The 68,386-nt window shown below is 49.5% G+C and overlaps 1 protein-coding gene across 1 annotated transcript; it reads right to left on the bottom strand.

Moving 5' to 3' along the window:
- Nucleotides 1-29,930: 29,930 nt before the first annotated feature.
- On the bottom strand, nucleotides 29,931-58,279 carry LOC121046223. The gene is made up of 4 exons (XM_040500223.1): nucleotides 58,256-58,279; nucleotides 45,793-46,811; nucleotides 33,487-33,893; nucleotides 29,931-30,154 (listed from the first exon to the last, which is right to left on the bottom strand). Exons 1-4 carry the CDS (start codon nucleotides 58,277-58,279, stop codon nucleotides 29,931-29,933), a joined length of 1,674 nt encoding a protein of 557 aa, XP_040356157.1.
- Between the last annotated feature and the right edge of the window lie 10,107 nt (nucleotides 58,280-68,386).

Raw genomic sequence — 68,386 nt, forward strand, 5'->3', positions numbered from 1 at the left:
GCGGAGTACCACACTTTGCGCAAAAAGGGAAGAGAAATTTGGCAGTCGTAACAATGTGAAGATATCGTCTTCAGATGGGGTCACCAAATTGTACCCAACGCTCTTTAATAAACCCTTCCAAATTCGATCCGATAATTATAATGATAATAATTGCTTTTTTTCCCAAATTCCCACCACGGCAAAAAATTCGCCTCGCAAAAACACTTACGTGCTTGTGCGTGCGAACGGAATCCGGGCTTCGGCATAAAGTTACGACTGCGAGCCACCACAGAAGTCGGGCTTCGCATTAAGCTTGATGAACAATTTAAAGAATATATTCGCACATGCATACGTTTATTGCTTTGGATAGTGAATTTCGGATCATGTGCTTTGTCAATCAGACCGGTGAGTTTGCGATGAATACTTACAGGAGGAATGAGCCATACATACATTTGAGTGTCGACCTAAATTCGTATTTAGTTCTTTAATGTGCATTTAAGTGACATTATGATAAAGAGGTTTTGTCATTTAAATAATACACCTTTTTTGATTCTGCAGTCGGTGCTTGTTTTTGTAATGTCTGGTGAACCATACTGCTTTACAGCAAGGCATATACCCCCCCCCCCCCCCCTTGAAATGCAGTGTGAGATATATAATTAATATTTCACCATATTTCAAACACTTGGTTTCTGCTTCACATATTTTGTTCCTCTATTAAAACTACCTTGCTTTCAGTCAAACTCTTGAACGGCTTTATGTCGGTATAGATCACAACTATTATGGCCTCGTCCCACTAGAGCAACAAACCAAAGCACTTCTCACAGACATGGAAAATGCAGCTTGTTAGCAGTCCTTATTCCGTTTCAAAATCGTCACCAGGTCGCAAAACAGCTTGTTGACAACCGAGCGTCATTTTAGAAGACACGCACAAGGTCACAAATGCATATTTTGTTTTGTCACCCGGCAGTGGAACTGCCAGATCTGCCAGGCAGCTCCAGATCTGGGGGCTATGTTGCACGTTTTGGACTCCCAGGAGACTAGGGAGAAGGAAGTGACGTCAACGACACAGCAAACGCAGAATGGAGTTTGACAGAAGAAAACAAAATCAACATCCAATCTGCATTTGCTCCGTTGTTGACGTCACTTCCTCCTCTCTAGTCTCCTGGGAGTCCAAAACGTGCAACATAGCCCCCCTGGCAGCTTGGTTTTAGTGCTAAGTAAGCTGGTTTTAAGACCAGTTTAACCGGCTTGACCCCACCGGCTCGCAGGAAGACCAATTTCACTAGCCGACCCCAATGGCTCCCAGGAAGACTAGTTTAACCACCTTGACCACATTGCCTTCCAGGAAGACCAGTTTAATAGCTTGACCACATTGGCTCCCAGCTTAACCAGCTTGACCACATTGGCTCACAGGAAGACCAGCCTAACCAGCTTTACCACATGGGCTTCAGGCTGAAAACCAGCTTGACGACATTGGCTCCCAGGAAAACCAGCTTGACCACATTGGCTCGCAGGAAAACCAGCTTGACCAGTTAGGGCCAGACTGGCTCCCAGCTACACCAGATTGAATATAAAACCGGATTCCAGTTGGACCATGCTGGTGTTTACTTAAACCAGACTGACCTTTTCAAATTCTAGCTTGCCCAGCTTAAACCAGCTTGATTACGAGCTAAACCAGTTTAATTACCACATTGACCAGTTTGACCACCTTAATTACCAGCTTGACCAGTTTGATTTTCATGCTGGTTTTTGCAACAGGGACGGCACTCGATGCAGAGATGTGTCGGTGATTTGAGGTTGTATCACTACAACACGTAAGAAAACATTGTCCAACGGAAATGTACCGCCTTGAGGATGTCGACGATTTGAGCTTGAGGTTGTATCACTACAAAACTTAAGAAAACATTGCCCAACGCAAATGTGTAGCGCCTTGAGGATGTCGACGATTGCACTGTTTACAAAAGTCACAACCCCCACGTGCTAGATCGCAGTCCAGACAGTGGGCTCTCAAACACGACCAGCCTAAGGTGCTCGTGCAAAACGCACGAACACCTCATGAACACTCCTGGATACGTGCTTATGGAAACAAGTCAGCAAAAGCGTGCATTGTAACAGTCCCGGCCATGCCTTCCCGCACTGCATGGTTGAATCTGGGATTGCTTCGAGTCCTTTAAAGGAGCGGTGCAACGATAATCAATTCGAATGTTTTTTACTTTACACGAGCTTACTGGCACTAGTGGGACTCAAGGATACTCGCATGCTACGACACTGGCCAAAAAACTCTTTTGTTGCGGTGTAATTTTAAGGACAAAAGCACTCATTTTCATTCAATCTCTCCTTTGCAAAATTTGATGACGTAACGTGGTGATCACAGTACTCCCCGATGACGATATTTGAATGCAGTTCATAGATTGGACCCTGTCACGATCCTTCTAGAACGTGGATGAAGGGGGCCGAAGCACCTGCCGAGAAGAGACGTCACGCAGCCTCGTTGTGAGGGTGAACGATGACTGACCGGAGCGGCGTGCGCTCAACGGCGTTTATTTGGCGCGGTGATCAATGTTGCCCGCCGAGCCTGGCGGCCACAGACGGGCGGACAGGAGGGGGGCGCTACATACTTGTCACAGACCCGAGCATTGCGTTGACACTCGGTTTGGGCTCGTGATAATAGACAGTTTCAGTGGACCGTACGCTATAGCTTTGCGTACGCAAGGATATTGCGGGTCGTGAGTGTGCATGCGCAGAACGCAGTAGAAGGGCTAGCGTATTGCGTACGCACGCAACGCTGGGAATTTTGCGTTGCTGGCTAGCGGGCCTTGCGGGACGCTCTCGAGAGATCTCGGACCGAACGAGAGCGCCAGTTTCAAGATGGCGGTTGATGGCGCAGCAAGGCGCGACGTTGTGTTTTCGAAGTTCTGTGTTACGTGAAATTGCGTGGTGTTCAGCTCGGTGATTCTTTCTGGGACCTGCCGCGGTCGAATCAGATCGCCCTTCAGCTGAAGGAGTGCACAGTGGAAATGTTCGCCGCTCGCAGTGTGCTTCGACGCTGCGATCTGCTCAACGCTAAGCCTATTCGCCCAGTTCATCGCCGACGGACGAACGACTCTAAAACAAATCGCTGAAGTTCTCGCTATGCACTGGACACCAGGGTCATGAATTTCATTCCGCGATAGCATTGATAAAAGGTGCCGTTTCCACGGGACGACTGACGGAAGCTCCGTGATCGAATTTGGCTACGCACTCGTACTCGTAGCCTCTGTACCCCGCAGAAAAGCGCGCTTGACGAGGCAGCTGTGGCTTGGTTTAATCTGAAATAAAATGATTAGACACTTTTCCTTTTTCTATATTTCTTTCCAGGAGCACGGTTGCGCTATAAGCACGCAGAATTTTACGGCTCTAGCAAATTTAACCAAGATCATGCGCGGTGTTTACTCGAAAACGTAACGCACAACTAAATTCGATCCCAGCAGGTCATTTTTAGCGTACGCTCTACTATTGCGTATTGCGTACGTAAGATCTAGCAACGCTATACTAAAACTGTCTAATTACTAGCTCGAGAAGCATTCGGGTAGTGGCCCGTGTCCAATCGCTGCAACGACGGCAATAGCCGAGCCATAACAATATCTGGAACTCAGCGCGTGTCCTGGGCTTTGCCAACCCCAGCGCGTGGCTATGATCAACATTGGCGGCATATAATCGGCTCCAGACCACGTGGCCGCTTGTTCTGGTTGCGAGTTGAGGCGATGAATGCTGCTCGTTTTTCTTTAATTTTTTTTTTACTTCTATAGCATGGAGTGAAAAACGAACGCGTGTTTCTTAGGTCATTAATGTCAGGAATCCATTCTAAGCGGTATTTGCGCAATGTACAAAAATTGTTGCATTACCCCTTTGAGCATTTCTTCATCGGTCTATTGTAAAACTGTCAGAAGCAAATAGCCATTCATTACAATTGCATCAAAATAGAGTGACTCAATATACCTTTTCAGAAATTCAGTGCCATCTAAAGGCTTCAATACCAGTCTAGTTTGTAGTATGCAAATGGCGGTTAAAAATTAATTTCTATTCGCCAATGGCAAACGTGCCAAAGTTACGGCGTTTTTCGCTGTACAGTTCTTTCTTTGTCTATTCTTTTCCGTTTCAGTGATGCCAAGACACCGTCACTTTGTACAAGGAGCTGACTTGAGTTTAACTTGAGAAAATCTCTCGATAATACACGACACAATTTATTGTCACGAGTTGCGTGTCAAAGCCGAGCATTCCAAGGATTCCTATGCCATCCTAAAATGCGTAGCGCACAATAGCTTATAACTGTAGTTAGTCTGATATTGAACTACACGTCTGGAATGTTCAGGCTCCGTGTCGGTGCCTGTCTTTAAATCCTTCCTTCATCAGCCATCACAAGAAACCATTAGCATGTGCATATACTATACACTTAGGCAATAATAGCTATCGAGGTGGCCACACTTAATTTCGGAAAAGGTCTGTTAAACAAATTAACCACCAATAAATTGGAAGTGTCTTGCTGATGCTGCCAAATCGCAAAGGAGATCCCTCACCAAGTATTAAAAAAAATTGGGTTGTGTGCATGTTTATACAGCCTAGAACTTGGTCTGCCTCACAGGGGCGACGAGTCTCCCAGCTGTAGATGAGAAATTTAGTGCGGTACAACCGCTAGCCTGGGGTCTTTAACGTGCACCACGCAGTAGTGATACACGACCGCACGCCGGTACGATGCTCATCCAGATCGAAACGGGCAGGGGTGGGGCTCGAACCCAGGATCCCTGGGTTCTGCAGCGCGAGCTTTCGCTCCACGTGCTCCGAGCTGGTGTGCGCTAGACCACTCGGCCACCGATCCCTTTTTTTTTCTTCTTTTTTTATTATTGCCTGTTTTTGCATTTGGTACAGATAAAGTGCTAAAACACGTCAATCACTTCTTTGTCGACGAGGTTACATTAAAATCTCTTCAGGAGAACCAAATCATTCAGGACCTGCCACCAGTCTGGGGGTTCAGGTCGCGCCCGATACACCTCGCGAATGTAGGCCACACTTTCAACAAAGTTTTCTCTGACCGTGCGAACGTTCACGTCCGCATGGCGCACCCCCATCTTCGTCTTCCATATACTGTGAAGGCTGAGTGCCATAAACATGTCGTAGGGAACCCTGCCGTTATTGTCAACGGGCAGGAAGCGAATTCCCTGCAGTGCGCTGTTATAGTAGCTCTTTCTTAAGAGTGCGCTGGAGGATGTCCCAGTGGAAGATGGCATCCCAACATTCAATGAATACATGTTCTATGGTCTCAGGCTTTTTACACAAGATACAATTGGTGGACCACGGTACAAATACGCCCTTTTCCTCCAGTCATGTCTTAACTGGCAGGACGCCGCAGTGTAATCTAAAAAAAAAAGACGATTTAACGGTGGGTTTTACCGGCATTCTTTAAACTCTTTTCAAAACGTCTAAACCTGGGCTATTGGGGTATAAAGACCTGTACACGGGGATTGGCAATAAAACATCTACTAAGTCCTTATACAGTTTTTTCCGTGAAACCGAACCCAAATACTCTAAAGAAAAACGCACTTTTAACATCTGGAATGACAGCACCACTTCACGCAAATAACCCCGGACACTCAAACACATGACGTTACTTGACGACACTACAAACTCAGGCAAGAAGTTTCTTAATCACGTCTGAATAACAGTGCGTAAGAAAATATCTTCCTGATCACGCAGAAACATAAACCTCGATACAATTTGCCGAATAAACAAGTCAGACAAGCCTAGCCCACCACATCGAACTGATCGAAACAGGTTCGTACGAGCTGAGCGCTCCCAGGTTGAACCCCAGATGAAGACTGCGAACACTCTATGCAGCCTCTGCACGTTGATGCGCGACATGGACAAAAACTGCAACACATACCATATTTTTTCCGTCAGAAAAAGGTTATAAACAGTGGCACGCGCAAACATGGACAAATCCCGGCCCTTCCAATTCTCCGTTTTTGTTCTCACCCTCTCTTTCTCGTCGTTCCAATATGGTTCAGTATCTCGGTAATGCTCTAGCGGCACGCCGAGATACCTCGCAGGCAAGGTTGTCCACTGAACATTTACAAAAACCTTAGGTGTTGTGTCCCAGTTCCCGTGCCAGAACCCTGTGCATTTCCCCCAGTTAATTAAACTACCTGATTTCGCACAATAAGAAGAAGCAGCCTGCGCTACATAGCGCAGGCTGTCTTGGTCAACACAAAAAACGGCAATATCATCCGCGTATGAAAGGACTTTCACCTCGCTAGAGTGCAGTTTAAAACCCCGAATATTATGATTACTGATGAGTCTTAAGCAAAAAGGTTCTAAGTAAATGGCAAAGAGTAGGGGCGACAAAGGGCAACCTTGCCGCACAGAGGACTGAACTTCGATTTTTTCGCTTACACTTTTGTTCACTACTAAACATGTAGAGCAACCATGGTACGACATTTTTACACCCTTAAGTATTACAGAGCAGACGTTTACATGTTCCAAAATACTAAAAATCACCTGATGTGACACACGATCAAAAGCTTTCCCTAGGTCGAGGTGCAACATTGCAACTCGGCCGTCGAGAGCGTCACAACATTCCAAAATGCTTCTTGCAACATGTACGTTAGTGCCAATAGTTCGGCCCTTTATGCCGCAAGTCTGATGCGACCCTACAAGACATTGAATAACACTCTGTAATCGTGTGGTTAAAACTTTCATATAGATTTTATAATCTACATTTGCTAAACTTATCGGTCTGTAAGAAGCAACGGACAAAAGCTTAACTGGATCGCCTGACTTCGGAATAAGTACCGTATGTGTTTTTAAAAATGACGGTGGCAATCTATTGTTTTCGTACGCCTCGATTGGCACTTTATGGAGAACATACACGGCCTCAGTTTACACTCCTTATAAAATTCGGCGCCAAGACCATCTGGTCCGGGTGTTTTTCCAGTGCTGAGGTCGTCGATGGCTATCTGAATTTCGTGAACACTAATCGGTGTCTCTAAACTATCACGGATGTGTTCGTCGAGTTGGGGCATCAAAGATAAAAATTCCGAATCAAAACCCTCCCCTTGTTGTGTGCTCTGCCCGAGAAGATGGCGATAATGCTCGACAAATGCCCGCTCGATTGCTTTCTTATCACGTGTGACTGTGTTATGGCAGCAAATTTCTTTTATCTTATTTCCCTGCGCGTATCTTTTTTCATCACCCAGCGATGAAATGCCCAGCAGGCATTTTGCTCAACCAAAGCTTTTCGGATCGTGCCCTCACAACGGCCCCCCTGTATCTTTCAGAATCTATCACTTCCAATTGATTCTTTATGTTCCTTATTTCCTGTTGAAACTCGCCGGGTTTTAAGCTTTCTTCGATTAGAATGACGTTCAATTGGCGCCTCAGCTCGTTCTCTTTCCTCATTTTCTGATGGTTTAATATAGTACTTCTTTCTATCGCGTTCATTTTTACCTCTTCTTTCAAAAGTTCCCACCTTACCCCCCACCTTGCTTGTTCACTTTCCTGTAACGTCCTAAACGACTCTTCGACGGCAGCTCTAAACACTTCGTCCTTCACCAGACTACTGTTTAACTTCCACAGTGAGCAATTCCATTTTTTTTTTTGCTTTACCTCTGTTACCCAAGGTGAACATAACCATCGCTTGATCACTAAAAGAAACATGCTGAACCGCGTATTGGCTGCATAAGTGAATAATGTCTAATGAAATATAGGCTCTATCCAGTCGCGCGTGACTATAACCTTGAAAATGTGTGAACTGTACGTTGCCGTTAGACGCGCAGTATCCAACGTCTTCTAAAGCGTTCTTCGCAACGATATCGTTTAAATAAAAAGCACTTTGGTCGCGTAGGCGTACTTGGCCGGAACGATCTTCTAGAGCGCAAACACAATTAAAATCACCCAGAAAAACAGTAGCTCTATTACATTCGAGGTACGGACTGAGACTTTCCAAAAATTCTTTGCGTTCGCGTTCACGATTTGCGGCGTATGCACAAATCACGTGCCATTCAACATTTGAATAAGAAAAATCACAAAACACGAAGCGGCCAAAAGCGCTCGCGCCTACAGCCGTCTCGACAGCGCCAACTGTTCTGCGAATAAACAAACAGCACCCTCCCGACATCCCGACAGCATGAGAGACACAGACGTTAAAGAGAGCTCGAAAAGGCCGCACCATACGGTCTGTCTGTTCTTGGCTTTCCACTTTGGTGTCCTGGACGGCGATAATATCTAGCTCGTTGTCCGCAAACAACCTGCTAAGTTGGTATTGCCGCTGCCTCGCCGCTAGCCCGCGTACGTTAATCGTGGCAAAACGTAGGGCTGCCTCTAGGGTGATGGCCATTCAAAGAAAAGACAGACCGTATGGCGCTTACCTCGGACCGTACAGCCTTCGCTCTGTCGCGACGCAGTGGTGGCGACTGACTGCCCGTCGCGCAGACTCCTAGGTCCCAATCGGGCTCTGCCTCAAACACTCAAGGGGGTGGCTTGGCCGCCCTCCTCTCGTCCACGGGAATGTTCGGTTTCGGGGTGATGCGCATTCTCCTGATGGGCGCCGTCTTGATGGGCGGCTCCTCCTGGCGTGCCGCGGCGGGGTCCATGCCGCCGTCTTCCCGGGTTCGCTTCGTGGTCAGGCCACTTGCAGAGGCGACGGCATCGTCCATGGGTACATCTCCGACGGCCTCTGCGTTCCCGTCGTCGTGGGCCTTGGCATGCCTGGTGCTCGGCGCGGTCACTTCGCCGGCCGAACAGTCCCGCAGCACCGCTTTCAGCGTCGCGTCCGCGCCCTGTGCCGTGCCGTCCACGCTGGTCGCCGCGTCACCCACGGGCGCAGGCGTGGCACCCGCGGACGTGCCAACAGAGCCCGCAGCGGCCTCCTCGGCGTCGGCCTCGTCCATGAGAAGCTCCGACTTCTCGTCGCTTCCCACAGGGGCCGTGGCCGCCGCGTACGTCTGCACGCACTGGGCGCCCTCGTGGCCGAACCGCCGGCACACGCTGCACCTGGGGACGCGACACTCCTTGCGGATGTGTCCCGTCCGTTGGCATCGCAGGCAGAGAGGGGCCCTACCTGGCACCACGACGAGGGCCAACTCGCCGCCGACCCGCAGCTGGTGTGGGATGTCGTCCACAGTCACGCCTCCCTTGAGACGGAGGACCGCCGTGCGGGTCGTTGTGCCGACGCTTCCGCAGCCATCGACGCGCCACTTCTCCTCTGCAACTTCGACGACTTTTCCGTACGGAGCCAGAGCTGCCCGCACGTCGTCGTCAGCGACGTTGTAGAGCAGCCAATGCAGTTTGATCCGCACGTCCTGGTTGCTTGGATCGATGACGATGCACCGACGGCCCTTTACGACGAGCTCGGACGCGGCCAGCAACTTCTTTTTGCTCTCCTCGCTTTTGAAGGCCACCGCCCACACATGGTTCATTTGATACGCCCCCAGGGCGATAACCTCGGGCAGTAAGGCGAGACGAACCAGGGCGTCGCGGAACTCTTCGACGCGGTAAGGCCGCCCCTTGATATCGGCGTGAAGAAAAACAGTATTTAAAACAACTGAATCTGTTGGCAGTGGTGGCAAAACAACGGAGTACTCCTGCGTTTGTTCCTCGGTCCTGTTACCGCGGAACAATGAGGCCGCTGAAACCGCTCCGACGGAGCTCATGATCACACGTCCTTTCGCTTCGGCGACCGAAAGTGGTATCTCGGCCACCGATCCCCCCCACCAAGTGTAAAGAAAATAAGAATAGGGGGTATTCACTGGACGCCAAATTTGAGGGCTATGCTGGGTGCGTAAAAGTAAACATTTGGTAGAGATCTGTCTGGTTGGGAGTAATTAATTATTAAAAAGTTCAAACACCAACCAAGCCCTTCTATAAAAAAGAAAAGGACACTGCTCTTCAACGGCCATAGCCGTAGTCGCCCCTAAAGAAGAGGCCGAATCGGCGTCGAAACGTAGGGCTTAGTTGTTTTATAAAATTTTTAACAATTATGTTTAGTGCGCGTGCCCATAATGACTCCACAATAATGGCCTGCTGAGGTCGGCAATTATAATGGTACGCAATGAATGTTGCAACAGAACCGCGGAAGCTCGGATCTTCATCACAAACACGCGAATAATAAAAGTAAAGGATAGCACACAATCTAGAGGATTTAGAGCAAAGGAAAACTTACAATTTTTCACATTAGCAATTGTTTTGCGTCGCGAAAAGCGCCAGTCGAGCCACAGTAGTACACGCCGAGCAGCGCCGACGACGTGGCTGACGGGGGAACGTTCCTAGGGCTCAGAACAGCAACGCTACGCTGTCGTCTACGTGCAAACTCTTCACGCGGCGGCCGCCGCTCTTGCCACTACAACTCTCCAGAACACTGTACTGTTGCGCTGTTGTCTTTCACCATGCGAATTGAGAAAGGTGTAAAGGGGTACGGGAACAAAATGGCGTGAGCGCGAGCTCTCCACCCCTCGCTTCAAAGTCAGCCAGCGGGAAGCGCAATGGGTATCATGCTCGTGACGTCAATAGTTCTCGCACGGTCAAGGGTACCGACGTTCTGAACGTTGCCGCTTGGTGGCATCAACGCGTGGCAATCTCGCCTAGTAGTAATATCCGAAAACTGCACGCCCTATGGCGTATACATAGCTTTCCCGTAACATCATTAGCGGTCATGCCGGTATTTGATGTGCCACGAGCTTTCGCTTCACCGTGTTAGTTTCACACGGGAGAACTAGTAGCTCGAGGGAACGAGTAAGTAGAAATAACCGTCAGTACCCAGCATGGTGTTTGGTTGGCCTGACAGAGGTCCCCGCATCATCAGATCAAGCTCCTACCTAACGTCTGCAAAGAACGGCGACTTCGATGGTGCGGAATACACGTTGCAGAGGCACTCTGGGGCTGAGTCTGTAGCCAGTGCCACAACCGCGAGAGCTCGAGGTCGCTGCTTTGAAGCTGTCTTCCACAGAACGGGCGGTCGCGCTAGAAATGCATGTCTCTAAGCCAGGAGCGCGGGCTAGCTCGCGCTTGTAGCTTCGCCTGCAGTCTCATCTTACGAGCGTTCTCCGCCAAGTCACATTCAGGACTAAGTAAGTCCACGAGAGAGCCATACTGCCGCGAACTAGGGTGCCTTCATGTGCGCTTTGCTTAGGGCGGAGACATCTGGCCATTTTGTCTCACGCGTTTATTTTTATTTCTTGTTCAGAAGAAGTGAAAGAGCGTGTCTTTGCACGCGTTTGTGGCGCTAACTGCAATATGGCGACATTTTGTTTTCGTCGATTTCTTTGCATTTTCCCCGTGAGCGCTCGCTGTCGGCATCGGGTACTCCAAAGGGTGGCATCACCCTAAACAGAAGGGCATTAAGGCACCCTACTGCGAACTGGCACTGCTTCTTAGGAACTCATGGCGTGACGGCATTCCAATGGAGCTTCACAGGCGCAATTTCGAAATCTTTTCATTCGTTTTAGAATTAGTTTTCTCGACTTCTCTGCCTGCTACCCAGAAACACTAGTCTAGGCTAGTGTTTCTGGGCAACCAGCACAACATGGACCACATCTAAAAAATAAATAAAAGCTCAAACATTTCCTTTCCGTACCCCTTTAAAAGCGAACAAACGAAGAGGTTATTTTCTTATATGAGCATGGTGTTTCCGAGAAACGGGAGCAGTGTTTTTTGGCTCGGTTAATTAAACTAGGCATCCCAGCAACCTCAATTAGACCTATTGCTATATTACCCAAGCATCAAGGAGAATGCAGGGATTGGTGTTCCACGTACCGCACGTGCTGGCCTCAGCAGTAGTAAATTTTCCAAAGCAAAAACCTAAAACAAATTGTATCTTGCACGCGCGTTCGTCAACGCTTTATTTTTTGGGTATTTACTTCGAATCTTTTATACGGGGTAGGCGTGCGCGTGTGGCACGTGGAACACCAATCCCTGCATTCTTCTTGATGTTTGGGTAATATAGCAAATGGTCTATTCCGCGAGAATGTGACGCTGGCGGTTGTGATAGAACGCGAAAGTTTGAGAACATGGCGTTGCACTCATTAACAATATTTGAGAAAAACTATATTTTTTATGAGCCGACGGCCACCTATGCCTAATATTGTTAAAACAAGAAATGGCACTGGGCGGGGGGAGTCATGTAGGATCTAATTCAGAGAAAAATAGAGAAAACCTTCTCAGGGCAAGAAAGAGGATATTGTTTTCTTTCTTGCCGACAAGTTTTTTTTTTTTTTTTTTTTTTTTTTTTACTGAAATTGATATCACAGGAGCTCACAGTGTCATTTCTTGTTTTGACATCATTATGCTTAGCTGGACGTCGGCTAATAGAGAAATGTTGTTTTTCTCAATTACTTTTTGATCAGTGCAACCTCATGTTCTCAAACTTTCGTGTTCTATTCCAACTGCTAGCGTCACATGCATTCTCACGTTGTTCGAGCTTTCTGTAATGCTTAGTTTATTTACCTGAGCCGAAAAACACGTTTCTCGCCTCTCAGGGACTCCCTATATATAGAGAAAGAGATAGAGACAAAGAGAGAGAGGGAGAGTCGCTGACGGCTTAAAAAACGTACGGCGGGCAAAGAACCGAGCATATCCACAGAAAATGGGATTGCGCTATCTGCCGATAAGAATGACGAAAAATGAAACAAGCGCGAACCTCAAAGCCACTCCGTATACATCATAAGCAGTCATTGTCTGTAGCCGTCTTTGGCACTGTTCAATCATTGATTCTCCTAAACTAAGCTTCACGTGAAGGGCACTTGCTTACCTTGCATCTTTCAGGCGCTATCTAGGCCTCCAAGTCGAGTTCTAAGCAGCGTAGTCGATAAACAAATTATGCCAGAGCACGCAGTCCGAGTCGAGTTGGAACCGCAAGTGCAGTCATTTCTTCGTCTTCGAGAACGAAGCTAATGAAGGGATGGAGTATCACGTTATTCTTTCCTAATAATTCTGTGTGATAATGTATGGCATAGATTACGATGGTAATACGCATTTCCCATAGGAAAATAAGTACTATTATTACGTTGGTAATTTTTCACATTTTCGCTAAGAACCAAACATTATAGACCATTGATGACGATGGAAAAAAAAGAGGAAGAAGATGACGATGATAATACATTGCAACCTCTACACATTGCATCCTCTCCACTGACAAAACCTGGCAGATCGTCACGCGACGCGGCCGCCGAAAGTGAAAAGGTAGAGCGTCAGGTGATGATGATGATGATGATGCGGCTGTTCCCTTTAGAACGGGCGGGCTCGAACAATATACAAGTCAGGTAACGGGCGCCCCGCTGCGGCGAGAAACCGAAACAAACTTGTCCCAATAGATGGAATGTCCGCTTGTGGTTCTCGCGTTCCTCGGGCTACCGCTTCTTTTCTCGATTGGTTTGAAAACCATGTTTTGGGTCCTCGCCACTGCAAAAGCTGTGCGCTGAATACCGGATTCCCCTAGAGTTCCTGAATAGGCTCCCTATGGGAGCCATAGTTGCGCATTTGTTTTCCCCGCGCCGCCACGCCGCTATTCGCCGAGTTCCATCACGTGAGGAGCAAAGCATCCGGCGCCGTGCAAGAAAGCCACCTTTACGGTCGCTCCACCTACGTTTCTCGCGCCCCGGCTACACTGTACCCCGGCGTATGTTCCCCTGCTTTCCGCCTCCTTTTCCTCCTCTCCTGTTTCCCATGCGCGGCGGCGCGCGCGGCGCCGCTATTCGCCAAATTTAGTCACGTGAGGAGCAAAGCATCCAAGGCGTGCGGGAAAGCCGGCGCTACGGCCACTCGCCGAGGTTGAATGCGCAACTCTGCTACCGTAGGTAGCTATACAGGAACTCTAGATTCCCCTAAAGCCCCTTCATGTTTCAAAAGTAGCGCAAGGTTCGTCGATGCTCGAGCTACGTGGAACGTGCAGCCCTTGGGAAGATCATGGCGGCACAGCGCAGCGCTGAGCTAGATGTGAGACGCCATGAATTTTCCAGAAGTGGCGCGCGGCACGTGCCTCGAGCATTTCTACAACAATGAATGGCGCCACGTTTCCCTAGGCACCCTACGTTTCCCAGGATAGAGGGGCGCAACTCTGGCTCCCTACCCGCTCAGTCACACTGGACGCGGATCCGCGTTCACAAAGCGGTTGTAAACGCGCTTGAATAAAGATCCAGTACAATTGCACGTGCACTTGATGTCATCGAGTACACGTGCAATTGTACTGGATCTTTATGCAATCGCGTTCGCAACCGCTTTGCGAACGCGGATCCGCTTCCAGTGTGAATGAGCGGTGAGGGTGCCAGAGTTGCGCGTCTGTTTTCCACGTGCCGCCGCTCCGCTATTCGCGCAGATCCGATCACGTGAGGAGCCGGATCAAGTGCCGCGCAGGAAAGTAGACGTTGCACGCACCCCGGCGTACGTTCCCCTGCTTTTGAGAGCGCCGCGCGCCTCGAACGCACGGCGCCACTATTCGCCGAATTCAGTCACGTGACGAGCGGGATCAACATGCCTTGCAGGAAAGACAGCGCTACGGAGAGAGAGAGAGAGAGAGAGAAACTTTATTTTAACCGAAGAGTGGAAGCTCTTCGATCTTAGCCCAGGTCCGGGCCTATGTAGCGGTGCCGGTTTCCGTCACCCATCATAGTTTGAATGTAATGAACGAGGGATGACCACCACAACTTCTGGAGTTCTGGAGGGGGCGAGGACCATACCTCCCAGCCGCTTGGAGTGAGGTCCTGGGGTAACTGGGAGAGAGATTCATGTCGACTCTGGTTGGCTGCTGGGCAGTCCCGCAATGTATGCTGGTTCGAGAGGTATCCACCGCAATGGGAACAGCTGGGGTGTCCTGGAGCATTGGCGAAGTAATGAATATACTGCTCGGTGAGTAAAGTGTGCGTTTGTGCTTTTCTAATGAGGGATGCTTCTTCCCTTGAATGTGTATATGATGGTGAGGGTAGAAAAGAGGAGATTCTTCGCCTGTCCTTAAGGATTTATTTTCTAGCTTTATGTAGAATTTTCCTTTCCACTTTTGGTTCATATGACACTGTTCAGGCCAGGGTAGAGGGAGTCCCGGATTTGGTTCGTGGATGAGCTCGTTAGCTCAGCTATTCCCTCTCAGTCCCTGATGTCCTGGACCCATTGGATCTTGATTTTTAGAAGCGGGTAGCTATGCTTGTGTCGTTGTAGAGTGTTGTGAATGTATGTAGGTAAATCGTTATTCAGGATAGCTCTGCAAGCATCTTGGCTCTCGGTTATAATTATAGAATCGTTTTCATATTTCATGAATTCAGTTATGGCTGTTGCTATGGCTAGCAACTCGGCGTGCATAGGCGTTGGGGCTCCCTGATACTTGCGGGTCAGTGTTTTATTCCGGCTCCATATCGCAATAGTGCAGTGCTCCGTGCTGTCGCTGGTGTCTGTATAATAAAATACTGCATTTTAATGTTCCTCCTCGTTCTGGAGGCCTTTGACCCTATCTATTCTTGTCTCTATATCTCTTGTTTGATGCATATTCTTAGGGGTTGGGTCAACTATAATTCTGGGGAGTTGGTCCCAAGGGGGGCTTCCAAGAGATGGAGTGAAGGTTTGTTACATCATAGTCGAGGTTTTGAAGGATTTTCCTGCCTTGGGTTGAGGTTTTTAGCCTTTGTTCTTGCCCAAGTTTGTGTATATCTATTCTATCATTTAGTAAGTTAAAGAGTCCTGTGGCTTCCACATTATGGTTGGCTGCGTATCTGGGTAACCCTAGCGCCAATCGGGTGGCCTTTCGGAGTGCTGTTTCTAGTTTGGTGTGCTGTGTTTTGGTTAGTGTAATGTATGGCAAGTGGTATATTATTCTGGAGTATATTAGCGCTTCGATAACTTTACGCAGTTCGTGTTCTCTCATGCCTCTCTTCTGTCTGGTAATTGTCCGTAACATGGCAAGAATTTGCTCTATTTGTCTTGCTAGCTTATTTATGGTAAGATTGAATTTGCGGTCCTTTTGTAGTATGTATCCGAGTATTCTTACAGAATTTCCTATTTGTCGTTAAGTTATCATTCCTCTGTACGCGGATGCTCTACTGGTTGTGTCCTGGGGAATCACGACGTATTCAAACTTTTCGGCTGAGCAATTTAGTTCAATGAAGGATGCATAGTCTTGCATGATATCTATGCCCTTCTGCATTATTTCTTCTTGTTCTCCAAGAGACCCTGTGGTCGTCCATACTGTGATATCATCTGCGTATGTGCTGTGTTCCAGTCCTTGAACGCGCAACTCTGGCTAACGTAGGGAGCCTATACAGAAACTCTAGATTCCCCTAAAGCCCCTTTATACTGCGAAAAGTGGAGCCATTCATTATTGTGGAAATGCTCGAGACAGGTGACGCGCGCCAATTATGGGAAGAACATGGAGTCTGAAATCTAGCAACGTTCCTGAAGCAAGCTCAGTTTCGCAGCTCCCTATTCTCACCTGCAGAGGCGGTGGCCCAGGTGGCGGTCACGAGAACTAGCGGCGCCGCAGTAGGATCTTGCTCCCCTATCTAGCGCGTCGTCTATATTACCACCGCGTTGAGAACTTTTCTTTCTTTTTTTTCTTCTTTTTTTTTTTACTCTCATGTGTATAATAGCCAGAAAAAAGAAAGATGATGAAGTATAAGTCCGCGCATTGTGAGTGTTCTTTCTTTGAGCGTTTGAAATTCATTTTTGTGTGCGTCTGTTTCCTTGCGCTGTGAAGTGCTAGTATGGATAAACAACTCGCCCATGCTCAAGTATTGCTATTAAAACTTGGCGGGCTAGGCAATCCGGAAGCAAGGCTGGACTGCAGCGCTGCTAGTTTTCGTGAGCGCCACTGATCCCACGTCGCAGGCGGAGCTGTGAAACTGAGCTTGCTCCAGTAACGTTGGCTCAGTAGCTCAGTGGTGCGCTGTGCCGCCATGCTCTTCCCAAGGGCTGCACGTTGCACTTGCGTCGCGCATCGAGGCGCTTTGCGGTACTTTTGAAACATGAAGGGGCTTTAGATTGCCCATGATATATGCTCTTTGCACAGCGGTTCTGTGCAACCCACTCATCTCTATGACAACTGTTGGATCGCGTTTGCCCGCTCCGCAAATGCGGCCAGTGGCGGCCATCTTTTTAGTAGAGTTATATTAGACGGTTTTAGTGGACCGTACGCTATAGCCTTGCGTACGCAAGGAGATTGCGGGTCGTGAGTGCGCATGCGCAGAACGCAATAGAATGGCTAGCGTATTGCGTACGCACGCAGCGCTGGGGATTTCGCGTTGCTGGCTAGCGGGTCTTGCGGGACGCTCTCGAGAGATCTCGGACCCAACGAGAGCGCCAGTTTTAAGAAGGCGGTTGCCTCGACTGGCACAGCAAGGGCGACGTGGTGTTTTCGAAGTTCTCTGTTACGTGAAATTGCGGGGTGTTCAGCACGGCGATTCTTTCTGGGACCTACCGCGGTCGAATCAGATCGCCCTGCAGCTGAAGGAGTGCACAGTGGAAATGTTCGCCGCTCGCAGTGTGCGTCGACGCTGCGATCTGCTCAACGCTAAGCCTATTCCCACAGTTCATCGCGGACGGACGAACGACTCTAAAAGAAATCGCCGAAGTTCTCGCTATGCACTGGACATCACGGTCATGAATTTCATTCCGCGATAGCATTGATAAAAGATGCCGTTTCCACGGGACGACTGACGGAGGCTCCGTCATCGAATTTGGCTACGCACTCGTACTCGTAGCCTCTGTACCCCGCAGAAAAGCGCGCTTGACAAGGCAGCTGTGGCTTGGTTTAATCTCAAATAAAATGATTGGACCCTTTTTCTTTTTCAATGGTTGCGCTATAAGCACGCGGAATTCTACGACTCTAGCAAATTTAACCAAGATCACGCGCGGTGTTCACTCGAAAACGTAACGCACAACTAAATTCGGTCCGAGCAGGTCATTTTTATCGTACGCTATACTATTGCGTATTGCGTACGCAAGAGCCAGCAACGCTATACTAAAACTGTCTATTAACTCTAGCCAAGGTGCAGCTGCTGCAGCCACTATCATCCATCCATGGCAGACAGCGTTGTGGCAGTTGTGGTGGCAGGCTGCCATCAGAATAGCGTGGGTGCTATTTCGTGCTTTGATTGAAATTATTTGACGAAACATATTTTTGAAACCTGGCGTGAAGGGTAGCCCCATCCTTGAGGACCCGGTGAAAGTTTCACGAAATCGCAGCGCCCTGGCAAAGCAGCGCAGCACGCATCGAAAGTCGCTTCGAAAGAAGCATCGAAAGCAGACGCCGGTACGGAGTCTGCTTTTGATGCGAGCTGCGCTGCTTTCCCCCGTTGCTGCGCTTTCAAAGAACTTTCGCCGGGTCATCAAAAATGAGGCTACCGGTCTAACCGAGTTTCAAGAATCTGCTTTCACAAACAGCTTCCATCAAGCACGAAATATCACCCACGGTACAGTGTACTAGATTCACGGCTATTTTATGGCAGCCTGCCGCCATTGCGCTAACACCCGCCTCTCCACGTGGTGAATAATGTTGATTGGGGTGAAGCACTGGTGGTGCTTGTCTGCGTAGACGCTGAGCCGCAGCATGCCGAGCCTTTCGTTCGTTTTCATCCATGTCACGCTGCGGTCAAATGCTCAAATGCGTATATAACCACGTTCCGCACCAAACATTCTCTTTCTGACATGGATGAAAACGAACGAAAGGTTCGGCATACTGCGGCTCACCGTCTACGCAGACAAGCACCACCAGAGCTTCGCCCCAATCAACATCAATCAACACGTAGAGATGCGTTTTTTTTTGCCATAGACGAGCACGGGAGCACGTGCTCACGCGCTCGTGAGCACGAGCGCCTGACGCCGGACATCGGACGGACATACGGATATGGCTAGCCCCTTAAGGGGTATTCACACGAGGAAGAAATCACGGGGATTTCTCCATGGCTCGCGCATCCCGCGACGAAAACTTCAGGCTTTGCGATGTGCAAAAGCCTCGCGTTTTCGTCTCGTGATGCGCGCGTGCCGGGGAGAAATCCCCGGGATTTCTCCCTCGTGTGAATACCCCTTAAGGAGCTTCGCCCCTAAAGGGGTATTCACACGAGGGAGAAATCCCGGGGATTTCTCCCCGGCACGCGCGCATCACGAGATGAAAACGCGAGGCTTTTGCACATCGCAAAGCCTGACGTTTTCGTCCTGGGATGCGCGTGGCGGGGAGAAATCCCCGGGATTTCTCCCTCGTGTGAATACCCCTTTAAAGGGGTATTCACACGAGGGAGAAATCCCGGGGATTTCTCCCCGGCACGCGCATCCCACGACAAAAGCGTCAGGCTTTGAGATGTGCAAAAGCCTCGCGTTTTCATCTCGTGATGCGCGCGTGCCGGGGAGAAATCCCCGGGATTTCTCCCTCGTGTGAATACCCCTTAAGGGGTATCCACACGAAGGAGAAATCCGCCACGTTCCTCCGCGGATCGTGCATCACGTGAGACATACGTCATCCCTTTTTGACGCCTCGTGGCGCGTTCTCCTCCGTGGCGGAGGCGCGGAGGCTTTGTGCTGACAGCACAAAAGCTCCGCGAGTGCACGCGGCGGAGCCGGGGACGGAGTTTCCCGGGATGTTGACGTCACGACATCCGTCCGCGGAGTTCTCCTTCGTGTGGATACCCCTTAATAGATGGGCGACCGTGGCCGCATTCCCGTCCATAGGCGGAGCTGGTCAAACGCGATCCAGCAAGTAGGCATAGAGATCAGTGGTGCAACCAGACCTTCGCGCTCCAAATCTGCGAGCGGGCACTCTATGGCTCCGTCGCCGAACTGCCAGGCCTTGTGAGTATTGGCGACGTGCGCAATCAAAAGCGTCGCTCTGGTCGGCCTGCCACGATTGGCCGAATGCTAACTATGACGTCAGCAAAGGATTTCCCATCGACGGAAAAAAGAGGAATGTAATAACTTTAATCTTGACGGTGTTGGCAGTGTTGCTTTGAGAGCAAAATGATTTTCTACCTTCCGCGATGCTAATTACAAACACCATCGAACTTGTTGTTCGCCAGGTAGTGGCGTCACGAGAGGACACCACAGGAGGGCGCTACGAAAACACCTCGCGGTAAACAGAGGAGGCTATAGTGCACTACAGGGTGAAACAAGGAGACGCCAGGCTCTTTAAATCGACCGGAAAAGTCGGTTTCTTAAAGGAGCTGTGCAACTATAGTCAATTGGAATGTTTTTCTCTCTACACGAGCTTACTGGCACACCTGGGACTCAAGGATACTCACACGCAACGCCATTGGCCAAGAAACTCCTTTGTTGCGGTGTAATTTCAAAGACAAAAGCGATCACTTTCATTCAATCTCTCCTTTGCAAAATTTGATGACGTAACTCGGGGATCGCAGTACACCCAAGTGACGATATTTGAAAGCGGTTCATAGATTGGACCCGAGCATTGCGTGGGCACTCGACTTTGGCTCGTGACAATTGCTAGCTCGAGAAGCATTCGGGTTTTGAACCGTGTCCAATCGCTGCAACGACGACAACAGCCGAGCCATAACAATGTCTGGAACTCAGCACGTGTCCTGCGCTTTGCCAACCCCAGCGCGTGGCTATGATCAACACTGGCGGCATATTGGGGAGGAGATCGAACAGTCACGCCTCTAGCGGCACGCTTCAGCTGTGGGGGCAACAAACCGAATTTTCTTGTTAGTTTTTGATCAGCGATATCGAAGATGACGATTCGAAGGCCAGCATTGGTCAGAGCGAAGCGCTCGTGTCCAGGCCGTGCATGACGAGGTTCAATTTCTTTGTTATGCTGTGTTAGTAAACACCGGGCTGTGGGGACAACTAGTGCCACTAAATAAGCTACGCTTCAGAGTAACGACACTTGGCCATATTGTGTCTTAAAATCATGGGTGCTAGTTATCTGAAGCTTTATCTGAAAGCATAGGAAACGCCTTTCCGCCCTCCACAGATGTTTAGAGAGTTGGCGACTGAGCAAATCAATATTACATGAGCTTCCTTACACCGAATCTAATGCTGAGGAAGACCCACTTTTGAACCATGACGATCGGCAGTTGCGTCTGCTCTGCATACGAGCCAAAATGGCGGCGCCCACAACAATGTCGGGGAACGGAGTGCCGATACTCTAAGCGCAGCTCATTTAGTGGCTCTAGGGACAACAACCTCGGTAAAGCGCCCCATATAGTTCGATCTCCTGCCCAATAATCGGCTCCAGATCACGTGGCCGCTTGTTCTGGCTGCGAGTTGAGGGGGTGAACGCTGCTCGTTTTTCTTAAATTTTTTTCTGGGACTTCTATTGCGTGGGGTGAAAAACGAACGGATGTTTCATAGGTCATTAACGTTAGGGATTCGTTTTAAGCGGTATTTGCGCAAAGTACAAAAATTGTTCCATAGCTCCTTTAACCTATCGCGCTACGACTTTGTGCAGCGTTGCCCACAGATGGTGAATTTTTTTTTTTTGTAAAATTTGTGAAGAGCGAACTTACCTGAGGTGGAAACGCAGCGACGCCACTGGTCTGGAAACAACACGGCGCCGTTTCGCACGGGAGACAAGAGATGGCGCAACAGACGCCGCCAACGAACCAGCATACGGCGGCGAGAGCAGGCCTTTTTAGCCGACGATATTTCCGACTCAAAAGCGCGCGCCTTCCGCAGGCGGCGACAGTCGCAGAAACAAAAAAAGACAGGCGCGGTAACAGCAAGGAACTGCAGTTCCTTGTCTGCAAAAGGGCTGGCTCTCGGCGTCGTCTACTCGTTCGTTGGCGGCAGTTGGCGTCGCGACCGCTTGCGCCATCTCTTGTCTCCCGTGCGAAACGGCCCCGTGTTGTTTGCAGACTGGTGGCGTCGCTGCGTTTCCATAGGAGCTAAGCCTTTTTCTTTTTTTACTTTTTCCTCAGGTAAGTTCGCTCTTCGCAAATTTTACAAAAAAAAAAAAAAAATGCACTATCTGTGGGCAACGCTGCACAAAGTCGCAGCGCGATAGGTTAAGAAACTGAATTTTCCGGTCGATTTAAAGAGCCTGGCGTCTCCTTGTTTCACCCTGTAGAATATAGGAGTGTTGGGACCGGAGCGGCTCGCGTAAGGCGTGTGGTGTAGATCGCAAGAGGTGTCGATTGACGCCGGCGCATCGGCAGTAGGTTCAGTACGTTGGCGGTTGTGCGCGTGCACCACGTAGACACGCACGTGCGGCGGCACTTGTGGACTCCAGCGACTTCTGCTGCCCTGTCGACTGAAGCGCCGCGATTGTTGTCTATACGCGAAGCCTTTCAAGCTTCCGTTGCCGAGCCGTGCCGATCCGAACACTATCCCGTATTCTAGTGCCCTGCAATAGTAATAATTGGGGTTGTGTGAAGGTTTATACAGCGTGTAGTTGGTCAGCCATTTCAAAGTTGCGACGAGTCGCTCGCTTTAGATAAGCAATTTAGCCAGTGCAGTACAACCGCTAGACTGGTGGGATCTTTAACGTGCACCACAAAGTAGGGATAGACGACCACAAACGGGTTCGATGCTTATCGTGATCGATACGGGCAGGAGTGGGGATTGAACGCAGAATTCCTGGGTTCTACAGCGCGAACTTTCACTCCACGTGCTCCGAGCAGGTGTGCGCTAGCCCATCTTGGCCACCAGGGGCTTTATAGCCACCGATGCAGCAAAAGGGTTTGCAGGATTCTCCGATCGGAACTGTGGAGACAATTTATAAATCAGCAATTGTTCCAGGCGCCACAACAAAAAACTGTTTTTTCTTGTTTTTTGGGGTTGTCTAAGCTCTATATATATAAGTGAGGCAAGAAGGTGTCAGGTACGAGGGAAGCTCTAATATATAGTAATATATGTTTATTTTTTACAACCCGATTAATTGGATACCATTTTTTATAGCATTTTCCATAAAGCAGATGCATCAAAAACAGTAACTTTTTTATAGGCTGCTACAGCATTACAACTTCGAATATTAATAAAAGACCTTTTCTACCTTGCATATAGTATATCCGGGGTATCACATTATAATAAATATTTTACTTTAGGTAAGTTATCCATGAAGCAAAATGAGAATTACCATTACCTCATACAGAAAATATTGCCAAGTTACCTTGACGGCCCGGACTGGCGGACGTTGACTTGGAGAAAGTTTCGGGGACGCGATATCTGTCCACGCTGTAGTGGTGTAGTGGTTGGACTTTTTTGAGAGGTAGGGGACAAAGAAGAATAGGAAATAAAGGTGGAGAACAGTGATGGTCGCCATTGCTTGGCTCCAGTCTCTGCCGCCTTTCGGATTATTATTCACCACTTCAACAACTCTACACTGGCGACGAGGGTGTTGCCAATTGTCTCCAGCTACAACTCCGGCAAGTAATCACCTTCCAAATCCTTAGCACACCGCTACTGCACTAAACCTTCACGTCTTCACAGCTAAGCCTCGTGTAATCCCCAATTATGACTCTGATTCTAACTCATCTTGCCTCCTTTGATTTGGACGCCATTGCCGAAAGCAACATTGGCTCGGAATGGCAAAATTGTTTAGCACGCTTTAAAAACTTTCTCACTACCTTCGATGTGAAAGGCAACGCTCAAAAGGGATTACTTCTACTCCACTATGCTGGGGAATTGGTCTACGACATCTCCGAGACCCTCCCTGACCTACAAATTGGCTCAACATCAAGCCAAGCGTCGACGTCGAGCTCATCATCCACACCACCCGCGAGCAGTAATCCCTACCAAGTTCTCAAAGACAAGCTTAACGCCTACTTCAACCCACGCACGAACACGGCGCTCGAGATTTTTCAATTTCGCCGGGCAAGACAACTAGAGAGCGAATCCATAGGTCAGTTTTGCGTCCGTCTTCGGCTTCTTGCTCGTCACTGCGAGTTCACAAATTCTGACGTCGAAGTCAAGAACCAGATCATCTTCGCAACAACGTCCTCACGCCTGCGCTGTGATGCTCTCAGGTGAGACTTGGACCTGTCATCACTTTTAAAGCACGCCCGGTTCTTGAAGATGTTATCCGAGCAACAACAAACATGGAAGAATCGAAAAGCGCAACAATTCAGGCTGTCACTAAGCAACATCGCAACGCCTCGGGGAACTTTCGGCCAAGAAATGAAAAGCAATTTCCCCACTTCTCTACACGTCTAGAGCCGGGACGTTGCTCGCAACAACATACAGACCCCTCCCCGTTCCAGTGCTTCTACTGCGGTGGCAACTGGCCCCATGAGGGAGGACAAGCAAACTGCCCTGCAAAATCCTCCTGCTGCAAAACATGTGAGAGGAGGGGCCACTACAGCAAGGTGTGAAAATCAGCACACAAACCGATATTTGAGAACTCGCATGATTCTGACTCCGACGAGAGCGTATACGCCATGAGAACTATCTCAGGGATATTTGAACAATGACTCCCGCAAGCTTGTTTAAATGTCAACAACACCCCTGTAAACTTTCTAATTGACACAGGCGCCTCAGTATCAGCCATCGCGACTCATACCCTAACAAAACTTGGTGCAACCGCTAAGCTTCAACAGGCAGAAGTTCGAATCTATGCGTAAGGGTCTAACACCCCCTTACCCATCATTGGACAACTCAGTGTTACGTTATCTCACAAAGACAACCACACAACGGAAGACCTGTTCGTAATGGAAGGTGCCATTAAATTACTGCCCAGCTTCGCGGCTGCCAGCAAACTAGATCTCATCAAAATAATATATCCCCCTCGAACTGTGCACCACCACGAATATGTCTCCAAGTCTTACTGAGACACCACTTATTGCTTTTCCTGATTTGTAGAACGGCGGTGGAAAACTCAAGAATTTCCAAGTGCACCTTCATATTGACGAAAACATCCTTCCGGTTGTCCAACCACACCGACGCATCCCGTTTGCTCTGCGAAGCAAAATAGAAGAGAAGATGAATCAGCTTCTAGCCCTTGACATTATTGAAGAAGTATCAGGACCCACTCCATGGATATCTCCAGTCGTTAGTGTGCCTAAACCACAAAACCCAGAGGACATTCGATTATGCATTGATATGAGATGTGCAAACCGCGCAATCCTTCGAGAGCGACACGTTTGCCCCATCATTGATGACGTCATATCAGAGTTGAATGTGGCAAATCTTTTCACGAAACTGGATTTAAAAGACGGATACCATCTAGAGCTTGACAATGACTCTAAAGTAGTTACTACCTTTGCAACTCACAACAAACTTTACCGCTACAAACGGCTCATGTTTGGAATCAATATAGCACCCGAAATATTCCAGGAAATCATTAGGCAAGCTCTAAATTGAATATCTCATCTGCTCAACATCAGTGATGACATAGTCTTATTTGGCAAGACGAAAGAAGGACACGACCATGCTCTAGTGTCCACACTCCGGAGAATGAGAAAGTCGGGCCTCACGGTGAACCCCAAAAAATGCCTCTTCGCGCAGAAAGAGCTCTGCTTCTTTGAGCACATGTTCTCTGCTTCCGGCATCACAACATACCCTATAAAAATTGAGGCATTTAAAAAATGCCTGTCCCTACCAACGCACATGAAATGCGAAGCTATCTTGGCACTGTCAATTACAGTGGGCGCTTCCTACCTAACCTTGCTAATCTCACCCACCCACTTCGTCTTCTCACCAAAAGAATGCTAAATGGGAATGGGGCCCAACAGAGCAAGCTGCCTTCGAGGCCATTAAAGAAGACATATCTGGAGTTCTTAACCTGGCTTTTTTTGAGGGCACTAAAGAAATCATCCTCACGGTTGACTCGTCTACTATTGGCCTCGGCGCCATCCTAGCTCAGAAAGGAGGCGGACATACTGAGACCGTCGCCTATGCCAGTCGCCACTTTGACTTCCACCAAATCCCGATACTCTCAGATAGAACGTGAACTGCTTGCAGTTGTGTGGGGAATGGAACATTTTTATCTCTACCTTTATGGCAACGTATTCCTCCTTCGTACAGAAAACAAACCACTTGTGTCCATTCTCACCAATCCATGAGCTTCTCCTTCTGCACGAATGGAGCATCTCTTGTTAAGGATACAGCAGTATAATTTCAAAGTGGAACACACATGTAGAACTAGCAATCCTTCAGACTACCTCTCTCGCCACCCCTTGCCGAACTGCCTCGCTGATGCTAATCTGGCTCGCACAAACCTCATTGCCAAAAAACTTGTTCCAAAAGCCATGACTTGTGCGGAAGTGGTTGCTGCCACCGCTGTAGATCCACATCTACAGCAAGTAATTGCTGCCCTCAAGAATCCTGCCAACTGGAGCAACCCATCGCTGATAGATTTTGCATCAATACAGCACGAGCTCTCTCTGACAGACAGCCGACTACTGCTGAAAGGCGATTGCCTCGTCTTACCTGCTGCTTTCCAACAATGAGCAATATCCCTTGCACATGTTGGCCACCAGGGGACAACTAAAACGAAAGCTCTTATGAAGTAAAAAATTTGGTTTCCACACCTAGACAGCATGGTGCAAGCAACTCTAAAGAACTGCATGGCCATCAAGCATCGACAAGCTGAACTCGTCGTCATTCCAGAAAAACCCAATCAGGCTTGGGAAGCACTCTCCCTTGATTTTTGAGGACCGTTCCCTAGCGGAAAATACTTAAAGGTCCTACTAGATGATGCTTCGAGATATCCTATCGTGCAGATAATATCATCACTCGCGGCACCAACAGTAATTAACAATATTATGAAGATCTTTAGTATATTTGGAATCCCGAAAATCATCAATACGGACAATGGACCTCCATTCCAGAGCCACGATTTCAAAACTTTCGCTCAGTCATTAGGATTCCGCCATCATCGCATTACGCCGTGCTGGCCACAACCAAACGGTGAAGTTGAGCGGTTTATGCGCACGCTCAAGAGATTCAGACAAGCGATTACAGACGAAAACAACAACTGGACCACCGGGTTGAGTAAGTTCTTAATGGCTTACACCCTCACTCGACAACAGAGCAAACACCCTTTGAATTACTCTTCAGGTGACCCATGGGCTACTTCTTCCAGATTCAACGTACAACAATGCTGAACAGCAGATGTGGCAGCACACATATCTTACAAATCACAAAGAAACACAAGGTCTACCCAGACGAGCACAGACACGCAAGAACTCACAACCTCAAGATGGGAGATTTTGTTAACTGCAAGAAAAAAACAGACTAATAAGCTGACGCCTCTGTATGACTCCAATCCATACACGATCACCGAGATCGACGGAGCACGAATCACTGCACGAAGGGGTCAAACAACAATCACTAGGAACTCCACCTTCTTTAAACCTGTTCCTGCTTGCACAAATCCAAGAAGAAATGTAGAAACTGATGACACAGGTGTCACATGGTTCACCACCAATCCATACGAAATTGAAGCTGACAGCACGCCTCAAAACCTCCAAGCTTCAGAACCTGATGAACCCCTTGACGTGTTGGGGGGAGAAAGAGAGCAGCTGCCCGCTGAAAAACCGGGTCCCTCAGGTGCGGGACGACCAGTTCATACAAGACGCCCACCAGGCAGACTCAGTGACTATGTCTCTGACTAAGTAGAGTTTATTTCTACCAAAATTTATTTCTCTCCTTCGGGGGGAGTGATGTAGTGGTTGGACCTTGTTGATAGATTGGGGACAAAGAAGAAGAGGAAATAAAGGTGGAGATCAGTGATGGTCACCATTGCTTGGCTCCAGTCTCTGCCGCCTTTCTGATCATTATTCACCACTTCAACGACTCTACACACGCCAAGCGGCACGTTTTCTTCCCCCCTCTCCCCTTCTCCCTCAACCTCCCTTACTTCCTTTTGCGCCCCCCTCGCTCTTTTCTTCGTTCTTCCCCTCCTCCTCCCCTTTCACCCTTCCTAGTCCTCCTCTCTCTCGCTGCTTTCATCTTTCCCACTAATCCTATCCCCAAATCTTCGGCAGTTCGTTGCTTGTCGGCCTGGCAGTAAAATACCTTAATGTGTTGAAAGTCGAAAGAGGTTCGTCCTGTTCGTCCTCTTTGTCTAACTCCCGTATTTTTGAACAATATACACATTTTAAACTTTTCATAGATATAACTATTGGCAAAAGCTACACGTGTTGCAAATTTAAGAAAAATCTAGTTTATATATTCAGAGAGACATCCGTTCTAAAAGTTTGTAATTTTATGGCAATAATTTGGGAGCTATTAAAAAAAAGTAATTTCTTAACATCATCATCAAAATTGTGTTATCTTTGATTGTAACTTTAAAAAGTTAAACCTCGTGGAACAACTACGAGTTCGCGCCTCCCTGTTGGAGACGGGATATACACAAACAAACTCAAGTTATACCAGAGAAAAGGGGATTATATTAACTTTAAAATGAAATCACCAATTCAAAAAAGAATTCCGGATGAGGCGAGTAACCAGCGGCCACATTTAGAGCAGCGATATTGCCGAAATCAGTGGAACCGTGGCCTTTAAGTTCACCAAAGAATATATAGGAACAAATAAATATTTCACAGGCTTTTTTTTTTTTACAGAAAAAATAAACTAGGCATCGCCGAACGCTCATTCTCCTCCAAAAGGTAGCTCTAGATGTCACAACCAGATGCCAAAGTTTCAGCCCGATCCGATAGCTTAATCAAAAGTTATAAGTGATTTTCTAAAAATTTGAACGGGAAAATGGTGGTCTACGGAGTTTTTGAATACATGGGGCTCTATGGGCACCAGAAACCGAAAACGGGAGAAAATGGGCTCCATTTTCCCATTGAAATTTTCAGGAAATCACTAATAACTTTTGAATAAGGTATCGGATCGGGCTGAAACTTTGGCGTCTGGTTGTGACCTCTAGCGCTACCTTTGGGCGGAGAATGAGCATTCGGCGATGCCTAGTTTACTTTTGCGGTGCAAAAAACCCTGCATTTTTGTTTTGTGACACCCTGTGCAAGCTTGTATAAAGACAAAGATATCTCCGCTCTCGAAGAGGAAGAAAAAACCAAACGTGCTCACTCACGCATGGGCGGAGAAAACCTGACGCAGAGCAGCGTCGTCCGCAAGTGTGCTTTGGGAACGGCTGCTGTTTTCCAGCCTTCGCCATGCAGCAAATATGGCGCCCGCCTACAGGCAGTCTCTTTCCCGCTTATCTGGCAAGACTGCAGAGCCACGTGTCGCCGTCGGCCCGGCGATTTCTCGTTTGCGCTAATCTATTTTAGTGCGGACGGCACGCGGATCATTTATTCAGTTAAACAAGATTCACCTCAAGCACAATTAAAAAAAACAAAAACATTGAAAACAATAATGACACGAAAAATAAATAACATAAATGCAACGGTTGTGCATGCTTTTAAGAGATGCACAAATTCCAAATAGCCGCAACCAGACATCCGACGTACACAGAGGCGAAGTTGGAAAGTGGACATAATTATATCTTTTTATAATTATCGATAGCTAAAAACAAAACAAAAAAGGAATAAACGAAACCAGTAGATAGTACATGTTACTCTAACATCCCAACTCTGCTGCATAAGATGATAATCTGGGTCTCCAAAAGTGGTCCGAATGGGTTGTATGTCCCGTCCCAGCCACACCGTATTAGTTCAACGTGATGATCCTTGTCGTATAGAAACATCGCACGCCCAAATTATTAACCACACAGAAAATCAGGGTTCTCCGCAACTACACAGGTGAAGATACTCAATAAAAGGCCCATAAACTTGGCCATCGAATGCTGATCGAATAAATTCTTCTTAAGGACCGCTCACACCGCAATCGTGTCCAGTCAGTAGGCCGTAACCAATGCATTGTAGCTCGGCGGGCTGCTTCGCCCTATAGCACGATATGTTCACTCAGTTGAGGTTCATCAATACCCACGCAAAGCCTCAGCGCTGACTTTGATTGACGCCATGACGCACGCCTCCTGCATTCAATGCCAAGTGCGATGACGTCATTGCCTAACTAAGCTGCTTATGTTGGCTTGATTTAGACGTCCTGGCGTCCTGACACCCGGCGCTGAGACCTCGTGCAGGAAAGGCGACCCCCTACCAGGGGTCGCCGAGGGGCGGCGCTTTCGGGCAGCGTCCGGCGCCTGGGAAGGCATCGGCGCAGACGGCGTTCACAAGACGCAGCAGGGTGGCGTTGAAGCGCAGCGCCGTGTAGTCCAGCACCGACGGCTGCAGGACGCAGTGGAAGCCGCCGTACTCGCAGATGCGGTAGTGGTGCAGCAGGGCGTCGCTCTCGGGCACGTTGTACGTCGTCTTTGGTCCTGCAAGTACCGCCGTTTACTTGGGAGGCACCCATCCTCGGTTGACTCGTGCTATCATCTTTGTAACACTCATTTATCGGTAGAATGGTCACCAAACGTCTAGGAAACACGGGAATTTTGTGTTTTCTTGTGGCAGCTCTATCCTGGAGAAAGGTGAAGCTAGGAAACACGTAGCAGTTCGGCACGGTTGTTGTGTTCTATATGCCTGGCGTTCGAGTGTTCTATATGCCTGGCGAGCACTGTACATTCAGTAATGTCCTATGAGGTTTCACATGATATGCCAACTACTACACGTACGGCGGTATAGAAAGCCCCATTTAGGTCATTTTGTTCGTCGTCGAAGCTCTCCGTCGTCTCCTTTCAGAACACTCGAGTGAATCCCTGTAGTTTAGTTTTGAGACGTGATATACATAAAAGAGGAATCCAACGCAATACTTAGAAAGTAGCTTATCCGTCTAAAATTGTTCTAACTATCAATGGCCACCGTACGGCAATATCATGAGCCTGAGAAAGTACCTTTCTGCCTTATCAACCTATCGCTCTCTTCCTCTCACTCTTAGCTCCTCATCGTTTTGGTGGTTTCTACCAATCTCGAAGCTGTGTTTCAGGAAGAAGCGTACGTTCTCATAGGGGGATTGAAGAGGCAGTACACCTAAAAGCCGTATTTGACTGCTTTGTACACTGGGCATGCTCAGACCGAGCTCAAAGTGATACATGAACTCAACTCTGTTAGGTCACGCCGCGGTGGTGGCGCGTCGGGCGCACTTCCAGTTTGGGGGTGTGGGCGGAAGTCACCGTGCGGAAGGTGCATTCCTGCGCTGTTTTTGAAGGAATGAGACATGAAACCTGTCTTCTTGACATAATTCCGCGACTGGGGCTGTACCAAACGAGTCGGGAAAAGTTTGAAGCTCAGATTTCATGTTTTCTGCCCGCTCGGTTCGTCCAAGAACGTGGGTAGGTACCGTGAAAAGAGAAAACCAGACGCCGTAAGACCACGATTGCTTGTGCGGGAAGCACTTTGGGTTGAATTCAGGGATACTCGCGGTCGTCAGATTTTTTAGAGCGCAGCTCTTAGGCGCCTGTCTCCGGGTTGAGCGGCGTCGGCGTAACCGCGCGCGTTGCATTATAGGATGTCACAGATTCCCCGCGATATTCAGCGAGGAAACTGAAACGGTGTTGAGATCACGTGATGTCAATTTCTCCACTAAATTTAGTCGGAAAACTTAACCCGCTAAATTTAGTGGGGAGACTTATTCTGCTAAACTTAGAGGGAACATCTTTTCGCTAAATCTAGTGGGAAAATTTCCCCGCTAGTTTTAGCAGGCAAATTTAGCGAAATTTAGCAAATTTTTGCGGGTTTGAATTCCCCCTAAATTTCGGGGGAATATTTCCCGCTAGATTTAGCTGGAAAATTTTCGCTAAATTTTGCAAAAATTTCTTGCTCAACGGGAGGCGAGGGGGAGGGGAGGAAGGGAGAGAACGGAGGGGGAGGAGATGCCTACCCTCCCCTCCGTGCCCTCCCCTCCTCCTCCTCAAGAGCTGCACTCTAATCACATTAGACAGAATAGTAAACGTCTTTCGTTTTTGTTTGTTTGTTTTGTTTCGTTACAACTTGAACGCGGGAAAATCCCCAAGTTGTCCTGACCACTGGCAGACTACGTTCAGTGCTACCTGAAGTTCAAACAGCCGCCTGATCGTTTTAACTGTCGTCTACACTTTCAAACTTGTCTGCTTGTTGTCGTCTCTTCGTTCAGACGACAACGGCCTGTAGACCAAACGTTGACCCGGTAATTGCGATAAATAATTGCAGGCCTAAAAAAACTGACAAGTTTGAAGGTTGCTTGGGGTAAGTATGCTCGGTGTAAACAGTGCATGCAAGGACATGTTTATCATTGTTTTCAGTGGCCATCTCCGAGTTCTTATGCCTGATTTACTTTGTTCGATTATGGTTGCGATTTTCTGTGTCGACGTCGAGCATCGCAGCTAGCCTCCCCGCGTTTGCAGCCCGAAATACGTTGCGACTGACAATGGCGAGCAGATTCTCATGATTGGGTTAGCGTCCATTCTGCGGCGTCGTTCCCGCAAAGGAATCGCCACACGTCACATTGGGGAATTGTAGTAGACCGTTTCCGCAGCCCGCTAACCACCCGGATAGCGCTCCGTAATCCGCCACAAGACCTTGAGCTATGCAGAGAAGGCTGGCGGCGCGCATGCGCAGCTGCGGCGTTTTCTTCAGGGATACCGTAGCGGAGGAGGAAAGCGGTCTACTACAATCCCCTATTATTTACGCGAAGTTTTGCGGTGTAACGAGCCTCGTTAACTTCGCTCCGGCCACTAAATTAGCCAGACATTGCTAGGAAGACGTATAATCAACAATTCCAACGCGAAAAAGAGCACAGGGTCTCACACGGACAACGTGGCACTCCAGTGCTTTGTCTATGCGGGACGCGGCGCGTCTTGCCCACATTCCATCGCGCATGCGCGGCGCCGGTGGAGTGCCGCTAGGGGCGCTCCGGTTTGTTTGTAAACATGTGCTGGTGCATAGGCTGCCGTGAAAGGCAATCTTGATGGTGTGCATTACATGTTGCCAAAAGTACCGTGGAAGCTCCCAGTCAGCACGCACTCACCTTCAGTAAACTCAGCAATGACCGCTTGCCGACTACCTTTATAATCTAGAAAAAGATTGGCCACTACAGGTAATGTCCCTTGACAACAAAAAGCGTCGTTAAAATAAGATCTGAATTTTCTGACACTGTCTTTTTCTATCGGCAAGAGCGACAGGACATGGGGCTGTCGCTCTGCCGAAGACACTCAGAAAAAAAGGTATATTTTTCTACCCCTTATCCCACATACGATACCCCAAACGTTCAGTTCGACGTTCAGCGCATTGACGTCGAAAAGACGGCCTCAACCTTTACAAGGGGCTTGATGACGGTGAGATACACACCATTAAACAGCTAAAATATGGATCAAAAATTACAGGAAAAAAACAAGTTAGCAGTAGGGACAAGAAAACCTCGATTACTTTTTTTGTATTCACTAACACGTAGAGCAGCTATTTTAATTAGTTGTACCGCTCGGCTATCAAGCCGCTCGTGAAAGTTGTACCTGCGGTCCCACGTCAGCGCGCTGTACGTCCAACTTCAGTTTCCGTGTGCATTATATGGGACAAGGAGTGTAAGGATATATCCTTTTTTGAGAGTAAACCATGGGTCATTCTTGAAGAAAAAATACCGAAGACCGTTCGCGTCAGCATCACTCAACCCAAGGACGAGGCGGAGCGCGCCAATCCATGTTTCACTTCGCCGAGAGTCGAGGATGGAGCGTCTCACCGTCAAACCTCCAGATGCGGTGATTGCCCACCTCGATGGCGCTCATCGGGTCCACGATATACTTGGACCTCATGCCGGGCAAAAAGATCCTCCAGCTGCGCCTGGTCTTGTACTGGGTGAGCAGGTACGGCAGCTGCCGGGGCGACGCCTCTTCGGGCAGCGCGCCGTACGCACGGGTGTCATTGTTCCAGTACAGGTAGAAAAAGGCGTTGCGCACCACCAGCGCCTTTGCCCCGGTGTTTTTCAGGCGAATCTTGGCCACCAAGTCGGCCAGGGAGTCTTCCCCACGAGGCACCACGAACTCGTCAAGGTCCAGGTTAAGGACATGGTCGAAGTGGTGCTGGCAGCGGTACACGCAGTCGTTGAGGGATGCGAAGATGCCCTCGGTCCGAATCTCCTTTTGTGACCTGGGACCAGTGTAAATAATAGGGTTTTCCCGCCTTTCTCCACTCTGCACCCCTGCTGATTCGAGTAGAAGCGTGCGGTGCATTTTTGAATCGCAAACATGACTCCTTAAAAATGCAGATGAAAAAAAAAAAAACTTGAGAAAAGTATTTTATTTTACAGCCTATTTGGGCGAAAAGATCCATCTTAGCATTTTTGTTTATAAATTGTACAAAGGCCTACGATTGTTTAAATCGGACATTACTATTAAAACCCTTGATAGCTGAGAAATTAAGGGTCAAGCAAACATATTGCTATAATCCTAATGGGATCATCATAAGCTCGTCTATCTACACGTATATTTGTCATCAGTAAGGTAAAAAGTTTCCTGTGAACCTCGGGGAAATATTTTTGGGCTTTTGCTTTCTAATATTTATTTTACTGATATTATTACCAAATATCCACTAGCTAAATGTGTTATATACGGCGATGACACTAACGTCTTCTCCCTGCTTCTTATGGCAGCTCCCGGTGTTGTGCTGGAGTAGAGTAACTAAATGCCGGAGCCAGGGTATGTACTTACTTTTCCTTTCTTGTCCCGCACATCACTGGTAGAGAACGAATCACATGCACTAATTTTGACTGCAAGGCTTGCAGGGAAGCAGCCTTGCATAGCTCTGGGTTTGGGCAGCATACTTTTCGCTCTGTGTTCGCGAAACATCAACTTTAGTCTAAGTCCTGAGGACCAGGAAACTTCCGGTATTCTCAGACATTCTGTGTGCAACTTGTGAAAACCCACGTGTTTTCCGTATCTCTCTGTAGGCATAGCTCAGGCAGATCGTGGGGCGCCGTCATTACGGGGCGCGTCTTGTATGCGAGACGATGCCGTACTCCCCTGAGAACGGCTCTCTTTCGCCCTCTCGGGTAACACGCCACCAGTACACCCTTCAGGCCCACTCGTACTTGGACGCGACCGCCCCTCCTGGGGACAGGCCTACTTCCGACAACACCGGCGCGTCCATTCCCCCAGGCTATATAAGGCGGCCAAAAACATTGGCCAAGGGACTGTCGTCGCGGGAGAGCCTTGCTCCACGGAGCTCTCTTGGCGGATTCACTGAGAATGTCTTCTCTTAATAGATTTTTGCTAAGAAGCTCGCAAGTTACGCACAGCGTAAGAAGTTCTCGAATCGGTATTCTCGAACGCATCCATAAGTGAAAGAAGGAAAACGCCGCAAAAACAAAAACTTCCATTGTCCCGCAATTCCCCATCACTGCGAGAACGGGCTGTTTCTATGGCGATAGCGCCTTCGGCAGCACGAACTGCTAATGGCAGATCTTGGCGCGTTTCTGAGCAAGTGGATTTGGACCAAAACAAACATAGGCAGCGGTCATGCCAGCATCATTTATTTAAGTGGTTCTCAAATGGGGTTCCGCGACACCATTTTTGGGGTCCGCGACGCCCTCGTGTCAACCCTCAACCACCTTCCGCTTCTCAATTCTTCAAAAATTCATGTTTTGTTTATGTTGGCTAGGTGGCACAACCTACCTCCCGTTATAAAGGGTACAGCGGTTACCATATTTCTTTCTATCCATCATTTTACTTGATGCTTCTTATTATTACTGTCTCTAATAGTACAGGATCCCTTTTTCACACTACAATTAGTGGTCTTACTTTATACTCCCCCCCCCCCCCCTTCTCTCTTGCCCTTCCTCCGCTAACGTGGGGTCCCCCGTCACTTTGGCAGGTCCCCAAGGGGTTCTCTAAACATCAGTGTTTGAGAACCACTGGTTTATTTGATCATCGTGTCCGTGTAGTGAGATATCGGCTCTCACTGATTTAAACAAACCCGAATGCCAAGCTTATCGGGGACGGGATGGCTGATATAACCGCCTTAGTAGACTTCTACAAACTCGATCGCTGCGGCGTGAACAGCAGTGTCGTAATTGGTAAAGGGGACACGCCTGGGAACAAATTGCTAACGCATTGTTCGTGGTTCCAGGGATTTGGGAAGTAGTCGACGTTTTTTGTACCTCAAACGTGCCAGCAAGAGCCGTCTGTTCACGCTGGGGATCGGTGCGTGTTCCATCGAAGCGCTGGAAACACGCTGTTGGGCTGCGTGTTTCTACCCACTTCGTGATTAGTCTTTTACATTACAGTCGCTTCTACCGACTGCGAGGACAATACACAATCAAAACTCGAAGGTGACGTGACTTTCATCAGGGATGCCGTTGACCTACATCGCGTAGCTCTCGAGACATGCTCTAGCTCGCCCCGTGTTGATGTTGTGACCACTTACGTCAAGTCGGGATAAATAACAAAAAAAACGTACTCAAAGAGTCAAGTGTACGATACCAAATAATGGCCAAGGTAAAGGCAATTCCCACGGCATTTTTTAAATTATTTTCGTCGAACAAAACAGCAGATCGAATCAACGGGAGTGTCACTGCGACGAGAACGTGGGCGACCACCGCCTAACGAGGACGAGGAGGAAACAAGAGGGCAATCTCGCGGAAACGGTCAACTTTAAAGGTATGCATACAGAAGGTATTTTTAAGGTATTCATACGGAAACGGTACACTTTAAAAGAAGGGGCGGAGGGACGGAGGGGGGAGGGGGGGGGGAGGTTCCCGTGGGCATCTTTATTCAACAGGGTTGCCGCGGAATCGGCCCTGCATAGTGTAATATAAGGGTACGTAAAGAGTGGCCACTAAAGCCCTATCGCGGCACAGCTGTTAGGATTCCCAAAAGCCTCTAGTTGGTGCAGTTTTGCCTAAATTTACGTACATTCGTCATAATTGTTCCATTAGAAATACTTTTAATTTAATTTGCGTAAATCTAAAATGATTAGTAGCTTGGAGCGTTTAAAAAAAACATATTACAACGATTGCGACTGGCATTGTGGCAAGACGAACGACTTGGCTGCAGCCATAACAGTAGTCAAGGTGGCGGAGAGTAGGGAGGGTGGGATGTGGCGCGGCGCGTTGCTCTCACAGTGCGTATCTCTCGACGTCTCTTCTTTGTGGCGATGGCGAGACGGTTAAAGCGCAAACACGTAGGGCGTGTTTCAAGTATCTCTTAGGAGTCAGCTGCGACGCCGAAAAGCTCTTTCCTGTTTCCCATAAACTGAAGGAAGCTGACGCTACAAACACGAATGTGTTGTCTGGAACGGCGCTTTCACTTCACAAGCGTGCCTGCATTACAGGTTCGTGTAAACGTTTGAAGCGTAGAGTTCGCTCTCGTCTCTCTTTCGTTGCTCGCACTTACGGTAAAATAGAGTACATATTTTACGGACGCCTGAAGAAGTCTTTTTGTTACAGTTGTCTTGGTGATCACAATAAATATTTCTGCATTACTCGATTCGCTTGCTCGGTTGTCCCCCTCTTCTCTCTGTTGAGTGCAGCGGTTTTAAGTTTCTATTGCATATTGTGCCTGAACTGCTCAGAAAATTTTAATTGATACGTTCATTTAAGCAATTGATTGGTACCTGAATTTACAATTCTAGTTAGCCATAGCAGACTAGGTGGCGCAAGCTGCCGCCTGATACAGACGGAATCAATTATATCAGTTATCCACCCATTCAGATAACAGCAATTCATGTCTCTAGCCATGGAGTGAATGGAAGCGCCTAAAAAGCGAGACGAACTTCACAGCAGCCGCTAGGTGCGCTGACTGTCACGTGAGCCACTGGGGCCTATGGGAGTGGCCACCCCTTTACGTTACGCTACACTATTACTCTATGGGTCGGGAGCAGACGGTCCTGACCAGGCCGGGCAAGTCAAATGACATGCTAGGCCTAGCCTGTAGACGGGCACGACCATGGCGTCAGAGACTTGGTTCTGCTTTCGGCGAGGTCGCACAAAACACCACTCACACCGATGATTATCCGCGAGGCACTCGTCTGGCTCATGTTCCTGACGCAAGCTAGCACCGAATGGAAACTGCCGCTGGCATAAAGCCGAAGCCCCAGCAGGACTTGCACAGTCAGCAAACGAGTTGTCGGGCGGTGAAGCATTGGGGCCAGCACATCAGAGCGCTTTCAACGGTAGGCCTCGGCAACCGACAGTATCTCTAAAAGCTATGATCTACGGTTGTTCCCAGTCTCCGACTGGTGCTGAGTTCACGCTACTGCCTTACGCTTGTTTTGACGTCGCGCTGTTCTTCAACCACGAACGGGACGTAGGTAGCCATTCTACACGAGTAGTCGCGAAAAAGTTCGTGAGAAGAATTGGACGCCTCTCGTCGGAGTTTCTCTTATCTTACGCTAAATTTGTGAACATTTTGCTTCGAGAATACCGAGAAGTTCACATCTTTTGCGAAAGTTACATTTGCGAACTGTTTTGCCGTAAGATAGTTATGAAAATTTGACCTCTGACCTTTTTGGGGGCTCTGCCCCTTTCCGAGAATCTGCATATAACGGCAGCACGAAGTCCGACTCGTGAGCCTGTCAATAAACCATTTGCAGTATTCCCAAGCGCCCCGGCCCCCACTCAAGGAATCATGGGAACGGTGTTCCTTCAGCTTGGAAAGAGAAATTTATTTACAAGTTGGGACAACGGTACACGAAATTGACCCCCCGGGAGCGATATAAAAATGTGCAGTTCTTATCTGGACATGGGGCGGCAAGAAAGGATCACATACACATAGAAAATAAATAACAAGTAGACTAGAAGGGCTCCAGCCGCTACACTCGGGAAGGGTGCGTGAAAACCTAATTAATCAAGGCACCACTGAACTTGTAGCACCACTCTGCGGCCTGCAACGCCAATGAAGTCCGCATGCCACCTCCGGAGAAACTTCTCCTCCCCAAGGGCAAAAAGTGCGTCCCCGAGGTGGGAGAGGAGCAGTGTCCGGAGCCGTCGCAGCAACGGGAACATCAGACCGAGTCGGTGCTCGCGGCCCACAGCAATGTTTCTCTGTTGCCACAAGACGTAGCAGGTGGCGGCAAACACCATACTCGCACTCCGGTGTCTAGCGTAGAAATGTCTGCTCAGTGGCAGCGCAAAAATGCGACTCACAAAAGTCCAAAACGTTTTAGCTACATCGCACTCAAACACCGCGTGGATGTTGGTTTCAACCTGCCCACAGTTGACACACAAATTGAAGTTAGCAACACCCCATTGTGCTAGACGGTCACGGGTAGGTAGAACGCCTCACCCAAGCCGTCAATGAAAGTCGGCGAGGCCGGGAGGAATGTCTGAGGAGAAAGCGCTGGTCCAGTTTGCAGTCCGACTTTGAACCCGGAGTAAAAGGGGCACCTCCTGCTCGCAGAGGGCATCACAAAGACGTGAGACAGGTACCTCACGGACGTCAGTCAGTCGTGGCCGTTTGTAACTGCTGGTAGACCTGAACTACCGTCGCGTAGAAAGACAGAGGGGACTCCGCCGTCGGGCACAAGTTCCCTAGCCCCCGAGGCACCAGGACGCGACGATGGGTGCTGAGCCAGTATAGCGTCAGGCTCTGGCCGGGATAGTCAGGGGCGTCTAGGATGTCCAGGACGTTCCGAAGGGCAAGTAAGCGGCTGAAGGTGACAAGGCAGGGGATATTCAGGCCCCCATCAGAGCGCGACATTCGAAGGGCCGGGTGAGCAACCAGCCCAGGGCGCCCTTCCCAGAGGAAGGCAAAAATCACGGAAATTATGCGCCGTACGACAGACGGAGGGGGGAGAGCGACCTGGTGAGGCGTACCAGACGGGCGCACAGCACAGCCTTCACGATATAGGGTCTATCGCGCTGAGGCAGGAAGAAACGCGAAGCCACTGCGGCCTTGTGCACGACGTTTGTCGCAATGCTGTTCCATGCCTCTGCCGACACACCAGAAAAGTCAAAGTGAACACCTAGGACCTTGACAACTCTTGTTATCATGATGCTACCCGGAAGTGGGTAGGCAAAACCACGAAAAAGAAAGGCTCTACTTTTGGACGTGTTGAGCCGGGTCCCTGAAAGGACAGCGTACTCTTCATACAGCAATAGGGCTGATATAAAACTCCCGATGTCCCGTACAAAAAGAGAGACGTCGTCCGCATATGCGCATACTTTGATGGATCCCGAGCCAGGAAGAGGGAAGCGAAGTACCGAGGGTTGGTCATGGATTCGTCAGAGAAGCGGGTCCAGGCAAAGGACGAAAAGTAAGGGTGATAAGGGACAGTCCTGGCGGGCCCCTCGCTCAACGGCAAAGCACGGGGTAATCTGGCCATTGACGACGACGTCCCTGACCAGATTTACATACAAAACTTCAAAGAGGCGCACGAAGTCTGGAGAGAATCCATACGTACAAAGGACCGAAAACAAAAAGCGGTGGTCCAGACGGTCGAATGCCTTCTCCTGGTCTAAAAAAATGAAAGCGCTGGAAAGGCCATGGGACTTTGTGAAGTGGAACATGTCACGCGTTGGCCTGAGGGACGAGAATATGCTCCGTCCAGGAACAGAGCAGGTCTGAAAAGGGCTTATAAGTTCTGGTAACACGTCACGAAGGCGGTGAGCAAGAATGATGGCCAACAGTTTGCAGTCTGCGTTGAGGAGAGTGACGGGCCGCCAGGCCTGCAGCGTGGAGGGGTCGCCAGTCTCCTTCGGTACGAGGACGATGCGGCCACGCCGAAAGGAGTCGGGAACGTTGCCGCCTCGAAGGAAAGCATTGAAAACGCCGACTAGTGCCGTGCCAACCTGGGGCCAAAACTTGTTGTAAAACTCTGCAGGCAGGCCGTCGACACCTGGCGCAGAACCCATCTTCATACCTCTGAGAGCCTCGTAAGCCTCGAATGCGCTGACAGGGCGGTAAAGAGTATCACGCAGGTCGGGCGGGACTTGAGGTAAGGAACCACAAAACTGTTGGACGAGGACATAGGATGTGTTCCGGGGGGAGTAATCGTCCATCCGAAACAAGGCTGCAAAGTGTTCGAAGAAAACTTTTACGATATCGGGCGGATGGGACGACTGGAATCCATCTGGTGTGGCGACAAATGGAACCCAGCCCGGCCGATCCCCGCGGCCCCGAGAAACGCGAAGGTAGCGGAGGACCTCAGGGTCTGACACGGGACGGCTGCCCCAGGGCTGCAATGCCGCGGTTCCTGAACTTTCTCTCAGAAGGCGAGAGTACCTCGCCCGCAACAGGTTTAAGTACTCTGACATGGGGGGCGTGAAGGTACCACCGCGCTTAATGATCCGGATGCGTCGCAGGACCTCATTGAGCTTGTGAGAGAGTTGACGCCGGCTCCACTTGCCCTCTCGGACGCAAAGAGAACGCCAGAACACCTTCAAGCCGTCCCAACGAGCAGGATCTGGGCGCATGACACGTTGTGCCTCAGTGAGCCCTTGGCGGAGTGATTGAACCGATTCCCAATCCCGAAGAAGCCGCATGTCAAAACGCCAAAAAATGCAGCGAGGCTGTTCGCCCTCAGGAACGGACAAGGAAATCATGACAGGACGATGATCCGAGATGTACCCCGATGCAGAGGGGAACGAAAGGGTCTCACATCGAGTGAGACATGTAGCAAGCCAGGTTGGGATATACACCCGGTCTAAACGACTACTCTAGCCCGCACAAGACCACGTGGGCGCAAAAGAGGAGCCGTGCAACTCGCAACAAGCGTCTCGTAAGTCAAACTGTTTAACAAGGCGACAAAGCTCACGAGCATTCCAGTTGGCCCTACCCTGGCCTGGACCGCGAACATCGCGGTGAGCGTCCAACACACAGTTAAAATCCCCCAAAAGAAAGAAGGGGTGGGGCTCCAACAAATATGCGTCCAACTCTCGAAAGAAGCCAGTCGATAAAGACTAATCAATGTGTGGCCGCATACACATTCACCGCGCGCAAGCGATGCTGACCAAAAAAGAAATCAACTGCAATGACGCGACCAGCGGGATCAAAAATGCTTCGACATCCTTGACTGAGCGCTCGACTCAAGATAAGAACGCCGACGCCGCGACAGCGCGTGTATCCGAAAGAAGAAAAAAAATCAAACAAGGACGAAGCGATCACGAAAAGCTGTGCTGTCGCGTGCAGAAACAAAAATTAGTTTCTTGTAAAAAGACAAGGTCTGCACCAACCGAGCGCGCGAGGTGGACGACCTCACGCTGCTTATCGGTGTTTCTAAAGCCCTGGACATTCAGCGTGAGGACATGCAGAAGCATGGCCATAAAAATAAAATTCATTAAAAAAAAAACAACTTGAGCGAGCATGCCGCACTAAAAGACCAGAGAGTCGGAAAAGACCTCCAAGTCGGATGGCTTTGCGCGATCCAGGCGTTTCTTTGTCGAGGTTCCGAAGGCGTCAAACCCGCTGCTGGTGCTTGTGAGGCTGCGCTTCGTTTCAGGACGGTCGCAGCGCATGGCGTCGTCGACTTCAGATCTTGAGTCCAGAGACGCGTCGCTGTCCTGTAGTGGCACCAACGTGCTGGGGGATGCCGAAGCCGAAGGCAACGTAGCTGACGGGAGAGGGTTCCCTTGGCCCGGAGTGACGTCAGCGATCTCAGCTGTGTTGGGGCAGATGGTGAGGGTACTCGGGGTGGCGCCCTCGAAAATGGGGAGGTCTTGTCTGGCATCACCAGCCTGCAGAAAACGCGGGGCCGACGTTTCCGCGTGTGCAGGAAGCACATCGGTGGTCGAGGGCTCTGCCGCCGGTGAGGAAACTCCGGGGGCAGTGGGCAAGCAGGTGGTTGCGGAAGGCGGCTTAGCCTGCTCGGGGCGTCGGGAGCTTGGGTCGCAGGCGGCTCGGGGGTGCTGACCGGTGGCGGAAATCCACGGCGGGGATCTCTAGCAGCTGCCGAGTACGTCTTGCGCTGAACGCAGTTTGTGGTGGCGTGGGCGTGGCCGCAGTGTTGGCAGGGCGCAGCACATCCTTCTGTCGGGTGCCCGAAGACGCCGCACGCGTCACTGCGGGGAGTCTTGCAGGCGGGCCCGAAATGGCCCTCCTGACCAAAGCGGCTAGAGACCCGGCGCATGCCACGATAGTCCGCCATGACTCTGTGGCCCTGAATGTGGATGAAGTTGGGCACAGGCTTGACCATCTCCAGCTTGACCACCCGCGTGCCCGTACGGATTTCCGGACGGTCACGGTAAGTAACGTGGCTCAAGCCCTTTACCTTGCCGTACTGCCCGAGGACCTGGACGAGGGCGTCCTCAGACACGTACGGCGGGAGTCGGTAAACCGACACGTGGACGACGTGGGCCTCGACCGGTTCGAGTGGCACCTGGACGTGACCGAGCAACAGGTGTGTGTCCCTGTGCTACCAAACGCTGGGCAGTGGCCATGGAGTTGACCGCTGCCATAAACCTTGCACCACCATGGTACTGAAGGTACAGAAGGCCGGCGTCGCCGACCAGTGTTGAAATGCGTCCATGATGGCGTCCACTGGCGTGTCCACCGGCACGTTGATCACGAAGCACTGCGCCTTAGACGGCGCCGCTGACGACATCGAAGCCGCCATGTCGAAGGCCGAAGCCCCAGGGCACGCTGAAAAACTGGAAGGCACGACGCAAGTGATCGCTAATTTTCGACCAACTCCATTGTTACACAGTTTTAAGCGTAATTCGTGGTCACCCTGAACAAGCACCTGATATACCACAAGGACCTGTCATATAACTTTTAAATTTGCTCGTCAACATCAGCATTTTTGATACTGCGCATGCGGTCCACCTTTCAACCTGGCTTGAGCTGCAGAAATCTCTTACAATATTATCATTCTCGTGATTGTTGTTTGAGCAGGAATTGCTTAAAATCCAATAATTAACAACAGCAAAAACCAGGACTTAGCTCGGAGTCCGCGGGGCTGTTTATAGACTTTTTGGCGTTTCTAACTTAATATCACCATGATAATAATGTAAGAGATTTCTGTAGCCCGTCCAGGTTGAAGGTGGACACTATGCACAGTATCAAAAACACTGACATTGAGGAGAAATTTTAAAAGCGACATGACAGGTCATGGGAGTATATCAGGCGCTTGTTCAGGGTGACTCCGAATTACGCTCAAAACCTATGTAACCGAGAATAGGGTTGAAATTACCGATCACTAAGAGCTGAAGGGACACCGTTCCCATGATTCTTTTAGCGCGGGCTGGGGCACTTGGGGGATATCGCAAATGGTCTATTGAGGCAGCGCCAATACTGCAGACTTATCCGAGGGCAGAACGTGTTAGCATTTTAGTAAATAAACAGGTAGTTCTAAGGACCCACAGACGTGCTTTGTTCCTAAGTGGTAACCCTTTGCAAAGAGGAAACCCACAAACTTTAACATTTCTTATTGCAGCACCTTAATAACGCAAGAGCTGTTCCAAAGTGGCCATGTACGAGCAGACGACATGACCACCTACGATTAGTGTTGTGCTCGTTATCGAAAATATGTAACAAAATAGAGTTACTCATGAGTACGCAAACAAAGTAACGGGTTACTAAGATTCCTTGCCGTCATCCAATTGTAACAAAATACCACTATCGCTACTTCCAAATCTAATCTATTGCTTTCGTTTCCATTTCAATATTCTTTGGCAGCAGTAAGTTGTGTACACGATCTTCGGCAAAAACTAAATTTTTACAGTGTCATTTCATAGCGCTTATTACAGTTTGGATCAAATTTGTAGAATATATTTTCTCTTGGTTGGAATGAAGAAACGATGACTCAAAGAATAACGCAACATTTCTGTTTTGACTGAAGTTTACAGAATTCGAATTATTTGGCTAGGCTAAATCGGAAATTATATTATTGGAAAGTAACTATACTACTGCATTCTGATAAACGATATCGTGAAAAAATTAACGAAAAGGCTTTACTCGTTTGTAATTTCTAAATACAATGAGTAAGTTACTGCATAAACATTAAACAAACTCGCTACAGGTAACGTCGTTATTACGTAACGCGTTCCACCTAACACTGCATTACTTTTGCTGTTCTTGTCTCGTCCTTTTGCTTTCTGATTTTGTTGCAATAGGACGTTAAATAGCAGTCCAACAAAGTGAACACTAGAAGTTAAGAATGCTCAGGACAGCACTTATTTTGGGTCGTGTCCAGTCTTCTATACATTTTTTCTTGCTTCATTTAATTTTAAACCTTTATATTAAATTTAATTTTAATATGAAGGGTCAAATGATAGAACAATGCGAATAAAATATTTCCAGGATTATGTTGGCGGGTAAGTTTTGATTTAAATAATAAAAAAACTTCTCTGCTTTAAATCATATGAATCGCGAGGTAAATCATATCGATTTTTATTGTCCACCCTGGTTGACAGGGGTGCGGACGATTGAGAAGTCGGCCATGGCTCGGGCGAGTTCAGGAGTTTAGGTCATCACGGAAGGCTTAAGACTTAGTGTGATGACCTGATTTTCGAGAGTTACATAAAGGAAACCAACAGCAATACTATATCAACTTTGCTTTATTCTCTACGTGTTTAAACTGCGTTTTAGGCAGACTAAGTAGTGCGCTTTTAAAACAAAGTCGAACTGAAAGGTGACGCGTCTACTTTACGCGAAGAAAAGAAAAATGACAAGCACAGAACGAATATAAGCACGCAACTGGCCGGTTGGCAGGATCCCGCGCCGATCATTTGCGTGATCCATGAGAGAAAAAGAAGGTTAAATTACACTTTCGGTTTGAAATCATCCAGAAAGGCAAGGCGCACAGCTGTCCACCGTCCACTTCCATAATTCAGAATTTAAGTTCCCAATTGGTCTCTTTGAAATCAATCATTTTTGTTCTTATACGCCGGGCTGCTTTCTGAGATGATTCCTAGAAATATTTTCAAACCCTTTGAACCAATAGGATATGTCGATGTCGATAAAAATTACGACTTGTTAGGAGAGTCACTTTTTTTGGTCCGTCTAAGGATATTCTAAATACAAATATAGTATCTATGAATATCGATCCTGAATATCCTCATACATTGATCACCGCATTTTCTAGTAAAGCCGGACAAGCAGAAGGCGCTCCTCACCGTATCTCCAAGGTCCAGGGTAACACCGTGGCCAGACCACGCGCAGTGTACAGTCCAATTAGTCGTTCCACGTTGGGACCTATTGAGTGGTTGTAGAAGAAGAAATGTTCCACACCGAGCATCCGATGAAATTCTATGAACTCAGCGAACCACAGCGCCCGGTCGTAGCTGTAGTGCAGCGGCTTGACGCAAACGGCGAATTTTCCCTTGGGGTGTCCAGGAACACGACCTCGGGTCCTCACAGATATGGCCGGGCTCCAACAAGATTGACTCGTCTCTTTGAGGCGGATACGAACTGGTCTACTATGGTTGTCGCTCTTGGTGTAGAAACATGTGAAAAAAGTCGCTGTGTATTTGAGGTTCCAGTGTTCGCTGCTGGAACGCTTTTCGGCCTTACCTACTGTGATATTGCCATTGGAGAACTGCAGCCAGTAAGACAGCGCAGTGCCGCTCTTGGTCGCGTAGGCACCGATGACCAGTACCGCGGGTCGAGACAGCCGGTCCTCGGAATATGCAGAGTACAGGAAGACCTTCGCCTTTGTCACCGGACTCATACATGTTGACACCCAATCCCCTTCGGATAATGGTTGTTTCGGAAAGATATCTCTCGGAGGTACCTCTGACACCTTGGACGGAACCGGAGGCACCTCTGACACCTTGGGCGCGACCAGAGGCACCTTTGACAGATTGAGCAGGACTGATGCCTTGGTCATGTTCAAGCCGGGTGCCGAGCTCGTCAGTTGCCGGGTCTGGATTTGTGGTACAGTTACTTGAGTGCCTGTATGAAGCAGCAAGTGAATCTGGAAGCCGATGTTTGCGAGGATAGTGGTGAATACGAATGACGCAATGATAGCTGCCTTCTTCCTGTGGTTATAGACGCCCGGTGCTCTCGGCGGCTGTCTGCCGAAGCAAATGCGCCACAGGGGAATTTTATTCCGCATTTCTTGTGGGTGCACCGTGTATCGGCGCAAAGCAGGGGCAATCATTCCTGCGTTGTGGGGATGGAGTTCACTCGGAGCCTGGAAAGAAAGTTGAGCTGCAATCATTCCTGCGTCGTGGGGATGGAGTTAACTCGGAGCCTGGAAAGAAAGTTGAGCTCAATTCGGGTTGCGTTGCATTGATGTCGGGCTTCTTCCCGAAGCCAGCTGGGTACTCCTAGTAGCGCTAAATTAAGCCTTTCGATGTCCCAATGTTATAGCCTAGTTGCACGAGCGCTCTCAACTGTCATTAAGCCAACGGTCATTGACATCTTCCAACCGTCATTAAGCTCAACTAAGTTGCCCGGTGTTACACGGTACATGGGCCTATCAACTCCAGTTGAGATGTGCGATAGGGGACACAGTTCAAATCGAAACAAAACCCAAACTAATGTCCAATTACCTGTTCTTAAAAAAAAAAATTGTATGCAACTGAATTATGCCCACACTTTTCATTTATTATAAGACGTCTAAAACAAAAGAGAATGGATTAATTTTTTCTCTGTGTTTTTTAGAGTAGAGAAACGACAAATAAGAACGTTTCACACGAATTCGACCAAGAGAAATATGAAGCAAGTTTTATCGGCCCCGACATCACACTGAACGTCATTTGCCGAGTTTTGGCTTCCACGACGTTCCGGGATCGTTCTAGCGGCAGCTCTGGCCCCGAATCATACCTCTTCCGACATTATTTGGTGCTACACTACTTTCTAGATACCTCTTCCATTCTTCGTTAATAGTAGGTGCTTCGCTGGTGCTGGCCATGGACGGTGATACGAAGGACGCCGCCATCTTTAGCTCTCTTGGGGCGAGCCTCCATGAGTTAACTGAAATTGGCTCAGTGGAACACAATTATCGTTAGCGGCTGAGTGACAATTGGCGACGCCATGTAATTTCGGCTGATCGCGGTTGAGTCAACTGTCGTTGGCTTAACGACAGTTAAGAGCGCTAGTGTAACAAGTTTATAAGAAGGCGATAATATTAAAAAGGGGTTATTAACACCTTTTAGTTCGAAAGGGCGGCGCAGCAACTTTTTCACTTTCGCTAAATACCGAATGAAATCAATCATCGACATTCGTACCATTCAAAACGCACGATCCTTTTTTCTACGCATTGGCAGTCGCAGGAATCAAATATAGAAAAACTAGCAGCGTTCACCCTGTCAAATTGCTGCCAGAAGAAGAGGTTACGTGGAATAGTGCCGGTCATATAGTGCCGGTCGGGGCCCGGCATGGCCGCGACTAAAGACTTGTGCTGGACCGAGCTTCTGCCGAATCGGGAATTCAGTGCCGAATCTCGGGATTCGGCCAATCCAAATTTTTGCCGAATTTTTTTTGAAGATTCGGCAAGAATACGTTGCTGCCAGACCTAAAACTTAATATATCATTTTCCGTGCGAAAAAAGTTTTTAGGTGTTTTTTTATGCATATTGACACAGTTATTACTAAATAACGTGATATTCTACGAGACAATTGTATAGGTGCCATTTTGTGTTTAATGGTAATTGTAAAGTGAGTTTTTGCAGAAGTGGTGTGGCAATGGGTTTGGGTAGTAGCGTTCAAAGTCACTATATGCGAGTTTCGGTTTTGAGGCCTCGTCAGCGCGTTTTTGCAATTGTCCGTGCATTATTAAAATAAAGGCGGTAACACTGTGCTCTTACTTTCTTTGCGAGTCATCGTTTTTTGCGCGAAAATGATTTCAATGGCTGTTGAGCCTTCACCAGAAGAGACGATAATATTTGTAAATAGCCACGTTTTTTCAATTTGTCACTTCAGCTTTGCATGAAGCATGCGTCCCATATTCGCAGCGTCTCGTTTTTAATTTTTTTTTTTAAATTCCGGTTTCTGATGTTAGGACACACCGCACGTTTAGGAAGATGGGAAGAGTTAGGAGTGCCGGATGTGCAACGTCGAGCACGATAGTTCTGTGTTCAGTTTTATGCGGTTAGATGAAAACCGCGAAATGATATTAACTGAAAATAAATGTTATTTTGTTTTGGCACTAACCACTTGTGAGCGGAAAACACGATTGCTATAATGACGAGAAGAGCTTTAAACTGCTTGTCAGTCAATGTTGCAGGTATCTCGTTGCACCACTGAAAAAATCAAGTAAAAATCACGTCATCCCAAATGCACGGCATCATTTGTCACTTGCACAGTGACCTGCGTCGTTTTTGCGTCAATTTCTGGTCGATCTTCTGGTCTTGAGGCAGAAAATATTGAAGAGAACCACACTGACAAACACACAGTTACCAAGTCGCCTACTCCGCGCTTCGCCGTAACCGCTGGTAGTACTACACTGCACGATGGTAACTGTAAGACCGCACGGCGTCCAATGCAATCCATGGCCCCGTCACCTCGTCGTGTTCTCGCGCGTGCATAGACGTTTGCCGAATTTTCGCCAAACTTTTGCCGAACTCCCTTCAAAAGTTCGGCGTATGCCAAACTTTGGCGAATCTGAAGTTCGGCAGATTCGGTCCATCACTAGTAGCGACGCTACGAAGGGAAGGTCTTCATGTCGTCTGCTTGAAAGACTTGTTTTAAAACATTAGTCGCGTCATGCGAAATCCCACTTTAGCAGTTTCCAGTTGCTACGCGTAATGTTGGATGGTTTTAGAAACTTTCATTGCCCTTAACCACTTCAGGCATCACCGAGCAATCGTGGCGGTCGTCAGTGACATCCACGGCGCCACCCACGACCGCCTTGAGAATTAACCAGGTCGCACCTCCGTCCTCAGGTACCTGACTGCACCATTCGAACCCGCGTTGCGCGACCGTGATAGGGCTACCGTTTTCGTTTCATCGCACACTGCGGGCGAAGAATACGACTTTTTTTGTTCATGTTCCGCTCACTGAAAGCACGACAGAAAGGTCCAGGTACGTACCTGATCTCGCCACGTCACCGTCTCCTTTCGCACGATAAAGTGTGCCTTCTACGGTCACAGAAGGTCAATAGACGCATACACCCAAAAGGATACTCACAACTCAACAATGGCGCGCGTGCGACTTTAATTAGCGTTGACGAGCTCACATTGGCAGACGCCAGTCGGAAGATGGCGTCTGCCGTTGCTGGCTGTAGACGCTGCGTTTGCGCGTTGCTCCATAAAGAAGAAACATCGTTTTCATGGTGACGCTGACCACAGCATACGGAGATTATTGCGCGGAAGGAGACGAAGGAGTGTCTACATCAGGTGCATACATGGTCTCTTTTGCCGTGCTTTTACATCGGCAGAACGTGAACAAAAAGTGTTCGGAATAAGGATTAAACGAGATGGCTGAGTTTCTCCAGTGCCTAATAGTTTGACAAACCTTACACAAAAAAAATATGCATTTTGCTCGCAATTTGGGCCAAGAGCCTCGTATTCAAACAAGGGGCTGAACTACATTTGTGTAAAGCATCTTCGCAGTGGCGTCGCGCGCGAGTTATAGAAAAGGTGTAGATTGTATGTGACGTCATTCGAAGCCAAGCCACTATGGTATGCGCCGCGAGCGTTTGCGGTGCTTGCAAAAGTTGGCGTTAATTTCACCCCGCAGATGTTGTAGTTTGACACAAAATTACACCATCTTCCCGAGGGGAACCATGGGGTGAGGCGGAGCATCGTTCCATCACACTTCATCGGAAGAACGAAGTGAAGTGGAGTCAACAGCGGTGAACTGAACGCGCGCAGAAATTGGTTTGCTCTTTATGTTTATACAGCCTTGATGGAGATGCGCCTCAACGGGTAATCGGTCTCTTAGCTGTAGATGAGAAATTTAGCCAGTGCAGTACAACCGCTAACCTGGGATTCTTAGTTTCGTGATATCGCTAGCAAATTAGTTCTCGTTTTATTAGAAGATGGCTCGCGAAGAAAGGTCGAAGAGTCACGCAGTATATTTTTTGACAAATTGCCAAAGCACCACGTTTGGGGCATCTGTACTGTGTGTACAGATGCCCCAAACGCTCGTATAACTTGAAGGAACCTGCAATTTGCTTTCGATTTCCTTTAGAAAAGTTACTGTTGCAGGCGCCAGGACGTGTAACTACTCCTGTGGCAGGAATATGCCCTTTGCTGCTTAAGCAGTTTAGTAAAAGATCTATAGACCATTTCTGAAAAGCGCTTCTGGTCGATGCCATTCGTGCTCGCCTTCCAAAGCGACGAACACGTGCGTGCTGGGCTGGGACCTAACAAATGAAGACGGCGATTCTCTTAAACAATAAAATGTATAGAATGAAATGAGCTGCATTCTTGTAGATCAGATGGCAGGTTACTGGTCATGAAGATCGCGTCAATGTGACAATTAAAAGAGCTCTGCAACCACCAAACCAAACATCAAGTGCAGTGGAATGCGTATGAAATTCATATATACATTGTTGATCTTCAAATAAAGAATATTTGAGTGAAGATGCAATAGTGCGTAAGGAACAAAAAGACATCACAAAATTTTTAATTCAAAATAAGTTAACAAAAGTTGCTAAAAAGATGTGTACCCATATTTTTTTCTTTTTTTTTTTACTTTTGGAGCAGAATGGAACGCGTTCAAACATCCACCTGCGAGAGCACATTTGAAGGAGTGATTCTATATAAGATTTCTTTTTTTTAATTAAGCTTTGATAATGCAGAGCTTCCATCTGCTGTAAATTTGCGTGCCTCCACTCAACGAAATTAATATTTTCATGATTTAAAAATATCTTTTGAGCCCTATATAAAAAGTTTCCGCAATACAATAAATTAAAGACGTTTTCATCACTTCTTCCGCAAAGAATATTCCACGCCAACCATTTGAAAAACGAGGCAAAGGCTCTATCGTACATTAAGGGAGCTCAATACCTGCTCCATAAACCTCTGTAATAACAGACGGGAACAACAATATGTAGACAGTTATGCCTACATTCAGACTTCAACTTTGTTTAGACGCCCACGTCTCTTTTTCAACATATGGGCCGCGTGAGTGGAACTCCGAGAGTAGCCTGAGCTAAACTCGACGTCCGAGACAGATTTAGTGTTTGGAAATACATTAAAAAGAATCACTGAACCAATTGTGAATGACAAATGTTACTCTGCAAAATATCACTATAGTGCTAGATTGTGTACTATTTTTCACGATATTATTAGCGCTCTTTGGGCAGATGTCGTAGTCGTCACAGCCGGCTTGAGTTTGCGCTTGCCGCTCTTGAAGCTGTTTCAGCTGCTGAAGGATAGCCAACTCGCAGCACGCGGCTATAAAGTATACCGAGCAAAAGTGAAAATGTTTCACGTGACACTAGTTCTCTGGGCACACAGGTATCGCAAGCGCACCTTGACGTGGCTGGCCTCCATTGCTGCCGGGGAACGCTTTTTTTTTTCTCCCCCGAAAACAATTGTAAAAAGAAGCTTTTTCCCGGCATTGCTTCTACGATCTGTCGCGGAGCACAGATTGCTACCCATTCCAAAGGAACTTTCAACCTTGAAGCTGCGGAAAAATAATCTCGATCGCTGGCGCCCGGAAAGCCACTTCGAGGCTGCCCGAGTCGCTGGTCCGCCTGCACATCCGTGACGTACGCGGGTAGCGAATTTGAATTTAGATTTGGATATGCGGCTAACCCCTTTGCATATGGGGATCCCAGCGTACTGTATCTAGCCAAAATTATCTGTTATTATCATCTTGGTTTTTCTTGCACCAGTGGTCCAGTCTTCTTTTCGTCCATTGCACCACCGGTATAGGCCGCGGGTCCCTGCCCACGGTGATGTCGGCGCCGTCGTTGCCCTCTTCGTCGATTTACCGCAAACCCAACGCCACCACCATGTTTCCGCCGCACGGCATCTCCGACTGCAGGCCCGAGCACTCCAGAATGCCGTGCTGCAGCGTTTCTTCGGCCCCCTGTGTGCACAGGGTGCGTCGCACGTCGGCGTCTGTGTACTTGGCCCGAAGCACGCGTGTTCGCAGCACGCCTCCTCGGGTGTCGAACAGAAGTCCACTGCCCCTACCGTTGCGCATGAATTCCATCTTCCTCACTTCCTGTTTTTCCCTGGCGTAACGGGCAAGTGCCAGCTTCTGCCCCGCATTCTCCGCCCAACGTAGAGTCTTGGTCTCGACGACTCTCGTGCGTATCGTTTCCAGTTTTTCTGAAGTCGGGTGGAGGAGAGAACTGTTTATGCGATACCGGGGGGGGGGGGGGGGGGGGGGAGGGGCAGGTGGCGTTTCTGTTGCACCCACCTAGTCCTGAGGCTCTTGAGGTGGATGTATTTGAAAGCCGGTCTTGGCCACCGCTTTTCCTGCATTTGGCAGAGGCGTCGTTCAAAGCCCAGCTTGGACCACCGGGCCTTTCTGGCATCGAAGCTGGACCACCCTATGTCCAGCTGCACTGCCTCGTTAGGTGTTCCTCGGCTGGCTCCCAGTGCCTCCCGTCCCACCTCTTTTTGGCGCACCTAGAGGTGCGCCAAAAAGTGCGTGCGAGACGCCAGACACAGATCTTCATTTGTAAAGGTGAGACCCGGCACTGCCGCCATCTTCCACACCGCCCGGGAGATTTCGAAACGGTTATAACCCCAGAGGGCTCTGGCAATCGATATCACCTTGAAACTCCTGCTCTTAGCCTAGAGCCTGGTCTCACGGTCTTCGAGGTAGTTTTAGCCCTCCTGGATGTGGATCCCCAGGTACTTGTATTGTGATACCCATGGTACTTGTTCCCCATGGATTATCAGGTCATCTGCCTCGCTGTCTCCTCTGTCCCTGAAGCCCATTAATGCCGACATCGTAGCACTGAAACTCAGCCCCTGTGCCGCACCCAATTGTGTTGCACTCGTTCATGAGGGCCTGCAGGCCCGCCAGGGAGTCTGCCATCAGGGCGATATTGTCGGCATAGATTAGCCCAGGGATTTTTCCTCCCCCGCTGGTTCCCGCCTCCTTATAATCCAGGATAGAGCCCTAGGCGCAGTCCTGCAGTCTATTTTCGAAGCCCGCTAGGTAGAGCATAAACAGCAGTGGCGACAGAGGTCATCCCTGTCTTAGACCCTTGGTGATGGCTACTGGATAAGTCATCTTTTTGCCACTTTGCCACCACAGTCGTCTCCCTGTAGATTTCCTTCAGCAGGTTGATCCACTCCCCTCCGAGCCCCCGCTTTTGCTAGATCCCTCCACAGCTTCTCATGGTCGGCTGAGTCGTAGGCCCTGCTGATATCGAGGAAACAGAGGTCCAGTGGAAGCCTCTCCCACTGGGCGATCTCTATGGCCTGGCCTGCGTAAGCACAAATAAGTTGTCCTCAAGGCGTCTCCCCCACCGGAAACCGTTCTTTAGCTCCCCCAGGACTCCTTCTGCCTCTGCCCATGTCTGCAGTCGGTCTCGTTTTATCTGTGCGAACTCGCGGAAGAGTACCGATGTGATCGCTATGGGGCAACAGTGGCCGAGCGTTGACTTTTGCCCTTTTCCTTTGAAGATGAGTCGGAGTCTTGATGTTCGCCAATTCACCGGCACCCATTCTCTCTCGGGATCTGTATGAGGATCTCACGCAGCCGTGCTCTCGTCTCTGGCCCCAGTTATTTCACCAGCCTCATTGCGATACCGTCCATTCCAGTGGCTGTGTTTCCGCCCATCTTTTTGACTGCTCTCTTTAACTCCCTCTCCATAATTCTCTCTCGGCACGGTTGCTCCTGCAGTTCGTCCTCCGTCTCCCCATCCTCGCTCTCAATATGTCGGCTGTCCCCTGCGAACATGTTCGCAATCCGCTTTAAATGTACCAGTTGGTTTCTCCAGGATCCAGCTCCCCTCCCGTCGCATCGTCTGTGATTACCGCACCCTCCCTTGGTCGGCCTGTTTGGCCCTGTTCATGTCGCAACAGCTTCAGTGGGGCCTCACGTCTTGCCTCCCGGAGTTCTTCCAGGAATCTCTTATCTACCCTGGCCATCTTGCTTTGAATCAGAGCTGTCAACTCTATTTGCCTGCTCTGGTATTCCCTCAACTCTCTTGAATCCTTCTGTAGGGCGGCTTTTTTTTTCCTCCTTTAGTTTCCTGATGGTCCCACGCAGAGTTCTGTCTGCCAGTTGCCTTCTTGCAATGGCCTCCCTCACCTCCACGTCCCACCATCTTTTTCTCCTCCTCTTCCTCCGTGTCGGTCTTTTTAGTTTTTCGAGGTGGTCCTTCCACTACCGCACAAGGCTCTCATACGTCTTCACCTGCCTGGTTTCCACCTCTTCTTCCAATTTTTGTGCAATGCATGGTTTGTGCTTCAGCTCGCGTTATGTGGTGTGGATTCATAGGTTCACTGACTCTCTTTTCCGTTGGCTTTCCTCCGAAAGTGATTACCAATCTGTTATGATCACATCCCAAACTCTTGTCGCCTTCCTTTATTTAGCTCCATGTAGTTCAGTTTTTCCTACAGGCCCGGAGACACCACACAATAATCCTCCGGGAGCCCTCGCGGCCGGCGTAACTTAAAAATTTAATAACTTAACGAATTTTTTTTAATATTTTGAATATTGGTTTAGATATGAATATTGATGCGGTCTGCAAATTTCCAGTCAAATCGCAGTCTACCAAAAAATTAGCGGAGTTCTTCTTTAAGATGCAGCACGTGAAGCTTGCTCTCCAGATATTTGACAGCTCTCTTCAGAGTGCTCTTCGTGCCATTGGAGATAAACACAACCTGAAGTTTTTCAAGGAGACTGCCACTTTTATTGAGATTATACTAACATGGTGGAAAGTCGTGAATGTCAAGACACCCGACAAAGGAAGCAGGCTGAAAGATAGGTTCCAAGAGCCTGTGCACCCGGCTCTAAACGACGAGAAGATAGATTTTCTTTACAACATTTTAGACTGGTTGGATGAATGGCAAAAAAATGCAAACAAGTGCAAATCCTTAACTCTCCTCGCGCCATGAGGGGAGAGAAGGGCTCTTCCATAGCGCAGACGACAGCCCACGAGCGCAAAGTCTACAAAGTGTCGCCCTGAAAGCTGTCGTTTTAAAAGCACCGTCAGTACCCAGAATTAACGATGTTTGCAAGCTACGTAATGCAAGAATGGCGCCCCGACTGGTGCTCCATGTGTGCAAGCACGTGCAGCGTGCGCGTGAACATAGTTTTGAGGAGCTGGAAATTTCACGGGCTATTCCGCACGAGCAGACATATGGCGGCGGCCAGCCGCCCTAGTAGTCTATATGGAGTATTCACTAGACGCGATATATGAGTGCGCTGTTTAGAGTGCATGCTGGGAACAAACAGATTAATAGGCTGCCAAGAGCGGCAATCTTGATGAGGCGGAATGCACGTTGCAAAAGAACTGCTTAAGCTCGCCATCAGCACGCGCTCAGCATTCCTGCACGCAGCTATGGCCGCCAGTGAATACTCCCTATACTTTGGTTCAACTACACTTTGCTAGCCCTTAAAGGGGTACGGAAACGCAATGACGTGAGCTCCCTCGTTTCAAAATCAGCCAGCGGGAAGCGCAATGTGTATCACGCTCGTGGTGTCAATAGTTCTCGCTCGGACAAGGATACTGTAGTTGCGAGCCTTGCCGCTTGGTGGCGTCATCGTGTAACAATCGATAGTAATAATATCCGAGGACTGTACGCCCTATGGCCTATACATGGATTGCCCGTAACCATGGTGCCCGTAACGTCATTTACAGCCTTGCGGGTATTTTATGTGCCGCAAGCATTCGCTTCACCCTGTTAGTTTGACACCGCAGAAGTACTTGCTAGGGGAAACCAGCAACTAGAAATAACCGTCACTACCCAGCAATGGTGTATGGTTGGCTTGACAGAGGTTCTGCATCCTCAGATCAAGTTCCTACCTAACGTCTGCAAAGAACGGCGATCTAGATTGTAATTCACGTTGCAGAAGCACTGTAGAGCTGACACTGCAGCAAATTTCACAATCGCGAGAGCTCGAGGTCGCTGCTTTAAAGCGTTGTTTTGCAGAACAATTGAGCGCTCGCGCTAGAAATGCACGTCTCAAAGTATAGCCTTCTGTATAAAGAGTATTCACTGGGCGCCATATTTGTGGGTGTTGTCTAGAGCATGCTGAGAACGAGCTTCCATTAATAGGCTGCTAAGACCGGCCATTTTGACGGTGTTTTATGCACGTTGCAAAAGAACCCTGGAAGCTAGCCATCAGCACGCGTTCAGCAGTCGCGCACACAGCTATGGCCGCCAGTGAATACTTCCTATAGGGAGTATTCACTGGCGGGTATAGCTGTGTGCGCGAATGCTGAGCGCGTGCTGACGGCGAGCTTCCACAGTTGTTTTGCAACGTGCATTCCGCTCCATCAAGAGTGTCGGTCTTAGCAGCCTATTAATGTGGGCTCGTTCTGGGCATGTGCTCTAAACAGCACCCACAAATATGGCGTTCAGTGTATACTCCCTATAACGGAGGCTACGCTCAGCCTCCTCTATAGAAGCCCGGAGCGCGGGCTAGCTCGCGCTTGTAGCTTTGGCTCCAGTCTCAGCTTACGAGCGTTCTCCGCCAAGTCAGATTCACGGCTAAGTAACTCTACAAGAGAGCCATACTGCCGCGAATTGGCGCTACTTCATACGAACTTACGACTTGACGGCATTCCAACAGAGATTCACAAGCCGTCACCAGACATAATTTCGAAATCAATTCATTAGTTCTAAAACTAGTTTTCTCGACTTCTCTGCCTGCAGCCCAGAAACATAAGTCTAGGCTAGTGCTTCTGGGCGGCCGGCACAACATGGACCACATCTAAACAAAAAAAATAAAAATGCAAAACATTAGTTTCCGTATCCTTATAAGCTGAGGCTGCAGCCAATGGCAAAAGAACGAGAGCTCCAGGACGGTGATTTGAGGCGTACTTCCACAGAACCACCACACGCGCTAGAAGTGCACCTCTCTAAGCCAGGAGCGCGGGCTAGCTCGCGCTTGTACCTTTGACTGCAGTCTCAGCTTAGGGGGGAACAGAGTATACCGGCAGTAAAGCGTGAGTAAAGTGACAGACACTCCTGCCCAATATCGCTTCGTGGTCCCTGTACAAGCGCACCAGAAGCTCCAAGAGCGGGCTCCGGCTTCTCAGGCTCCTTGCCGCGCACGCGCGCACGTGCGGTCGATGCATGGTTTCGGGCAAAAGCTCGTGATTGTTGCTTCGGCTTCGCTCGCACATAAAGCGAAATTAACTATAGTTCATATTTATAAAACCGCAAACGCCATGAAGAAAAGGAGAAGAATGGACACCATAAAAGCATTGTAGCTTCACTTTTCTGCCGTCAGCTCGGAGCACGCATGAAACAAAATCTTGGACTAAAGAACACCGGTATGCCTGTTTCGATTCCCGTCGTTACCCGATTCCATCTGGAGAAGCGTCGTACCGGCTTGCATTCATATTATATCCGAATGGCGTGATGCCTGCTATATATGCAAGATTATAGATTTCGAACTGCATTGGCTAAATTACTGAGCTGACACATCAGACACACCTTGCAGCAAATTAACTTTCCGCTGTCTAAATTTCCATAGAACAAGTTACTTTTGATCAACCAATATTTCTAAATTAGTAGAGCCTATTTCAAATAAAAGTTACCTTGTTGATGAGCTTGTCAGGCATGTTAGAACGTCCTTTAAAAGATAAATAGTCCTTTGGAAGTAGGAAGACATGAACCGCCAGAAATCATATCCGCGTGACTGAAGTCGAATGATTCTACTTCTTCGAAGGAACGCATACCCGAGGATTAACTTCTTTTTCATTTATTTGTCGCACCGTCGTACACAGACATAAATCTAAAGAAAAAAAAAATACGACTAGCTAATACGACCTCCGAAATTATCTTTGTTCCTTTTCTTTATGCTCCCCCCCCCCCCCCCCCAGCAAACTAATAAACGTACTTTCGTTTTGTTTTTTGTTTGTTTTCTATAAGGGGGAAGTATGCAAAAAAGAAGTTGCCAGAAGCGGTAACTTTCCTTGCGAGTTGAGCCGCTGCTCCGGGCTGTAAACTGAACACCCGCGCGCTTTATTTTGCCATGTAAGCTAAATCATGGAGCTTAGACAACACGTGGAACGTTTGCACCACGACCGGTTGTGGCTAGCACAATCTTTATCGTCGAACACCTTCGACAAAGCCGACAAAATCAATAGGGAGTGTTCACTGGCGGCCATAGCTGCGTGCGCGAATGCCGAGCGCGTGCTCATGGCGAACTTCCACAGTTCTTTTGCAACGTGCATTCCCCACCATTAAGATTGTCGCTCTTGGCAGCCTATTAATGTGAACTAGTTCTGAGCATGCGCTCTAAACGTTGCCCTCACAGATGGCGTCAAGTGAATACGTTAGTGACTACAACCCTATGGTATAGCCACCCTATATATAGTCAGCATGACGTTATCTATTGGCGACGTGCGCGATCGAAAGCGTCGCTGTGGTCGGCCTGCCCCGATTGGCCCAATGCTGAATTTGACGTCAGGAAAGGATTTTTCATTGACGGATATAAGAAGAACCTAGGAACTTGAATTTTGACGGTTTTGGCAAAGTTGGTTTAAGAGCCCAATGATTTCAAGCTTCCACACTGCTCATTACAAACACCATTGAACTTGTTGTTCGCAAGGTCATGACGTCACGAGAGGGAACCATACGAGGGCACCACCGTAACATCTCGCCGCTAATAGACCGTTCTGATGTTTACAAACACAAACCCTGCTTGCATCTCAAGCGACTTCGGTCGCTCTGTCTTTGCAAGCCTGTCGAGCTTTGTAATGCTACTTATGTCACCAGTGCTACAAAGCATCAATGCTACAAGGACAAAAAAAGTTGGATATTTCTCGAGGGACTTCGGCTTTTCGATGGAACGTCTTGTAGGAGACAAGTTCGTTCAGAAGAATATTCGAAAAATTTAAACAAATCTCGCGCTGCTTGTTTTCTCTTTTCTTTTTTTTTTTTGAGGGGGGGGGGGGGGGGGGGCGGCGCGGCGTTTGTTTGGAGAATTGGTAGTTTTCATCGACGTTTCGAGTAGCGGCCTTAAGGTGGGATTTGTTCATTCTTTTTATGAGCCGAAAGTTCGCTGTGACGTCAATTCTGGAGGACCGCCTATTGAATGGTGGCCATTGCTGTGTGATCGTCTGCTGAGCGCGTGCTGATGGCGAGCTTCCAGAGTAATTTTGCTACGTGCATTCCACATTATCACAATTTCAGGACTTATCAACCTATTAATGTGAGCTTTTTCTGAGCATGCGCTCTAAACATTATCCACAAGCCCGGCGTCTCTTTTACTGCTTACAAAGATGAACCCCTACTTGCGTCCTAACCGACTTCCGGTCGCTCCGAGTTTACAAGCCCGTCGAGCTTGCTCACGTCAACAGTGCTATAGCCTAAACGCTACACGGACAATAAAGTTGGAGATTTAGCAAGGGCCTACGGTTATACCATTTAACGTCTTGGAGGAGACAAGTTGGTTTAAAAGAATATTCAAAACACTTGAACAGATTTTGCGCTTCTATGTTCTTTTTACGTTCGCCTGGAAAATGTGTGGTTAAGAGTTAAGTGAATGAGTCAAATGACGTTCATTGACACTGGAGACTGAAGCTGTCGACTTATTTGCAAGTTTAGAAATAGTTGGTTTCGCGCGACATTATAGATTTACATAACTTCGGTACAGCTGTGATCACGCGTGGGGGAACGACCCCCTTATATGTGCATGTCCAGCCCGGTCTCGCTCAGGTAATAGAGCATCCCGGACAGGACCGCGACGCGCTTGTCTCTTTTTCCCTCACGTCAACACCAGGCTTTCAAGGAGGTGGGGCGGACTGTTAGTCTAGCGCGTCCAGGGTTTTCGTTCTCTCCTTATCGAAGTTTGGGTAGTCCCATATGAGGTGATGCTCGTCGCACTCTACGTCGCGATTTGTGCAGTAGATGCAGCCCTTGGAGTAGGCTTCTTCTTCTAGTCGAAGCTTTCTTGATATCAGGCTGCGGTCGTGATCTATTGCAGCCGAAGCGCTGACAACGGTGTTCTTCGCTTCTGCGCCCATCGCTGGGTGCGGGCCGGCGTGATGGCGGCTTGGGCTCTGAGTCTTCTCAGCTTGGCCGTCTCTTGACGTCGAAAGAAACCCCCTCGTGGGAATGCTCGCTTTGGAGCTCGCCTCTGGCATTTAGCTTCCTCTCCACTTCTTTTTTCATCGCGAGTTTAATGTTGAGGACGGTGCCCTCGGGCTCGCATAAGTTGAAAGCGGACGGTGGTGGTTGCCCAGAGGGGCCGCTACCGTGTCCTGCTGTCGATACGATTAAGCTCTTCGATCGCCACCTAGTGCTCCCTCTAGTTTCTGTCTATGCCCGCGTGACCAGGAATCCACGCTACGCTTATGGAGAGCGGGTTCGGGTCGTGTCATTCCAGTTGATGCATGCGCTAGCCGGAAGATCTCTCTGACTGAGGCGTGTGCCTTGACTTGTGCCCTAAGTCCCCACATGGTTGCCTGGGAGTCCGCGTGAAGACGCGCAGTTTGTGAAATGCGTCGCTTGACGACGCTGCCGAGTCCTCGATAGCTTCGAGTACGGTATTTACTTCGGCTTCCGGCGCGGATCCACAGCGTTGCAGTTCCTTGCTCTTAGTCACGTGCTTGTAATGCTACGCCACCGTGGTCGCAGTCCATCCTTAAACGCAGCGTCGACGTACACTCAAACATCGTCGTCGCCGCCGCCTCTTCCCTTTTCGTGCAGCCGGGCCAACTTGCGTCTTCTGCCGGCATTGGTGGTTGAACTCATCCTTCTCGGAATTGGATAGGCCGGGATGACCGTCGTCTTCTGCCGTGGCGGTATGGGATCCGGTATCAGTTAGTGAGCGGTCTGGGCACGCAGAGAGCTCAACGGGGGCATGATTTCTGATAGGGCTCTGCCCTGTCGGGTGTGCGCCAGTTTGGCACCGTACGTTCGCTCTTGATTCCGCTCGATCTCTTCAAAAAAGAGTGCATCAAGACGGCCTTCTGCAGTAGGTCCAGGCGCGTGCACTTTGGCAGGCCCGAAATACAGCGCCGTGCGTCGTTCATCAGTGTTTCTACTTTGGCCCGCTAAGCGGTGTGGAGTTTGTTGTAACTCAGGCCGTACGAGATCTTGGATGGCGGCTTGGACCACGACCCTCGCTAATTTTTGTACGAGAACCCGGCCGGTGTCGCCAAGCGTCGGGCGATCGAAAGTCTTTTTTTCCACGTGTCTCGCATACGTTCGATCCAGGCGGTTGGGTTGCCGCCCGAGTGGACGTTCACCCCTAAAGTGAAGTGCTCGGCCACTTTTTCGATCTTCTGACCGTCAAAGCGCAGGTCCGCGCCTACGTTTTCTTAGCCCTTGCCAAAGGCTAAGTATCTTGTCTTTTGGGGTGACGGGCGTAGTCCGGCCTCGTTCAGGAAGTCGCTCACCACGGCCAGGGCCCTTTAGATCGTTGTCTCGGGAAAGGGCGCGTTGTTACTCCCCATAGTCCACGCCGTGATGCTGTCCGCGTAGACTGTGAATGCCAAGTCCGGAACGACGGCGAGCCGCCAGAGGAGCGGCGCCATCGCCAGGCTGTAGAGCATCGGCGAGAGCACTGCCCATTGTGGCACTCGTATTTCGTTCGTCTTCTCTTCGCTGCTGCAGTGCTTGCCGGTCTTGACCAGGTATTTTTGTCCACTCAGGAAGGCCTTGATAAAGTTCAGGGGTCTGCCCCGCACACCCAGTTTTCGGGCCGTGCCAATGACCGTCGCTGAGGTGGGGTGTCGAAAGCTTTTTTTAATGTCTACTGCCACCAGGAGTAGAGAGAGAGGTGGCGTGAGAGAAGCAGGGGAGGTTGCTCTAGCGGGAATGCTGAACTGGTTCCCCAACCACCAGGAGTAGTCGTTAGCAATGCGTCGGCAAGTTCACTCAGTACTCGCGAATGAGGACCCGGCTGTCCTGCGTACCAAAGTTCTTGCAGAACCCCGTCTGGGCGGGACGCACCACTTTTCCTTTATGCTCGATTATCCAGTCGATGCGTGTGAGCACCATACACTCCATCAAGTTGCTGAGAATATTTGTGAGCGAAATAGGGCGCACGTTGCTCGCGCCGCCCGGCCTCTTCCCTGGTTTGGGTGTAGGGCACACCGAGGATATTTTCCATTTCTCCGATATGTTTCCCTCGTGCAAGGCGTCGTTGATTGATCAGTCGGTCAGACTAAAGCACCTCGATATGTTTTCGTTCGATAAAGGATAAAACACCTTTATCAAGGGGCTTTAGGTCAGACGGGTAGATTAACAGATCTGCCCGTCGGTGGAAAAAAAGAAGAGGACGCCTAAGTGAGTGCCACGTATGTTATTCGCTCCTCCGATTCAGCGCTACTTAGCTCGTTCATTTCGTCACCCGAGATTCACAATCAACAACAAATAATTGCTCTTGTCGTCAGGACCACGGAATATCTACATATGAGCAAGTAGGTCCACCCGGAATTTCATTTTCGGCCCTTTGAAAATCGGAACCGGGACGCACCCGCTAGGCCTAAACAAAGATAGGATTGCCCAAGTCTATGCGGCGGGCCGCTCAGCCTAACCACGCCTAGGGTCAGCAACTTCAGGTCCCGTTCTTCCCTTGACGGACCCTGTGCCGCCCGAAATGACCTCTCTATCGTCTTCGGACAAATGCAGCACCGACCCAGAAGAAACTTCCGGGTCCCAAACCCCTTCTAAGACGACATGCGTCGCCCAACCCATTGAACATGACTCGGCCCGCAAAGCTCAGGTGACTACAAATGGACCGACGTAGTCAACCGACGGGTAAAGAAGCAGAAACGTATCGCGGAACGTGCCGCGGCCGCCACCCAGGCTGTGGCACAACAATCCCGACCCCCGAGACCGACTGGGAGGCCCGGACGAGCCGGCAAGACCCATCCAACACACCGGCTGCCGCCGCTACCCGTGAATGACCACAAGGTCATTGTACGACCTAGGGACGGCCTCATTTTCACAGTATGGAGCGCCGAACAAGTCGCTATGGCCATCATAGACGCAGCCCAGCTCACTGCAGCGGAGATCGACACGGTCAAGATCCGAATACGCCGCGACCAGAATCTCGTCGTAATCAGCACCCCTGAGCCCGAGGTGGCGGTCAGGGTGCAAGAGCTTCCCGCTATCACAATCAACGGCCGCCAATACGAAATCCTTGCTTACATCGCTTTGCCAGATAATTCATGCCGGGGAGTGATCGTGGGTTCGAATTCGAGACCGACGTCCGAAATTCTTTCTACGAGAATACGAGCACAGGGAGTCAAGGTCCTATGCGCGCGGATGATGGGCCAAACAAACACGGCCATTATCAACTTTGAGTGACTGAAGGTTCCCTACTACGTGTACTTCAGGGGCGCCGAATACCGGTGCCTACCACACCGACCCCGAGAACAAATATGCACCCCCTGCTTGGGCCTGGGACAACGCGTGGATGTTTGCCCACATCCCGAGGAGAACAAATGCTGCAGATGCGGCAAACCCGGAGCAGCGGACCAAGAGCACGACTGCAACGAAAAATGTGTCAACTGCGGTGGGTCGCATACAGCCACCGACTCAAATTGTCCGGCAAGACAGCGGGGGCCTCTCAACGAAGCTCACGTTCGTCGTCAGCTAAACCGCCAACCTCCAGTACAACGCAGGCCTCTGACGGGACTGTTAGGGCCGCGTCAGAAGCCATCTGCGACGTCAACCAAGGTAGAGCACCCGCAACCCAGACCACGGCCGAGCCACAACCCAACGGCGCGCGAGGAATTCGCGTCCATCACGGATCCCACACCCGCGGAAGCAGCTGCGATGGAACAAGGACCGGCGCCGAACCCTAAGAAGCGGAACCGAAATCCCCCTGAATCACCAGGTCAACCACCTGCCGTTCCGGCAGCTGAGTTTTCCAATCCCAGCGAGCCCGCGAGTAAAGTAAGGTTGACGGAGCCGCACCCCTTCAAACCCACACCTTCCCTCACACCGCCACCCTCCACACCCCCTGAACCCAGCCCCACATCAGAATGCGAGCTTACCCCCCTAAAGGCACAAGCGACGTCAGACCAAACCCTAGAACAGCTCATAGAAGAATCCAACGCCAAGTTGAAGGCGCTCCAAGCCGAGGTGATGGGTGAGCTTGCCAGGCGAGTCTGTGAGCTGGCCAAGGTCATCCACAATGACGTACAAGCTCAGATGCGTAGCTTTGCGGAAGAAATCATCTCACAACAAGAGTCTCGCTTCCAGAAGATCATACAACCCCTCATCCAGCCCTTGATGAAGCAGATGGCGGAACTCACAGCTCAGTGGCGCCAAATCGCGCAATCCAGAATCATGGTCATCATTCCCAACGAGTCCGTGGTCACCATTACAAGCAACACCGCACCCACACCAACAATGGTCAACGCGAAAATCCTGCCCAACCCCAGGACCCAGGAGCCCCCTGGCACACCTCAGATCTAATATGGCAAACCAAAAACCGACAGCCCATTCATCATCAACCCTAACCCCGTCCGAGAAACACACAACAACAATCTGGCAATGGAATTGTAAAGGGTACAGGAGAAAGCGCGGCGCTTTCATGCATTACATCGGCACAAGAGACTTTGCACCGGATATTATCGCACTACAAGAGCCAAACTGTCCTCCGAGCCTCTCTGGATATACAATGTTCATGCAAATGGATAGCGGCCCGGAGGCTACACTGTACAGAGCGGCAACCCTCGTCGCAAAACACATCTCCGTCATAAACAGTTCCTTCGAGCAGCATAGACATATACCCCACACATTACTCGAAATCCTACCCAAGAAAAAGACGCTCCCCAGCCTCTTCGTGCTCAACGTCTATAGCTCCCCAAGCCAGAAGGCCGATGACTTCAGAGCCCTCTTCCACGATGCGGTCCAAGTTGTTCAGCCCCGAACAAACTCCCTAGTGATCGTGGGCGACTCCAATGCTGCCCACCCGACCTGGGGATATGTGAAGGAGAACCCCAAGGGACGCAGGTTAGCACAAGCCATCGCCAACAATCACCTTACCATCATGACAGAACCGGAACACCCCACAAGAATGGGCAACAGCGTTAGTCGCGACGCGTGCCCAGACTTAACCCTAGTCCGCACGCAGACCTCGTGTAGCTGGTCCAACCTGGACGAAACGCTGGGAAGTGACCACTACATCCTGGAGACCGAGGTGTGCGATGGAGGCCGTAGAACACGAAAGCTTCGACCCGCTCGACTCACGAACTGGGACCAGTTCAGACAACAGCGAGGGAGCACCGAGAGCGGAGACATTATATCCGTCCAGAAGTGGACCCAACGGCTCCATGAAGACATTGATCGAGCAACCAAGAAAGTCAATACTACCATCGACACCCCAGCGATAGACCCCCATCTCCTCCACATGTGGGACGCCCGGCGAGGACTCACCAAGCGGTGGAAGACGCAGAGATTCAACCGCAAGCTGCGACTGCGCATCGCCGAGCTCAACCAAAAGGCGGAAGACTACGCAACCACCTTGGCGGAAAGCAATTGGAACCAACTATGCCACGGGCTGCGTGGTACGCTTGGGACCGCTAAGACTTAGGCAATGCTCCGATCCTTGCTGGACCCATCGCGCTCCAAGACCGAGACATCCAAGGCCGTGACCAAACTTCTGCACGGACTGCAGCGGGACGAACCCTCCATCGTGAAGGAACTAGAATCCCGATACCTCGCAGCCGGCCCACGCCCCGACTGTGCAGAGTACTCCTACACGGAAGAGCCGAGCCAGCTAGACGCGGACTTCACCGAATCGGAGATACAAGCTGTCCTCACCACGCTTACGCGCACCACAACCCCGGGGAAAGACGGAGTCACATACAAAATGCTGCACAACCTCGACGACGCTTCCATTACGGCGCTAACCCGATATTTCAACGAGGTCTGGAGGACAGGAAGAATCCCGGAGGAATGGAAACACGTGGACATTACACTTATCGCTAAGCCTGGCAAGCCACTGGGACTTCAAAACTTACGACCCATTTCGCTTACGTCTTATGTGGGGAAGCTCATGGAGCACGTCGTCTTGTCATGACTACAACCATATCTCGAGGAACAAGAGTACTTTGCGGACACCATGTATGGATTCCGACCACGCCTCTCCACGCAAGATGTCCTCCTCCAACTAAAGGAAGAGGTCCTGTACTTTCACAGCCAAGCCCAGGTGAGGGCGGTGCTAGCCATCGACCTCAAGGGTGCTTTCGATAATGTCACGCACGATGCTATTCTACGCAACCTCACCGAGACCCACCGCGGTACAGGGCATACAACTATGTGCGATCCTTTCGTATGGATCGATCCGCCACCCTGGGGATTGGTTACATCCGCTCGGACCCCATTCGTCTAACAGGACGAGAGACACCTCAGGGATCAGTTGTATCGCCCTTGCTGTTCAACGTGGCAATGGCAGGCCTCCCGCACAAACTCAACAAAAGCCCGCACTTGCGACACGCCCTTTACTCCGACGATATCACGGTGTGGACCACCACAGGGTCGGAGGGAGAAATCCAGGACAGACTGCAAGAAGCAGTCAACGTCACCTAAGACTACGCGGGAGCGGCAGGGCTAACCTGCGCAAGTGAAAAATCCGAGCTCCTGGTGATCCGAAAACGCTCAGTACTGAACAACCAGGCGCCGACCATCGACCTTACGCTAGGAAATACACCTATACCCCGGGCAGAGCGCCTCCGAATCCTTGGCATGTACCTCCAAAACCACGGCGGAGCACGACACACCGTGGAGCTCCTGCGCAGACAAGCCGACCAAATAGCCCACCTCCTCCGACGGGTGTCTAATCGGAAAGGGGGGCTCAGTGAAGAGGATACGCTGCGAATCTATCAAGCCCTCATTGTGAGCCGGTTCACATATCATGTGCCCTTTCACAACTTCACAATCACCGAAATGGAGTGGTGATTGGTCTACCAATAAGTACGTCAACGAAGCGACTCCTGATGCTGGGGGTCCACAACACGGGGGAAGAGCTAGTCGAAGCGCAAAAAACAGGACAGCTCACACGCCTCAGCGCCACCCGAACCGGCCGAGCAACGCTGCGCAGACTTGGCTACACCAAGGAAGAACCAGCCGCCCCAGTGCGCCTGAAACCGGATATCCTGAACCGCGTACAGGCGGCACCTATCCCTAAGAACATGCACCCAGACCTCCACACAGGGCGGAGAGAGGCCAGGATCCGGGCCTTAGAGAAAGTCTACGGCCCAGACCCACAAACATGGTACACAGATGCTGCTCTCCACAGCGAAAGAGCTGGAGCAGCAACAATCGCAGTGACAGACAGAGACGGCACCTGCTACAGCACGGGCTCCATCTCAAACATCGCATCAATCCAGGAGGCGGAGGAGATGGCCATAGCGCTGGCCATCTCACACACAATCCCACGCAGAGACACCACCGACCTCAAGCATAAGATAATTATCGTCACCGACTCGCAAGCAGCGTGCAGAGCGTTTGCGGGCAACACCCTCTACCCACGGACAGCACACCTCATCCACGCCATAAGAACCGAATGGTTACAAATACCGGTCATCCGGATCATCTGGACCCCTGCACATCTGGGCTTATCCGGCAACGAAAGTGCTCACGCACTAGCCCGAGCAGTAGCGACAAACCGGGCTTTGTCGGATGGGATCAGGATACAGCGGGACCCAGAGCCAAACACACCCGCGGACTCCCAGTCCCTCCGCACTACAGCCGACACA

The sequence above is a fragment of the Ixodes scapularis genome, unplaced genomic scaffold (genome assembly GCF_016920785.2).
Source record: "Ixodes scapularis isolate PalLabHiFi unplaced genomic scaffold, ASM1692078v2 PGA_scaffold0__279_contigs__length_252992795, whole genome shotgun sequence".
Classification (NCBI taxonomy): domain Eukaryota; kingdom Metazoa; phylum Arthropoda; class Arachnida; order Ixodida; family Ixodidae; genus Ixodes; species Ixodes scapularis.

Excerpts from the sequence above, each read along its gene's own strand:
- LOC121046223 (XM_040500223.1), bottom strand. The coding sequence starts at position 58,279 with ATGCCTGACAAGCTCATCAACAAG. Across the intron at positions 33,894-45,792 it reads CCCTGGACCTTGGAGATACG|GTCACAAAAGGAGATTCGGA; the intron begins GTGAGGAGCGCC and ends CACTGGTCCCAG. Across the intron at positions 30,155-33,486 it reads CCGCATCTGGAGGTTTGACG|GACCAAAGACGACGTACAAC; the intron begins GTGAGACGCTCC and ends CGGTACTTGCAG.